The following is a 69034-nucleotide window of genomic DNA, read 5'->3' on the forward strand; positions in this document are numbered from 1 at the left end:
GCGGAGGGTGTGGAAATGACCTCGAGGAGGGTTTGGAAGTGACCTCGAGGAGGGTTTGGAAGTGACCTCGCGGAGGGTGTGGAAATGACCTCGAGGAGGGTTTGGAAGTGACCTCGAGGAGGGTTTGGAAATGACCTCGAGGAGGGTGTGGAAATGACCTCGCGGAGGGTGTGGAAATGACCTCGAGGAAGGTGTGGAAGTGACCTCCCGGAGGGTTTGGAAGTGACCTCGCGGAGGGTTTGGAAGTGACCTCGCGGAGGGTTTGGAAGTGACCTCGCGGAGGGTTTGAAGGCGAGCGCGAGGTGCTGGGGAGGGGCAGGGCCGTGCCGCGCTGGGTGGGACTCACGGACGCGGCGGGGCCCGCCGGGAGCCGCGTGCAGCCGCTCGTGAATGAACTCCGGCAGGATTTCATTTTCTTTATGAATGGGAGCTCCGCGCTGAATGAACCGCGCAGCGCTGCGATGTGATTGGTCCTCCGGGGCAGAGGCCACGCCCACTCCGCGCTGGGTGACGGCCGAGGCGCGCGGTGATTGGCGGGCGTGCCCCGACGCGAAGCTTCATTCACAAATTCGATCAAACAAAGGAGTGGGCGAGCCGGGGCCGGCAGCGAGGGGCCAATGGGCGACCGGCCCCGGGCCCACGGCGGCCTCGGAGCGCGCACGGGGCGGCTCCGCGTGGGCCGGAGCCGCCGGCGCTGAGAGACGGCTCCGGACGGGACCCGAGCCGAGCGGGGCTTCTGTCCCCGCGTTCGTCCCGGCCGGGGCTGCCGGGCTCGGTCCCGCCGGGCTCGGTCCCGCCTCTCGTTCCAAGTTTCGGCAGTTGCGACGCGGTCGCCGCCTGTCCCGGGCAGCGGCAGCGATCGCGGTCCTGCCGCTGCTGCGGATCTCGGCCGCCGGCGGCCGCCCCGCCCCGCCCGGCCCCGCTACCCCCCAGATGCCCGGGGAGAGCGGGTAGCGCCCGAGAAGGATGAAGGGCTACCCGGACCAGCAGGTGCCGTTCACTTTCCCGCAGGTGAGTGGCGGCTCCGCCGGGTGGGGGGGCTCCGGGCCGGCCCCGCTCCGCCCGGGGCTCCGCTCTGACCCGCTCCTCCCGCAGCAGCCCCCGGGCCCGGCGCTGCCCGCCGGCCGAGCCGTGCTGGGCGCTGGGAGGAGCCGCGGGGAGCCGGGCGTGCCGCCGGAGCAGGACTCGGAAGGTGAGGGGCGCCCGGGGCTCAGGGAGGGCCGGGGGTGGCCGGGCAGGGACCGGGACCGGGACTGGGACCGGGGCCGGGGCCGGGGCCGGGTTCTCCCCCGCTCGTCCCGCAGCACGCCGCGGTCAGCGCCGGCCCCTCTCCCCGCAGAGCTCTTCCAGGACCTGCGGCAGCTCCAGGAGACCTGGCTGGCTGAAGGTAGGCTCTTCCCCCAGCTCTGCGCGGCTTCGCTCGTCTTGCAGTTGGTTTTGGGGTTTGTCCCGCTCCTCTGCTGGGTTTGCCTGGCTCCAAGCAAAAGTGGGTTTTTTTCAGACTTGCCAACCTCTGCCTTGTGTAAATTAAGACGCTGAATGACACCATTGTGCCGGGCATTTGCTTATGAATGGAACTTGGCTGCCGGCCCGCTTTCCTGGGTACAATTTTCGCTTCAGGCTATTTGTAACTGCTTCAATTTTATGCTAATTTGTCACTTATCTTTGTAGGTTGCCAGAACGTTGATATTTTCTTAAACAACAAAGTAGTCTTTTAATTTGGGGAACAAAATGCTTCTATTCTTTCTTTCTTTTTTTTTTCTTTCTTTTTTTTTTTCTATTTTTTTAATGTAATACTTTGTGGGGACCTTCCTGGAATTTACATACTTTTCAGTTTGGTGTCTCAGTTGTTTTGACTTTGAACTTCAAGGAAAACTTCGAATGCCAGGAAGTCGCATTAATTCCAAGTGAAACTTTCTAAACATGGTGATTTTGCTCCAATTCCAGTACTACAGATGGTCCATTTTCTAGAAAATTCAAAACACATCCTCGAGTACAGACTCTTGACAAATACTAAAGTACTTATTGTATCTAGGTACTTAAAAATATTTAACTGTAGTGATGTAAAGATATGCATGGCATTTTGAGCAGGGTTATTTCCTCTCATCTTACCACAAGTGAGGGACAGTCTTGTCAAACAATTCTTTTTTTTAAGCCTTCAAAAATGTGTTTGCCAACTAAGTAAGATTATTATTAAGGAAAAAAATCAGAAGTTTTATGTTCACTCCAAACGGAACTGAGATGGGGTGATGTGAATCAGGCAGTGTTCCAGGAGTGTGAGGATTGTAAGGATGCAGCAGGAATTACCTGGAGGCTCTTTCCATACTGAAACATCCCTGTGACTTTTATCAGAACAGGAAAATTGGTATGAATTCCTGGTCATGTAACTGACCTGAGACTGATTTCTTTTAAAGCTTACAAGAACTCGAGCTGCCAATAATTTTGCCTCAGAACTGATTTTCGGTAGCCTTTCAATTTTGGATTTTCTGACGTCTGGTAATATTTAGAGCTCACCAATCCAAAGAATTTCCATGGAATCTCTCACAATATATTTGCCACTAGCAGAGTGTTTGTAGGGTGAGTTTGGAAGTCGCTCACAGCCCTGGAGAGACAGAGGTGCTCTGCTCCCAGCCAGGATCAGTAAATGATAGTGCAAACCTTACTGCATGTTGCTGGAATATAGGCAGGGATTTTTGTTAATTATCATTTTGCATGGCTCGTAGCATCCAGCCAGAGTCCAAGTGAAATCCCTGAGAACTCAGAATGAGTTTTAACAATGTATTTTATTATTTTACTATGCATATCAGGGAACTGGTTGCTCCCATTTCCAGACTTGTAACAAGAAAAATGAAGTGAACTATTGCTTTTTCCTATTTACCAGGATGTCAAAATATTTTCCTGAATCGTGAAAATATTTTTTATTAATGTCCTGTACGTTGACATTTGTTCATGAGGTGAAGACATCAGATGAAGGGTACCTTCCCAAACAATGCAGAAGAAAGAGAAAACGTTAAATATGTCCTTTATTATTTTCCTTTATCACGTTTAGTTTTATTTTAAAAGTTATTTATTTACTTACAGGTTTTGGTGTTACTTTTTAAATAAAAGAGAAACAAACCTAGGAAGGAAGCAAACTAGAAATAAGGCATCAGCCAAAAATGTAAATGAATTTAAAGCACAAATACATCTGTATAAATGTGTTTATGTGTGTCACTATATGTATTGGTGTGATGTCAGTCACAGGTATAGCTCTTTGTTGTCTTTTCAAAGTATTTTAGTAGTGTCAATTAACATTTGGTATCTTATTTTGAGAGTCAAAGAATTATATATATAACTCTATGTATTATATTATTCTATATAAGTAATTCTATATATATTATATATATATAGAATTCTTTTTAAAGAATTATATGCAGAATATAAAGGCTCTTAAAGGCTCTTTTCTTGTGTTTTGAGGCTCTTAAAAAAAAAAAAAAACAACAAAAAAAAAAAAAAACCCAAACAGATGCTGAAAGTTCCTGGGCCTGGTAAGTAGAAATCCAGTTTTCCTCTGCACTGTTTTTACCAGGATCTGGTGCACTTGGGGGTGAAGCTGGCAGTTGGTAACTGTATGGAATTAACTTCAAAGCCAAACAATTTATAGAAGTGCATCAGCATTCAGAGAAACAAACAAAAAAACCCCAAATTTCCTTGGAGAAAAGTGGCACAGGCAGGTCCTGTGAAGGAGCACATTCACATCTCCAGGTGTCCTCAGGCAGAAAATTTAAGTTCCAGTGCTCCAGCTCTTGGAAGTTGTGTGGGAAATGGTGGGGGCAGCGTTGCTGCCTGCAGGGTGACAAGAGCAGAGCTGGGTTTAGATCTCTCATTAATTATCCCACTTCTTGCAAGAACCAGTGTGGGTTTGGGGAGAACAGGAAAATACCTGGTTTGCAACCTTGTGAAGTACGCAGTGAATATAAAAATTCACAGAAGTCCCAGAATCTCCAGGTTGGAAGAGAGCTTCGGGATCATCGAGTCCAACCCAGCCCCAGCACCTCGACCAAACCCTGGCACCCAGTGCCACCTCCAGCCTTGTTTAAACACCTCCAGGGGTGGTGACTCCACCACCTCCCCAGTCCCTGGGAATTCCCAAAATTCCCCCAAATTCACAGAATCCCCGGGGTGGAAGAGACCTTCCAGGTCATCGAGTCCAACCCAGCCCCAGCACCTCGACCAAACCCTGGCACCCAGTGCCACCTCCAGCCTTGTTTGAACGCCTCCAGGGCCGGTGCCCACCTCCCTGGCAGCACATTCCAATGCCCACTCCCTCTTTCCGTGAAGGATTCTTTCCTGATGTCCAGCCCAAACTCCCCCTGGCACAGCTGGAGGCCGTGGCCTCTTGTCCTGGGGTCACTGGTGACCACTCCAGGGGAAATGACCTCGTGGAAATGTTGTGAGTACAAAGGACAGAACAGAATGACCAGGTTGGAAGAGACCTCCAAGGTCATCGGGTCCAACCCAGCCCCAACACCTCAGCCAAACCCTGGCACCCAGAGCCACCTCCAGCCTCGCTGAAACACCTCCAGGGGTGGTGACTCCACCACCTCCCCGGGCAGCCACTCCAGAACTTTATCACCTTTCTCTGAAAAACTTTTTCCTGACATCCAACCTAAATTTCCCTTGGTGCAGTTTGAGACTGAAATTGAAACTGTCTTCTGGAAATGTCTCTTCAGGCTTCTAGCACAGCCCGGAGCTGTGTGCAAACATCACTGCCCAGCAGTGAGGGTGGAGGTTTCAGCCCAGCCCTGCCCCTCATTTCACATCTGTTGCGTGGCTTTCAGCATTTAATCTCTTGTCACATCACCAGTGATGCCATGGAGAGGCTCAAGGCTGTGGCCTGAGAAGTCCAATTCTGCTCATGCAATATGATCCCCAGAATTTCTTCTATTTCCACCTTTCTTTTCAAAGATAATTCAGAGAATGAATTTTCTAGATTGTTTTTTCTCAGTTCCCCATATTTTTTTTTTTTTTTTTTGCTTACATTTCCAGTTTGTTGTCATACAGGTTATTTGGAGGAACAGCAATTGCAGAGTGAAGGGTTTGGCCAGTTCCATCCTGATTCACCACCTGTTAGCACAGTGTTTAATAAACCCTGAGGTTTATTTTTGCCATGTCCAGTCTAGCTTAGTTTCAACTGACTGAGATTAGTGTGCTTCCATCCTTTATGTCCCTTAATTTTGACTACATCACCTCTGGTTTGGAGCAGAGAGAGTGCAATCACAATCTGTTGTCCACTCTGCAATAACAAAAACTGCAGGTTTGTCTGTTAGCAGCAGCATTTCTTTCAGCAGCAGTGACAGACTTTATGAAATAACAACAATCTGCTGCAAGCTCTCCCTTCCCTGCAGTAAAAAGGATGTAAAAGTAATTGTTAGAAGTTATAAAACATGGGTAAGGTTTCTCCCAGGACTCACATGTATTCATTAATCCCAAAGGGAAACTCCTTAGTCGCTAAAACCATCCCAGCAGAAAGCTCAGATCTTTCCTGCAGAGATTTATTTCTGCCTTAGTGCTAATTATGCTCTACAAAGTGCCAAAACTAACTCCTCCCTGCCTCTTTTTCTCCCTCCCTCCCTCTCTCTCCTGACAGCTCAGGTTCCAGACAATGATGAGCAATTTGTGCCTGACTTCCATTCAGAAAACTGTAAGTACCGTGGGGATGCTCACACCTCTTGGGGGAAAGACAAATCCAAATTCTGGTGCCTTTTTCCCCCTGCCCCAGGCAGTTTCCCCCACCAAACTGAAATTAAACACTTTTACTGGTTGCTCTTGTTTCCCTCCTTTCTCAGAGCTTGGTTTCCGAGCCATATATCTGATTTCTTTCTCTTTTTGACCTAGAACTGAGGAGAGGGATGGTTCCAGTTTCACTCTGAGTGAATCAGTGAGTCAGGTGTAATGTGAGAGCCTGTTCCAGCTGCTAGGGGCTGGAAAGAATTGGCTGCTCCTAACACATCCAGCTTCTTGGCAATCCCATGCAGTTCAGTGTACTGGAGAGAGCAATTTTTTTTTCCTCCCTGAGACTCAGCTGACCCATCAGCATTTTTAGATGGGCTGTGTCAGGAAAATTAATCCACAAACATCAGAGGTTTATGTCCAAAAAGGAGACAGAGGAGTTCTTTTGCTTTATTCCAATAAATAAAGAGGCCATGGGCCATTCCCCTGGGGTCTCTCCAGTTTTTGGAGGACACAGCCTCCTTTTTATCCCAATTTCCCGGCCACATTTCCCTTCTCTCTTTCCCCCTTGGCTGAGGAACTTGAGAGGTTCAGACTTCCCAATACACCTGATACCAGAGATTTCCCTCTCATGTATAACCTTCCCTTTTTAATTTTTAATTCTTATGGAATTTAGGGGTTTTCCCCATTGTTTCTTCCATCTTTCAATATCCAATTTCATTTATCAGCCAAGCTACAGTTCATTTGTAAAAACAAATATCTTTTTCCATTCATCAATCAGTGGAATCCTTTGATCTCTCAGTGCTGATTTTATCTACCAGCAGACCCACAGCTTGTTTGGAAGGACAAATCCCTCATTCCTCTCAGCTGGGTACATCCATACGTTGAGGAGGGCTGCTGCAGGGTGCACCACACACACTGAGACTTTTCTCTTCTGGCCCTTCCTTGGGCTTGGGCTGCTGAATGCACCCCAGGTGTGTGGCGAGCTCTGGCTCCGGGGATTCCCCCCTCTTTCACTTTGGGCAGTGCCAGAGCTGGTTTTTGGGTGGGTTCCTCTGCTCCCACTGACAGCAGCCACAGGAGCCAGGAGCAGCAGAAGGCTCTGGGATCTGCTGGGGTTATTTATGTATACCAGTCCTGTCAAGCTCTCTGAGTGCTGGCAAGGTGGGCTTTGCTGGTGTAGGATGAAATCAAAGGCAGCCAAAAGGAGTTGGGGATTTTTGGGAGGAAGGGGCAGATGGCCCCCTCTTGGTGTGAGAATTAATTTTGGAGAAGTATATAATATAATAAGAACAATAATAATAAGTTAATAATAAATATAATTTATAATATATATACTATTATATAATAATATATGCTATTATATTAATAGTATATACTATAATAATATTTTTGGAGAAGTTTATAGAAGTGTCCTGTGCCATGAGAGGCAGCAAAGCCTTTAGCCAGCTCCTTGCTTCTGAAGGGACCCTCAGTCCTTTCAGTGGGGGAGAAGTAGCTTGAAAATGGCTGGTGCATGTAGGGTTCAGGTCACTCCTGAAATAAACTCATCAAAATGATGAGGTGTTCATGGATCAGGATGTTCCTTCCCATTCTTAAAAGCAGTCACAGTGTTGAACATCCCAGACCCAGAGCAGCTCATGGGGCTTAAAGAGGTGGGAGTAAGCTGGTGATGAGGGACTGGAGATGGCCTTACTCAAAGATTACAGCTTGGATTTGGAGGGCAGATCCTTCCCTAGTCTGAAATAAGCCTAGGTTTATGTACCCTCCTGGGGTTACTTTCCTCCCTAAATGCCAGAGACCTCCTAAGAGCAGCACCAGGGCCCACAAGCCAAGGTAGAGGAGGTCAGCCCATCCTTCAGCCAGGACAAGCCTTTCTGAGGAGCTAGGAAGCAAATTCTGTGCCCTGCTGGACTGAATAAAGCATATTGGGTGTGAACCTGGCAGTTGGTAGCTGTATGGAATTAGCTTCAAGCCAAATAATTTATGGAAGTGCATCAGCATTCAGAGAAACAAACAAACAAAAAAATCCTAAACACCCACATCCTACTTCCTGGTGCTGTGAGCTGCAGTTCACACTTGTTATTCATGAAATTGTGATAAACCCAGAAATATCAAATATCCCTCCTTGTCTGCATCAGGCTCTTGCCATGACCAGTGCACTGAAAATGGAAATAAACACTTTTTTTTTTATTTTTTTTTTCCTGGACTGTCCCTGTGTTCTGGATGAGCAGAGTGGTTTGGGGATCCCCCAGTCCCACACTCAGGGGTGCTGGACTGTTGGCACAGAGGAGACTCAGCAAAGGAACCCCTGCCTTTGGAAATGCCTGATAATCACATAAAGAAGAACAGTGTCAGTGGGATCTTTCCTTTCTCTCCTGCAGTGGCTTTTCACAGTCCTCCTGCTAAGATCAAGAAGGAGCCCCAGAGCCCCTCGGAGCTGTCCTGCAGCCACGAGCAGCCACTCCAGCACAGCAGTGAGCAGTGCCTTTACGCCAGGTATGGCTCCCAGAGAGGGGCAGGAGCTGCTCTGAAACCCAGAGCCCTGCAAAACCTGGCACTGGAGGGGGTGACAGCAGCCCTGCCCGCCTGCTGGCTGCAGCCCAGCAGTGGTCAGCGGCTCCGGCCGCTGCCCAGGGCAGCTCAGGCCTGTGAACATCAGCTCTGGGCTTGCCTCCATTTATTCTCCCTGTTTATTCTCCCTGGCCCTCAGCCATCCTCACACTCAGCAATGCTGACATCTACCACATGCCTCTCCCCACTGCTTTCCAAAATCTGTCCCACACCTGACCCCACTGGCCTGGCCTGAGCTGTGGCTTCTCCAGCACAGCCCTTCCCCAGGGCCGTGCTCGAAGGGCTGCTGCTGTCAGTGAGCAGTGGGGCAGCAGGGGGGTTGGGCTGGGGGTTTCTGGCCCAGGTGGATGCACAGGGGGACAGCACGTTTGGTATTTCCTAAGTTTGGAAAGCCAGGTGTCTGCTAAGGAAGGCAGGAGCCTCCCTTGAAATGGAAAATGTAAACCCCCTCCCTCCAAATTAATATCATTTCAAAATTAAGGGGCTCTCAGGAAAAGGTATGGGAATAACAGTTCTTTACTGGAAAATTAAAAATACAAATGCAATACTACAAAAAAAAAAAAAAAAGAAAACAACCCCTGCCAGAGTCAGAGCAGGCCCTGGCAGCCTGTGGGTCAGGGAGGTGGCAGCAGTCCCATCCCATGGTGGCTCAGCCCTCCTGCAGTGCCAGCTGTGCTTCTGCTGGAGCAGGGATCCTGCACAAGGCTGGAGTTTTCCTCTGAAGCTCCAGGGCTGGTGTGGATGGGCCTGGGCTTCCTCTGGGAATGCAGTGGGGAAGAAAGCTGCTCCTCTGGGAATGCAGTGGGGAAGAAAGCTGCTCCTCTGGGACTGCAGTGGGCAAAGGCTGCTGTGGTGTTCCAAAGTCAGATTGTATCCAGGTAGGAATGCTTGGCTCCAGGTTATATCAGATTGTATCCAGGTAGGAATGCTTGGCTCCTCCCCTGGGCAGAGCCTCTCCCCATGGGATGATGGAATTTTCTCAGCCATGCAGGGGCACTCACTGGCCATGGACAGAAGATAATTAATAATTAATGGCCCATTAACTGAAGAGATCTCCTGGAGGGAGGATTGGTTGTGGGAGAGATAAAGAAAACTGCCCCATGGACAGCAGAGAGCTGCCCCAGCTCTGACAGATGGCAATGGAACGCACACCCCCAGCTAAGGCAAAGATGTTCCAGGTGCCACAAGTCCCTCTTGAAGAACTGAAATGCTGCAATATCTGTTTGCCTGTTCCAGTGCCTATGACCAGCCCAGACATTCCCCCAGCCCTGGAGTCCTGATCCAGCCACCACTCCAGCCGTTCCCCAGACAGGACAGGAGCTTCCTGAGCCCCGCAGGGCCACCCCGCTCCACATCCAGCTGTGGCTTCCTCAGTGAGAACAGGTGAGTTGGAGGAGGAGGCAGCCACTGGCAAGGATTGCCCTCCTTGGTGGTGAAAGGAGGAAGGGAAGGGCTGCAGCATCCAGGTGAAGTGCTCTGTTTCCAGCAGGCACAGGATCCCCTCCCGTGGGACCCACCTCTGCTGCCTGGGTGTGAGGTCCATACCCTTAACCCTGCCAGATCCTGTGAGTGCTGGGCTGTGGGGCAGCTGCCCTTGGAAACATCCTTCCCTGGGATGTCATCCTTCCTTGTGCCAGCCACCACGGGCTCCTACAGCTGCAGCAATGGGCTGAGGAGGTTTCTGTCCCTCCAGCAGCCCTGTGCCAGGGCTGAGACCAGGGGGCCCAGAAAGCAGAAACCAGGGCTGAGACCAGAGGGTTCTGCGCAGGCTCAGGGGAATCACCCATTGTTTCTGGGGCTGCAAATTCTCAAGAAAGCAGCTGTCTCACATCCTCTCCCTTCTTAGCTCTGCCTATCAGCCACCTCTGGAGATGTGCCATTCCTTCCCACCCTCCCGGGCCATGGCCCAGGAAGACCCCATTGCCTACCAGTGCCAGCTGCCCAAGCCCTGCCTCCAGTACCCTCACCAGGGCTTCAAAGAGGAGCACCACGACCCCCAGTACGAGCAAGCAAACCAGGCAGGCAGCAGGCAGCAGTACCCAGCAGCTGTGCTGGTCAAGCAGGAGCAGGTGGATTACCTGTACGACCCAGGTAGGCAGAACTGACCCTTCCTGACTGCATGAACATCATCAGTGGGGTCAGCAGCCCCCTGGGGAGCATCCAGCTGGATGAACTGCTGCTCTCTGAGCTCTGCAGCAGCACTGCTCACTGTCAGCAGCACGTGCTGGCTGGGAAGGTGGCCTGGGTACCTGGCAGCTAAAACAGTTCTGTCTGTTCACTGCATCCAAAATAAGTCTGGGACACTCATCATGCTCTGAGAAAGACTTTCTGGGACAGAGCTGAAAGCTTTAGCAAGACAGGAGGCAGAAGGTGATGTTAAATCCATTCATACTAGATAAAAGCATCCCCACCCCAAGGGAGTAAGTAGCCAATAAGGAGACTCTCAAAATTCATGATTAGCCCACACACAACATCAGAAATGAAGAAAAGACTGTTTCCAGTTTCACAGAGAGTTTTTGTTTTCAGGGGTATTTGTGAGCTGGAAGGTTGTAGAAAGTGAGGTCAGCTTTGAAAACAGCAGCAGAAAGGAAGGAATCAAATATGTTGGAACTTGGACAGAAAAACTGTCCTGGATCCTTGCAGCAGAAGCCCCTCAGCACAGAGGAAAGGGGCTCTGGGTGGGCTCAGCTCAGTGCCAGGGTGCTGCTTGGTATTCCCTGGAGGATCTGCTACTTCCCATGGAAACAAGGCTCAGAGAACAGAGATGTCAGGGGATGACAAGAGAAAAAATTTAGTGGTGCCAAAAATAGCTCTTTAGATGCCAGATAGCTCCACCAGGTGATCCTCTTATTTTTCCACAAGGGATAAATCTTATTTTTCTGGCAGATCTGTCCAAAGACTCACTACCCTGAGATCACAATACCCTCTTCCAGAGGGAGTGATACTTCTGGATTCCTGGTATTTTAATGGACATCTTGAATGGTTTCCTTTAGCAGAAATAAACACAAAAATAAAAAGCTCCTATGAGGGTATCACTGTGGTGATATTGGAATTACAGTTTCACTGGGTCCTTCTGTTCAGAAAATGTGCAAGCCCAGAAGATGGGAATGTGCTTTTTGTGAGAGTAGTTTATGATTGTAATAACACCCAGTCTGTCAGCTCAGAGTTCTCTTCCCTTTGCATCAGCAAAATATCTGCTGGCAGCAATGGCCAGGCACAGGTGTGAGAGGGAAGTGGAACATTAACCTTTGCAAAGCTCCCAGTTACAGCTTCTCTTTCAGCTGTGCACAGTAAATAAATTTGATTCAGAAAACACAAGATACAGAAGACACAAATTGCAGTGCACAGACAGCACTATACACTACACAGAGAACCAGGAAAGACTTCCTGCTTGCTTTTAACAAAACCTGATTTTTCTTTTATACTTTCTAAACTGTTTGTGGGAATGCCCCATCATGATGTGAAAAAGCCAGGGAGACTGGAGACATCTGAAATTACATTTGTGAGACTCTGCAGAAACATGCAGATGCTACTGCTCTCCATTCACATCACCATCATAATACCCCTGGAAAAATGTAATGCCTTCTCACCTAGGAAAGCAGCAGCAAAGTGTGTAGTTATCTTAAACTAAGATGAGAGAGGGGTTCAAATTTAGCCTACTGTCCATGATTTTGTATAAAAATGATGTAGAGGTGATTGGCTGCTTCTCCTGGCTACTCTGAAGGATGGTGTGTGATAGTGCCACAACAACTTACTGCTCTAGTTCATGCTTGGAAGGATAATGCAAATGAAGCTGTGGTTAGCAGTCTGACACTCACCCTTTAGGAGGGCGTGGACAGCTGCACTCACCTATCCACCTTTGCAGAGCAAGATAATTCTGCCACCTGTGCTTTTTAAAGAAATGAGTTTGTTGATTGTTCTGTAGATGTTCCTGACTGTCCTTCCATGTACATAAATGCTGAGAGTTATCCGAGCCATTCAAATACAGAAGATCCATTAGGTAAGAGATGCAGGGACTGTCTTCTCCTCCCTGCACAGAACCACCCTCTGGTACTACCCTGGCTGGCTGTGACTGCTGATGTTCCTTTCTCTTTCAGGCTGCAGCTATGACAAGCAGATGAGGTCCTTTACTGATGATGTCTGTGTTGTTCCAGAAAAAATTGAAGGTTGGAGAAAGAATGGCTTGGAGTTTTGGTGTAAGATAGGGTTATCCATCACCTTAGCCCTAGCCTTGACTAGGCCTACATAGTTCATTACTGTGTTCTTGCAGGTGTGTTGGTACCCAGCTTTTTGGTATCCCCTTTTTTGAGCTTTCTTAGCAGCAACCAGGCCTAGCATAAGTAGCTCAGTTGTGACTTATATCAGAGCTGCTCTTGGAAGAGTTGCTTGTCAATTTGCCCCTGTTGTATGTGAACTGAAATATTCCAGGTAAACATTTTGAAACTGTAAGATGTGCTGCTTTTTTCTTTTTTCCCCAGTGGTTTTTGCACTGTTCTCCTTGGAGATGTCTTGTTTGTTCTTCCCAGCAGGAGACATCAAGCAGGAAGGTGGAGGGTACCGGGAAGGACCCCCCTACCAGAGACGGGGCTCGCTCCAGCTCTGGCAGTTCCTCGTGGCTCTCCTGGACAACCCCACCAACTCCCACTTCATTGCCTGGACTGGGAGAGGAATGGAGTTCAAGCTCATTGAGCCAGAGGAGGTGAAAGCATTGAGGTTCTCTACAGGCTCGGGGGAATCACCTGTTGTTTCTGGGGCTGCAAACTCTCAAGTGGCTTTTCCTCTGCCCTGTGAAGCTTTTGCTTGCCAGTGGTACTCACCAGCCCCTGCAGCAAGTCAGGGATTTTAGAAGAGGTCAAAACACTTGAGTTACACAAATATCAGGTTTAAGAAAGGCTGCTTGTGTGTAAGATTAAAACCTCAGCTATGCACTGTGTCAAATTACCCACAGCCTTCATTTCCCTGGATACTTCACTCTCAAGCTTGCAGTGACCTGCTCTGTCTTGTCATGCTCCATACCTGAGGCTCGAGTTTTGAACCCTACTGATTGCAGAAGTTTTCATAAGATATGTCCTAGTCTATCTTTATTTCAAAACTACTTTCAGTGAAGTGTAATTTCAAATGCTGCCATGTATCCAGTATTACTGGATTTTTTGGTATCTGGGAGAAGTGTCCATAATATCTGTTCATATCTTGTTCTAATTAGAGCTGCATTTAGCACTGTTCTTGCCACATATCAAAATTTATGGGCATTTTCAGTGCAGATGAGTTGTCTTGGCAGGTTGGCATTGGCTCACAACAGACTTCTGAGTCTCATGGATAAAGCTGAAAATCATGTAGGAGTAGAAAGGCACAGGTCTCTTCCAGTGTGCTCCCTCATGCTTGGTCTCCTGATAAACATGGAACCCTTGAAAATTAAGTGTAACATAGGAAAAAGCAGCCTTTTAACATCCTCAGGCTTTCAGAGTACTGGAGAGTGAGGAGCAGTGGTGACAGCAAATGAGCTCTGTATTGGTAAGAATTTCTCCATGATACAGAGTGCTTGAGTTCTACTCATGTTTAAAAGCTGCTAAATTATTGATGAGTCTATTATTGAAATGTTTGTATGTGTCATGGTACATCAGTGAAAGGAGAAGCAGCTGGATGATGTTCTTTTCTCTTGGGCTGGTGTTACAGTTTGGAAAGCCAGGTGTCTGCTAAGGAAGGCAGGAGCCTCCCTTGAAATGGAAAATGTAAACCCCCTCCCTCCAAATTAATATCATTTCAAAATTAAAAGGCTCTCAGGCAAAGATATGGGAATAGGAATAACAGTTCTTTACTGGGAAAATTAAAAATACAAATGCAATGGTACAAAAAAGGGAAAAAACCCCTGCCAGAGTCAGAGCAGGCCCTGGCAGCCTGTGTGTCAGGGAGGTGGCAGCAGTCCCATCCCATGGTGGCTCAGCCCTCCTGCAGTGCCAGCTGTGCTTCTGCTGGAGCAGGGATCCTGCACAAGGCTGGAGTTTTCCTCTGAAGCTCCAGGGCTGGTGGGGATGGGCCTGGGCTTCCTCTGGGAATGCAGTGGGGAAGAAAGCTGCTCCTCTGGGAATGCAGTGGGGAAGAAAGCTGCTCCTCTGGGAATGCAGTGGGGCAGAAAGCTGCTCCTCTGGGAATGCAGTGGGGCAGAAAGCTGCTCCTCTGGGAATGCAGTGGGGCAGAAAGCTGCTCCTCTGGGAATGCAGTGGGGAAGAAAGCTGCTCCTTTGGGAATGCAGTGGAGAAGAAAGCTGCTCCTCTGGGAATGCAGGGGGGAAGAAAGCTGCTCCTCTGGGAATGCAGTGGGCAAAGGCTGCTGTGGTGTTCCCAAGGTCAGATTGTATCCAGGTAGGAATGCTTGGCTCCTCCCCTGGGCACAGCCTCTCCCCATGGATGATGGAATTTTCTCAGCCATGCAGGGACACTCACTGGCCATGGACAGCAGAGATCTCCTGGAGGGAGGTTTGGCTGTGGGAGAGATAAAGAAAACTGCCCCATGAACAGCAGATACCTGCCCCAGCTCTGACAGATGGCAGTGGAATGCACACCCCCAGCTAAATCTTTCAACCTAAGACAGCTGGGCTCACTGCCCCTGCCACTTTGGTGCTGTGTTTGCAGGTGGCCAGGCTCTGGGGGATCCAGAAGAACCGTCCAGCCATGAACTACGACAAGCTGAGCCGGTCACTGCGCTACTATTATGAGAAAGGCATCATGCAGAAGGTCAGTTTGCAAAGCAGGAGAAAACTTTATGCTTGAAGTGATGCTCCTCTTGTTTGAGACAAGTCCTAGACAGAATGTCCTTGAGCTAGCTGAGGGAAATGGCAAAGGTAAGATTTTTAGAAAGCTGGGAAAGCAGGCCTTAGAAACAGAAAGAACAGAAAACTCAGAGCTAGCTGCAGCTGCAAAGTCATAAAATAGAAAAAGTTACAGTGGTATAGCAAGCAAGGATGTTAAACAATAGCTTGAGTTTTAGGCTTGGGTAAGGTAGACTTTAAGACTGCAGGAAAATATGCTTAGCAAGAGAGTAGAAGGTTTTAAGCTCAATAATGGAGTATTGTGTATTGTTAATAGAAAGCAGACAAGCCAGCATTGTGTGAAGCAGGTGTATGTGTGCTTTTAGTGATTGGCTAGTGTGTAAGCTTCAGCAATATGCTCTTGGCTAGAAAGCTTTTAAAATGTTCTGTAAAAAGAAATCTTTGGCTGCTGCTGGCTGTACATGAGCTTTGCCATCTTCCTATTGTCTCAGCCATGTAATGAGGCTGATGCTGCAGTAAAGCTCAAGGAATGTACCCCAGCAGTCCTGTCCTGTTCATGAAAACTCCAAACAAACTAGCCGGGCATCCCAGGCTTGCTTTCCCCAAAGCTTCTCTTTGCTATAGTTCAGTAGAGAAGCTGTGAAGGAGCTGAATGTAGGCAAAGCATGAGAAATAAAACAAAGAGGGGATTAGGGTTTCTTTCTTTTTTCTGTATATTTCTGCAGTCAGGAGAGTTGGAATTTATGTAGCTTCAAGGAGATGGAATCAGTCCTTCCTCTGGTGAGGGAAAGGCTGCCTGGGACTTGGTCCTGTGTGGTGGGGATGGTCTGTGGCACACCCAGGCCCCTGGAGAGATAATTGGGAGTGTAACTGTCTCAGTACAGACTGCTCAGGGGCTGCTGTTGTTACCTGGACAGAGAGTGTCAGCTGGCAGCATCCCAGTTCCCAGGAGCTGCTCATGGGGAGGTCAGAACAGCAGAGAAGCAAGAGGACAGCACAAGGAGAAATGTACAGCTCTGACACATCTCGGGGCAGGCAGATGTGTTTGCAAGCCTTCCCTGGTGCTGCCCTGGGCCTGCAGCACTCACCTGGCCTCATGTCATCCCTGCAGGTGGCTGGGGAGCGCTACGTGTACAAGTTTGTGTGTGAGCCTGAGGCCCTGTTCTCCATGGCCTTCCCCGAGCAGCAGCGGCCGGCGCTGAAGGCGGAGCTGGAGCGGCAGCTCAGCGAGGAGGACACGGTGCCTCTGTCCCACCTGGATGACAATGGCTCCTACCTGCCAGACCTTGGCAGCTTCCCTCCACAGCTCTACAGCAAAGGCTACACCTACTAGCACTGCTGGGAGCACTGTGCTTGTGTTCAGGAGATGGCGGGTTGGTGTTCAGCTGGTGGCAGCATTTGTTCAGGCCAGCACTGAGCTCTGCATCCCTGCTTTGGTCAGCACGAGTGGGAAATCACCTGACAGCAGACAGGGCTCTTGTGTGCTTGTGATAAAACTCTTACTGTGTCAGGATGGGGCACGTTCTCAGCTGTGCAGGTATCTCAGCAGCAGATCAGGAGATTGGTGCCTCCAGATGTATCCAACCTGTCACTATCCCCTCATTGCAGAGGGAGGATGCTGTCCCACCAGGGCTTTTTTCATTAAGAAAAATGAGAAAAATTGTGAGAATGCTACAATGCTGCTGACTCCATTCCTCCTGTACACGTCCAGAACCTCTGCACGACCTGCTTTCAGCTCTGACCAGAGGAACTCACTCTGAAAGGCCACTCAAGCCTTCTTCCCAGGATGGCTGCAGGACAATGGTCACAGATCTTGTGCCTTCCTTGAGGAATACTCATTGTCCTGTGCATGCTCCTGCCTTATCACCTCCTTGCTCATGCCAGGAGTTTCTGGTACCCAGGCACTCTGAGCAGGCTAGGTGGAGGCCTTGGCCAGGATTAGGGCAGGGGAACCACAGAGGAGCTTGACTGCATTGGTCTGGGGCACAGGTCAAAGCCAATGCCTCGTTCAGGTGCAGGGATTGTGGGAAGCAGCAAGGCCTGAGACACAGCTCAGTGTAGTGGTGTGGCTTTTCCAAACTGAAAAACTTCTTCAACAAACATTCTCAGGATATTTGAAGAGCTGCCCGGCTCTTGAGTGTGCCCATCCTGGGCTTGGCTAGAGAATTGTCTGAGGCAAGAGGTGACACCTGGTGGAGGTGTGATTTTAAAAATGCTATACAAAGTAACCTATACCATACATAGATCTTAATATAGGAATTCAGACTTAAACTCCACAGATATTTGCATGTTTGAGGAGAATTCAGATGTGTTGAAAAGGCAGCTCTCTCTGCAGTCCAATGCAGCACATGCAACTTAACTAAACTGGCAGGTTTTCCACAACAGTAAATGTTCATAATGGGTACCACATCCTGATTAAGAGGTGTTTCATTTTTTATTTAGCAGCTCTACCACGTTCCCAGTTAGACAAGGAGCAGTACAGTGTACCCCTACAGAGAAAGTCTGTTTCCATTGCTTTAGATTGATGTTTCAGCTGCTGAATACAGAGCATTGCCAATCCTGCCAGCATGGTAGCCTGTAGAAAAAATTCTGTATATTGACTGAAAGCCTGATTTCCCTGATGACTGTCCCCTGCATGGCTAATGCCAACCCTCCCAGCCTCATCCCTGAGTGCAAGAGCCATGGAAGGCAGCATTCCCTGCCTGAGGAGAGGCCAGACACTCAGAGCAGTCTGCTCTGCTGACGCCTTTGCAGGCCCTGTGCAGAAACTTGGTGTTCTGACAGTTCCTGACCCTCCTGCCTTGCCCTGCACCTCCCTGGCCAGCACAGCTCCTGTGGTGTCCCAGAAGTGAGGGTGAAGGGGAACCCTTCCGCTGGTATAAGCTGCCTTTACTATTTATGAGTGTAAAAATACTATCATTAATAAATTGGTCTGTCTTTGGCCACTGCAACCTCACCAAGTGCTCCTCCTTTACCTTCTGAGCTTGCTTTGCACCTCCCCTTGGCACCAGCTCACAGCTTTGATACCTTCACCTGCAGCATTCCCAAGGACTTGACATTTATCCAGTATCCTTTGGGCCACCCCTCTGCCCTTCCTTCCAGAACAGGAATTCAGGGAGCGAGTTCACACATTTCAGTGCAATTTTAGCTGCACGTTTCATTCAGGTTTCTCAAGTCAGGGCAACCACAGAGCAGTTACAGGAATCAGAAGGTAAGGTTCCCCTCCTTGAGGGGCAGTGACCTCCAAAGCTCAGAGATTCATGATAACCAGATCAGAGAGTTGGGAGTCAATAAATACACTCACGTTTCCAGTTCAGCTAGAGTGAGAGGCAGCTGGGATGGGAGTTATATGCAAGAGTCCTAAAGTTCTTCTGCTGGTCCTGAAAATGACCAGGAGCTTCCAGGAGGGAGATAAACAGCTCCCACACAACTCCATAAAACACTCCCACAGAAGCTTCCGTAAGTCAAGAGACTAAGGAAGAACTTGTGCCTCGTCCTAAGCACCACATCTACCTGCCTTTTCAATCCCCTCCAGCGTGGTGACTCCACCACTGCCCTGGGCTGCCTGGGCCAATGCCTGGCAACCCTTTCAATGAAGAATTTTTCCTAATATCCAGTCAAAACCTCCTCTGGCACTACCTGAGGCCCATTTCCTTTTGGCCTATCTCTGGTTGCCTGGAAGAAGAGGCCAACACCCACCTGGCTCTAACCTCTTGTCAGGGAGCTGTAGAGAGTGAGAAGGTCCCTCCTGAGCCCCTCAGCTGCTCCTCATCAGACATGTGCTCCAGACCCTTCTGAGAGAGATTAAAATAGTTAATGGCTCAAACTTGATTAAAATCACCCAAGGGCTTTGCACATTGCAGCCAAAAAATTAACTGCACCAAAGCCCACCCCGCTCCCCAGAATAGGACTCCTGGCAGGAACTTGAGATAGGATAAAGCTGGCACTATTGCCCAATTATCTCAGGTCTAAGGAAAATTAACAAGGCTGGGGGAGAAGAATGTATCCACAAAGAAAGCCCAACCCAGCAGCTGCGCTGGAAATTAGCTCAGACTGGGTTCAGCAGGGGCCCAGACTCATTTGCTGTGGCCAGGTTTGCACATTGTTCCCCTCAGGCAAAGGGGGAGGAGAGTTTTTGGGTGTGATTTCCAAAGGTGGTACAGAGGGGTGAACACCCATCCCCTGGCTACAAGCCAGGTAAGAAGCAGACCCTGCAGAGTCCTCCCTTGCACAAAGTGGCTCTGCTGTAAAACACACACGGGTCACAGGTCACACTCACCAGGGACATTCATGTGAGAGGCAGGCTTGGAAGGGATCGAAGTCATCAGAGACCCCCCAGAGTGCCCCAGACTCACTTCTGAAGAGTGCACAGGACCGACAAGTGTTGCACCTGAACCAGTCTGTTGTAAAAGACTGCATTACTGCCTACCCCAGCAGGAAAGTGAGTGGGCATTCCCATCTATAGCTGCATGTTTATTAACCCACTGAACTCTGTTCCATGGAGCCCCCACCACCAAGACCAGAAGAAGAGAATCAATGGGACACCACTGGACCCACAGGGTGAACAGCTTTCTACTTAATCTGTCACTCTTCAGTCTCTCACTGTCCACTTCTCCTTTTCCTGTTATTTCTCTCTCTCTGTGTCTCATATTTGCAGTTAAACAAAATCCATACTATTGACTTCAGCATGTGGTCTTGTTTGCATCTGAATTCAGGGAGAAGCATCTCTCTGACAACTGGATCATCACACCCTCCCCAGCTCCACTGGCCATCTCTGGACCCCTTCAGCACCTCAGTGTCCTTTTTGTAGTGAAGGGCCCAGAGCTGGATGCAGGATTTGAGATGTGGCCTCACCAGGGCCCAGCACAGAGCCACACCATCTCTGCTGGAGCTGTAAAGTCCTGAAGGCTTTGCTGTGCCTGCCTGCTTCAGGAAGAGCAGCGGCACAAACACATCACTGTGCATGCCAGGCTCTGCTCAGGATGTTCATAACCATTCTCCTGGCCCCTAGGGAACCATGGAAAGTATCAGGTGAGAAAGCAAAGCAGGAGAGAGGAAGGTGCCTCAGGGGAGGCTGAAGGAGTTTTGGCACCTCAGCTCTTGCTGAGCTTTGGCTTTATGGCACCTGTTTCCATTTCCCTAAATTAGCTTTAAGCAGGTTTTGGAGGCACTGCCATTCCTGTCCTTTTTGCTTTGACTCTTCTGAGTTCAAAGTTACAAACTTTGTAATTCCCTTTAATTTTATGATGATATAACATGAGGGAAAGCTCAGGACATTAAGCAACATCCCTGCTCGCCTTTGTACAGAGAGGTATTTCCAGCACAGCTACTTTTCAATGTGAAACATTCTTCCAATTCACTGTGCAAAACAACCAGTCAAGCTACTTCTCTTCATTTCAACAATAATTTTAGCACATGTCCCAGCTTTGGAAAAAAAAAAAAAAAAAGATTTCTGCAGCTATGGAGTCAAATAAATTTCATCTGTTAGTAACAAAAAAAATATTTTACAGATAGTTTGGGCATGACATAGCACACAGTGGGCAGTCAACTTCTTTTTAAAACAAGAAACTGTTACACAATTTTTGCAGACATTTTGGCTGTAAGAGCTCATTCTATTACAAAAACCCAACAGCTGTGATGTCACCAAACATTTTAAGTGAAAATAAAGCGCATGGCACATTGTATAAAAGGTCTAAACATTTGTAACCATCCATTTCCAGATGGAACTGTGCTGCAGAGAGGATTACTGGTTGATAAACCCTTCAGCACCCAAGAGATGGGGATGAAGGGTGCAGTCTGACCTGTGCCATTGTCCAAATATATTCTAGCTGAGTTTCAAGAATTTTTCCTGCCTTATCCCAAAGCCAGAGATACTAAATATCTCACCACAGATGGCTTAAATAAAATACAAGTCGTTACATTGCATGGGAAAATGCATAAACTTGGTAAAATAGAGAACAGGCTGCTCCCAAAAAGCAGTCACTGACCAAGAACGTTAAGCAGAAATAAATCCCTTTTAGCAGGGTAAAACCACAAACTATTCCAGCTTCCATCTGTCTGGTCCCTCAGAACCCAGTCAGGCTGGTGAACAACAAGTTTTAAATCACCATTTTTTGGTGCTGTTCAGCTCAGTACCCAGATTCCTGAAGTCTTAGATTTTGTCTCTTGAAAGGGGAATCACTAAAGTGCTCCAAGACCCATTTGTGAGAGGCTGCAGTGGCCTGTGCAGCTGCAGCACATCTGGAGTGCCCCTTGAGCTCCTGTTCTGCCAAGGCTGACTACAGGTGCACTGCACGGGTGAGCTGCATGGGAATGTCTGTCTCCCAGGACACTGGCAGGAGTGCAGAGGTCCCAGTCCCAGAAGTATGAAAGCAGCAGAGTCCAGGAGGGCGCCGGGCTCAGCGCCGGCGGAAGGCGCGGGAGATCCTCCAGGCGTTGGGCTCCTCGTAGCGGTTGTAGAGGGGCTCCAGCCGCTGCTGCTTCTTCTGCTTGCTCAGCTTGGTTGGATCAGAGACCTTGAAGAAAGCTGGGGCAAACTCCACCAGCCAGCGAGGATCGATGGTTGTCACCTCCCGCATGTACTCCTTGGTGGTCAGCACCAGTTCGTGATACACCACCCTGGGAAAAGGGACAGCAATTCTGGAAATCAGTTTTTTCAATCAAGAAGCAACAAGGCAAGGGCTTGCTCCTTTTAAGCTCCAGAAGAACCATCCCTATTTTTCCCCTCCTACTTCACAGCTGCTCTTCAGCACAGAATTCCTTCATCCCATTTAAAACAATGCTCTCTCCCTCTTCAACACCCAGTGTTTGAAACCCACTTGCACAATAAAGAAACATGCAATCACAGCTTCAGGCCTGGCCTTGGCTCCAACAGTCAGTCTCATCTCTGCACAGACAGAAAGTTCAGCAGCAGAGAGACAAAAGTAGACTTGAAACTTTTCTCATTGCTAAGGAATCAGCAGCCTCTGCTCAGACTGTACTCCACAAAGAGCACACACCACTTTCTCTGTGATAAAGTCTGAAGAGAAACAGGAAATCCCATGCCTTACCATTCAGGCTGCCTGTTGAAGAGGGCACTGGATGGGTGGATGTAGACAACCTGCTGGTCAATGAGTGTCCGATAGCCTTCCTGGGGATCCTTCTTGGCTGCATTTCTGAAGAAGCCACTGCAAATGGCCTTCTGGACCCGAACTGTGGCCTTCCCACAGGACACCACGTCCAGCTTATGCCTGCCAGACAAGAGTTAGAGAGAAAAAGATCAGAGCTCTCCAGATTTGGATGCAGCTACCAAGATGAGTTTAGCAAATTTTCTTTAGCTATTACAATGCAAGAACAGTAAGACACAGAGTCAGAACTTGTCCTCCTTGACCTGCTCACCTGTCCATGATGCCCAACATCTGCTTGCGAATGTCCTGAGCCCGGCGTAAGGACCGGGCCTGGATGAAATTTTCATAGCACCAGGGATTTGAAAATTTATTATTCTTCCAGGAATTGTACACAGCCAGCAGCGTGAGGTGGTCACCTTCTGTTTGATGGAACTTGGCTTTCTTTTGGTCAGCAAGTGCTTGTTTATCCTAACACATAAAACATGCACCCATCAGATATCTACATCATAGAGAAAATCCCTGGGCAATACGAATGACACAGGCTCCTTGTCATTCCTATCGTGACATTTTAGATCTATCATGATAATGATACAGGATTAAGACACAGAATGTTTTTTCAATTTCAGTCCCTATTTCTGAAAGAACACATCAAAGTAAATGGTTCATTTATACTGCAGGAAGCATATGCACACACTGCACTAACTGCTTTTCTTACTGCTCTACAAATTCATTCAGTTATTCATCAAGAAATGTGCTGAAGCAGTAGGTTTGAACCTGGTGATCCACACACCTCTCCCATCTACACATAAAACATTAATCAAGTAGTGCAGTTACATAGATCAAAACTGAAGTTAACTACCCTGAAGAAGTAATGGATCCAAGACAAACCTGATCCCACCACAGCAGAGCCTGCTCCTTACTGACTTAAAAGAAAGCAGCACATGATAAAGGTGCCATGAAGAAATACTTTCTGTGCATCTGAAAATGCAAAGGCAGTCTGAACTCCAGAGCTGGGACTGACTTGGTTTAGGCTGTAGGTGTTTGTTGGGAAATGCAAGAGCAATTTTTTAAAGACTTTTCACTTCTACCTTCCCATCTGCAAAGAAACTACCAAGAGCACAGCTAGAGGCCCTTAAATGAAAAGGAGCATCAGAGAGGTAATGCACAAATAAATGTTCTGACCAAATTACAAGTTTCCTTTGGGAAATATGCTCACTCTTAACCCCTGAGGCATTCACACCAAATCCACTCCGACTGTAACACTGCTGCCTCTGGCTCAGCTCCTCACCTTTGGCCTGTAGAACACATTCTGCACAGACAGCATGGAGACAATCGTCAGCATCTCCTCGCTGCATCCCAGATGCACAGACATGATCAACATCTTACACAGCATAGGCTCCAAGGGGAATTCTGCCATCTGCAAGAAACATGTTTCAAGGCATTCTGCGAAAAATCTTCAGTCTTCTCAGTGCAAAAGAAAGCAATGCCCTCTCTCACATATTTACTTTGCAAAGAGGTGTGCTTAAACCAGAATAAAACTTCACTCAACATGAAGCAAATTATTTGTCTGTATTCATGATCACAAGAACATCCCAATACTTACAGGAAGTTTTTAGACATTAATAAATGTAAACTTATGAATAAGGAGAAACACTAGTTGCTCCTTAAAAAGCAGAAGGTACTTTTAAAAAGCAGAAGGTACCTTAAAAGGTATCTTAAAAACCAGAAGGTACAGCAGAACCGTGGTAAATGAAAAGCTACCAAAAAACCACAAGAGAATGACAGCAAAAGGAAACCAACAATGCTAAGCAAGGCCTACCATGACTGCTCTCATGTCATCCCCTGAATATTGCCAACCCAGGCAGCGGTAAGAGGTATTTTATTCTGCCTACCCTGCGCCCAAGTCGAGTGAGCAGCCCCTCATCATCCAGAGCTCCCAGGGTGTAGAGCTGCTCCATGGCAGTTATGAGAGTCTCCATGGGGGGAGCATCCATGAAGTCAAAGGACAGCAAATCATTGATGCCCATAGCCTGGGAGGGATTGGAGAAAAGCCAAGTTAAAACACTCAGAAGGAAGGCAACAAACTCCAGCCAGAGATGTAACACCAAACAGTGAGGCACTACAAAACTTTAGGCAACCCTAGGCTCATGTCCTTACCCTGACTGCAGGTGCAGCCATGAACACACAGCTGCCTTCCTGCGCTTGAAATAATGAGCACTGACCCATGGCATTCCTGCACTACTCAGCTTTCTGGTCTGTCCTTTTGGTACTGTTCCACACATCCCTCAAGCAAGATGATTCAGTTGAGGAGAAATATAAGCTAAATGCTGCTTTTGGGACTTATGTCTTGTAATGCCCTGTGAGCTGACAGCTCCACGGGACATTAAGTGTGCCCCAGAAAGGGGAATGGCAGCAGCTTTCCCAGCTGTGACTGGGTTAATCCAGGTCACAGACTTCCAGAGGGATGGTACACACTTAAACATGCCCAGGTTTGCAGCTCTAAACCCACTCTAAAACAATGCATCTCATCTGTTAACAATATAAATGTCCCCTACATAGGAAATGCTACTGCTTGAGGTTTCTGTTTCTCCTACCTCTTGCAACTAACTGTTCTGTGCAGTTGAAACTCATCATTTAGCTTGGATATCCAAGCTATTCTAGCCCTCAACAGAAAAACACAGTGCCTGAAAATTGCTTTTGTTGAAGTCTCCCTTCCAAACTACCTCTGTTCACTAGAAGGACATGAAATTACAGCACTACTTCCTGAGACTCAAAGGCAGAGACTCATTTGTTGAAACAACACACTGGCTTGCAGCAAGCTGGTGAAATACCTACCTTCAGGGAGAGCACTGTACTGGCCAAATTTGTTCTCTGGATTTCAGGTACGTTGGTGGTTAGCATCTCATCTCTATACGCACGTTCTGTGTATAACCTGTAGCATTTTCCTGGGCCTGTTCTGCCAGCCCTGCCTGCACGCTGCTTGGCTTGAGCCTAAAGATAACAAATCACCTCAGTGAACAGGTACAAACTGGAACAGGTGAAAACAAGTAAAATAAAATGGTTATTCACAATTTTACTTGTACTGATAGAAAGGCTTTCAATACAACACAGGGAAGTATGTATTCTGTAGGTACAGCCTCAAGGAGCCATCAGAAATGTGGGTTTATCATTGCCTCATTTTGCTCACTTGTGCTTGGATGGCACATTGACAAGACACCCATGGGGAGAGCCAAACACAGAATATCTACCTGGGAAATTGGTGTCACCACCAGCTGGTCAATTCCAGTCTTGGAGTTATAAACCTTCTGCTTCACAAAGCCAGGATCAACCACATAATATATTCCATCAATAGTCAAAGATGTCTCTGCAATGTTGGTGGCAATGACAACCTGCAAATCACAGTTTGAGTCAGCACCAGTTCTGTGTCAGCCTGCCAAGCCAACTTCATCACTCAACTCCATCCACTGGTATAATATGAGCAGTTTGTTACAAATGCTACCACTGTCACTTAATGTTGAAAGCAGAAATGTGTTCACAGGGAACAGAAGGAGATGTTATCTACAAAGATGGACAGGTTTTAAGTATCTACCTTTGTTTAAAGTCTAGGCAAAAAGGGAAAAGTGCGTGATAAAAGCTACCATTAAAAGCAAGAGAAAGCTTGTAAGCAGACTGCACTGACTTCAGGGGGATTTTTACCTATCACTCAGACACAGACTGTATTCAGAGAAAAATCTTTCTGAGAATTTATCTCTAGATATTCACCAGCTGCTTGGTAGGAAATTTACTTCCATGCAACAGGAACTGCATTTAGATTTTAGATTCTGAGATTAACTGAAGTTAGTATCCTTGAAAGACAGCATTAAATAACACACCACACAGAGGTTTGCCACACCATGTGTTTTTACATGTGTTCAAAGGCTTAGATAACTTGATATGTATACAACCAAAAATATGCTCTAAGCTGTAAATCATCTTTTCCCCAAAAACTTTATCCTTAAAGCACTGTAATACACCCCACTATTAAAATGTATCAGCAAAAGATGAAAGGACACATAGATGAAATTACCTTTCTGCTCCCTGGTGGGGCTGGGTCAAAGATCCTGGTCTGCATTTCACTGGGCAAAGCTGAATATACTGGTAGGATAATTAACTCTGGAACATCAGGTCCTAGAGATTTCATCCTCTCATAGAGGATTTCACAGGCAGTGTCAATCTCTTCCTGGCCAGTTAGAAAGACCAAAATGTCACCTACACAGGAAGTAAATTAAAACATCCACAAAATCAATTCTGTTCATTACAACTCCTGCATTACCATATTTTCATTCCTCATGTTTTCCATTTATCAGAATCTCCAAGTTTTGCTAGCAACTCTTAGCCAAAGGCAACAAACTTCAGTCTTTCACCCAACTTTTTCAGCATTTTAGTTACTGTATTTGCAAACAAGAAAGAACAGTCCTGACAGCATTTAGCTCACATTACTAACATGATCCATGACTTATACAAAGACCTTGCTCAGAGGTCTTTAAATCACCAACAACCCAAAATCATTCTCGACTCACCTGGTGGCTCTGTTAAATGGATCTGCATTACTGTAATCAGACTGGCATCCAAATAATCTGTCTCTGGCTCTTTTGTGTACAGAATTTCTACTGGGTATGTTCTGCCAGGAATTGTGAAGATTGGTGCTTCATAGAAATACTGAGAGAATTTCACAGCATCCAGCGTTGCTGATGTCACTATCAGCTTCATGTCCTGCCGTTTCTGCACTGTCTGCAGGAGGACAAAGTTCTCAAGTCATTTATTGCCTTTGGAACTATCAAAATATGGCACTTGACTGAAGCCAGACAAATACAACCAGTAATAAAAGATGTTTTAACATTTGAGTAGAGGTGCAGCTCATCCCAGTACTCAGAATTCAGAAAACTGACCACTGAGGTCCCATTGGAAGCCTCCCTTAGCAACATTATCACAAGAAAGCTTTTGGCAGAGCAGGATGAGCAAAGCAAGAACACTCCCCTTATTCATCCACCATTATGAACATCCAGGATGGCAAATTCTCATTGTTTCTGCTGCATTTTGCTTGCTCTGTCTTCACATAAGAGGCTCATTTCACTAAGATTCAGACTATAAACCCTTAAGAACATTTCCTCTTGAAGCACAAGTATGAACCTAACTTGTGTGACTTCACCTTTGCCTGTGCCCTCCTACCCACACAGAGGACATGAAAGCAGTAAAAATCCAGTGCTACGTTACCTTCTTCAGGAGCCCAAAGAGCACATCTGTATGTATGGTCCTCTCATGGGCCTCATCCAGCATGATAATGGCATACTGGGTGAGATCTGGGTCTATCAGGCACTCTCTCAGTAACATCCCATCTGTCATGTATTTGATGACAGTCTCAGGGCTGGTGCAGTCTTCAAACCGAATGGTGTAGCCAACCTGGAGGGAAGAGTTGCACAGAAACAGAAGTTACACAATGATCAGCCTCATTAACTCCCAGTTTGATTATTCCACACACTCACTTTACAGCCTACAAGAGAACAGACACATGGACACACAATAAAACTAGCTCCAGTACTGATTTTTCCTACTTTTCATGCTTATTTTGGCATTTTCTTCAACATGGAAATTCACCTCTTGTCCCAAGCAGCAACCAAATTCCTCTGACACCCTCTTTGCAACAGACATTGCAGCCACTCTGCGAGGCTGAGTACATCCAATCTTTCCTCTTGAGGTATATCCTGCCTCAGCCAGGTATTGGGTAATCTGGGTTGTTTTCCCAGATCCTGTCTCTCCAATAACAATCAGAATCTGGTTGTCATGCACAGCCTAGAAAAGACCAGAAAACACACACTTGTAAAAAATTCTTTAAAAATCAAAACAAACCAAACAAAATCAGCACGGGCTATCTGGGACTAGATTAAGCAGCTCTTGCTTTTGCTTCAATTGACCCAGACCAAAAATCATTTATGTATCCCTACTGATCAAGTCAGTGACCTGTTTAACTGCTCAGCTGACTTATCCCTTGCTCACATGATCTTAGCATCAATTTTGACTTACATTAATAAATATTTAGAACCTCATTAGAGTAGACATATATATATATATATATATATAAAATACTTTAAAATACATATAATGAACTGAAGTTCTGCACTTAAAATGATCAGCTGACTATTCACCTATCAAAAAGCTAAACCAAGACTATTTTAAATCACTGCTTGCTCAAGCCAGAATGCCTTTTTATGAGACTTACTTGTATCAGCTGCTCCTTCAGTCTGAAGATTGGGAGACTCTCTCTCTGTTCAATGATGGAAAGCTGGGTCTTCTTACCATAAGAAGCTTTGTTGCCACCAAATGCATGTTTCTTCCACTCAGGGATATCATTTGGCATCATCCCAATACCTCGCATGTTTGCAGCTATTTGTCTTCCATCCACTAGAAAAGAAACAATTTCATCATTACATCCAGATTCACACGGCACAAACCCTGATGATCCTGCTCCAACTGCTCCATCATCCAGGCCTTCTATTCTGTGTGTTTAAACGTTTTTTAAGTTTTCAAGTGGATATCTCCACTATTGCAGGAAATACCTGTACACTTCCCTTGACATTCCTATTTCCATTTCAGTGGAAAAGCATTCCTTCTTTGACTCATTTTTAAAGTATGGCAGACAAACACAGTATGAAGACATTTCTCCTGGGTTGCTCAAGTAGCACAAAAAAAGGCACAGTTTACCTGTGCACACATACCATCAGGGAGAGGATCCACCCAGTGTGTGTTGAGGCCCATGGGGATGGAATCCATCTCTGCTTCTCTCTGGGCTTGTTTAAGTTCTCGCCTCTCTTTAGCTAAGGCACTTTGCATCATGGCAGCCTGGGACAGGGAACCATCTGGATTCTGGAGAGCAAGAACAACAGACATCAAGCACTACCATTCCTTCACCTTCAATTATCTTTCTGTTGTCACTATCTTTTAAAAACATCTTCTAAAAATGCTTGAAAAATGTTAAATTTTGTTTCTTGGCTTTCCAGGATATTTCCATCAGGATAGCCTCATAAACTTTCACAGTGATAACTAATATGGAGCATCCCTACACTGCCCAGTCAAAAGGATTATAGGCACAACCAATGAAAAGCAATTCTTTACTACCTTCTACTTTCAAAAGATAAGAAAAAGCAGAACAGAGAAATTTTGTTCTAACACACCTATGTAAAATGGCATTTCAGTTCCATTTTTCCACTTTACAGTCACCAGTTAAGTTAGAACCCAGCTTTATTTGGAAGGAGGTCAGTGGTTGTTTTTCAGGGCTCTCAGTAATGAGCAGGTAGGAAACTGGTTATTAAATTCACAAATATTTGTATCATCTAATCAAGTACATTGGTTTTAGCCCTGGAAATCTCTTACCTTTACTATTTTAATGGGACTCATATCCATGCTCTGTTTAGTGTGACCTCGAAGAAATGGTGGCTCTTCTTCAACTAGCTCAATCTCAAGATCCTCATCTAAAATTCACAAGTGACAATTGTAACAGAAAAGTTAAACATCTTTGGGGTACATAAAAGTGCCTGTTCAAATAATGCTTCCTGTGTACTCTTAAATATGAGGTACTTAGGAGTATTAAAACACTGCAAATAAAAATGCACAGACAGGGCACATCCAAATGCCACTAATAATACAGCCAGAGGAACCCTAGTTGAGAGCAAATTGTGAGATGCTTTATAGTTACTTCTATCATCAATATATTTTTGAATAAAAATACATCCAGAAAGACATGGAATTTACAGCACTAAGATTGCTGGGAAATACTACCTTCTTCATCATCAACTTTAGGAAGAATCCCAGTCTCCTCATCGAAGTCAGGAAACTCTTCCTTGGAAAGCACATTAGCTGCAATCATCTGGGAACAAAACGGATACAGCATGAATATGTTCCCATGAACAAACACAGCTCATGCCTATGACTCAGTTCTAACCCCATCCTGTAAAACAGGAACAAAGGAATGGTCCAGTATCCTCTCCCCAGCCCACCCAGCCTCTGACCAAACAGTCCTTTTGTTACTCCAACTAAACAATCCCAGATCAAAAGCCAGCAATTCCGAGTTAATGAGTAAGGTACGCAATCAATCCATCCAGGAGCTGCATTCCAGTTCATTAAAGTCCCTGGCAACTTGATCACCTGTATCCTAGTTCCCTGAATGCAGCACACACCTGTTTTATCTCCCACTTCTCCGGGTCTGAAATGCGGGTGAGGCGTTTCCGCTCCAGGCTGTCATCCTCCACCTCGGGGGCGCTCACCAGGGACAGGTGACTGGGTCTGTCCGGGTTCCTCATGGAGGTTTCTTCGTTGGTTTCTCCAACCAGATTCCTTCTACGGTTTGGGTTCAAGTCTTCCCCAGTGTCTTGATCAACATCCTACATCAGATGGACTGATTAATCAATCAGCTCTGCACTTCTCATCTACTAACTCTGGTGCTTTCTAGTGGCAGTAATATCCTGTTCACAGAAAATGCTGTTCTGTAGGCTTTTTGGTTTTTTCAGCTGGTACTGCCAGGTAAGAACATCCTCAGGCACAGAACACTCTACTCTGTCTTGGCAATAGCAGTGATTTAGTTTAAAATTAAAAGTTTCTCTCCTACTGAAAAAGGAAGACAAACAGCAACAGCTTGGAGGTTTGCCTTGCCTTGTCTCTTTGATATCATGTCAAGCCAAGAAATTGATAGGAACACTACATCAAAACTAGAGAAAACATGTAAAAAGTAACAGGCCACTTAAATACAGAACAGTAACTCAGTTTTTAACTCCCAGCTGAAAGGTTATGTATTAGTTTCCAACAAAAAGAGTGAAAAGTAGCAAGAAGAGGCATCATTTTAAGAATTTCAGCGCCTCTGTACCTTCATGCTCAGGCTGGTTTTGGATCCAGTAAATGATAACACTTTGACTTTCACTCTTTGTCCTTTGCTCACGACATCAGCAACGTTGGCAACCCGTCCTTCTCTTCGCAGCTCTGAGATGTGGACTAAGCCTTCCCAACGTTTCCTGGGAGTGAAACACAGGGGCATGAGAGGGGGATATTGCTACTCTGACAGCCCTTCAGATCACTCAGAAACTATACTAAAATATGTTGCTGTCAACAGATTGTGTATGTCCACAAACTGGCTTTTGTAATTAGAATTTTATAATTCTCTCCTGTCAAATCTATTTTTCTGAAACAGCCCTTCAAAGCCCAGAATACCTGCTGGTAGCTTCATCACATCTTTAAGGTACCAGCAGAAAAGAGAAGTGAGCTGAAACAGATCTATAGGAAACATCAAAGGGTACCTCAGTCCTTCCAGCTGCACAAAGCATCCGAACTGCATTATGCTCGTGACTTTGCCGTTGTAGATGTCCCCGATGGACGGCTCCTCAGCTGGTGGACGGTCTATGTGCTTGTCTCTCCACCTCTCGTGGCTCTTTTCAAGGTATTTCTCCCGATCCTTGCGGTCCTTACTGGGACTCCAACTTCTGCTCCGTGACCGGTATCTGGATTTCCCCCTGTTCCTGTCCCAAGTCCTGGAACGAGACCTGGAGCGAGATCTGTGCCTTCGCTTCCTGTCCCTGCTACGACTTCGGCTCCTCTTCCTTTTCTTCGCCCTAACAAACCAAAATCAGGATCTTTGCAGTGGATTTCCACCTCAGGCAATGAGAGCAGCCAAGACCTTCCCCCCAGACCTACCGATGGTCGCTGCCCTTCTGCTTGCCCTGCCTGTCAGCACTGGGCATCAGAGCTTCCAGTTCTTTCAGGGCATCAGCTGCCACTTTCACATCATCTTCATCCAGCATATTCTGCAAGAACAAAAAACTGATGCCCCTTTCTGCAAAAGGGCTGATAAAAAGCTTGTCACAAAGAATTAATCTACAGAATTATCATCATATGTGTATCTATTTAGAAAGAACGCAAGATAAAAAAAGATCAGACTCAGTATGTGATAAAGAAAAAAAGTAACAAAGCACTCTCCCTGTTTGGCCAAAATATTGAGACAATTCTGCTTTTATGCAATAGAAAGTTCCATCTCAATGCCCCAGATTGTTACAGAAATACAAATTCCAAGTCCCTCATAGCATCTGAATATACAACATTTTTAATTGGTTTGTAACACATCATTACTTTGAACATCATGTAAGGAAGGCCAGGCTACAAATTTCATGTCACAAGAATCTCATCCTCCAAATATTGAGCAAAATAGTGTTAATATGGCAATTGTTAACAGCTATTCTTTGCAACAATGTGCAGTAACACCAGCTTTCTACCTCTTCCACATTTCATTTCTCAAAGTTCACATTTATCCAGGCATTAGACAGAGAAAAAAGGTTGAAACTAACTGGGAAAAAAATAAAAGTTTTTACACAGTCACAAAAGAAATCTGAAATGACCACCTTACCCTGATGTTGGGATTGTCTGGCCTGCAAAGGGCTGGATACAACTCCCTCAACTTTTCTTTCTCCGATTTGGGTTTGACAACTGCCTCTGATTTTGAGATTAAAAAAGAAAAAAGAAAAAGCACAATGAAACACAAAACTTAGAACTGCTACAACAATTCACTCTTCATTTTTCTATATTGAATATAAAGCTTAATTTTTGTCTGAACGCAAAGGCTGATACAGCTTTTACAGAGATTCAATTCGAGGAATACTGAGTTGCCTTCCTTCAGAGAAAATTCTGATTATTAGTGAATATTTGAAAGACTGAACACTCAGAGTTACAGCAGCAGGATGCACGGTGCAGTAGGATTTGCCTTACAAGCCTACAGCAGGAACTGCATCAGTCTCACCCCACCTACCTTTGCTCGTGGATGGTTTTGGTGGAGGCCGCATCGTCTGTATGAGACGGAGCAAGTTGCTGATGAGGGAATCCTGAAAAAAAAAAAATCAATTAAATACTCCAGGAAGCGACTGCAACACTTTCATTACTAGAATGCACAAGTGGGGGTTTAAAACGCTCAATTCTGAAGATGCAGGTTGATTTTCAGAAATTATCACTAGGCTTTGTGTATGCTCTAAAAAGGCGTAAGTTGAATCCAAAAATAATTAGGATAATTTCATCTAAGTGACTTTTCTGTTAATAATTTTAATAATCTATTTAATCCAACTACAGTTATTCCTGAGGAATCAATACAGCAGACTTATGACAACATCTGCCTTCATGGAAAGTTGTTTCTTCCCTATTTTATATGCTCAACACAACAATAAGCAATTTGAGTCCTCAGGAAGAGGCTTTTCAAAGACTGCAAAAGTTTTAAAAATATGAGGAACGGGAAGGCAGAGGAGACAGGAATATCAGAAGCTAATTAGTATGCAGTTTTCCAATTGAAAAAAAAACAAACAATAATAGCTCTTCACAACTCCCTCTTTAAACCAAAAAGCTCTATAAAATATGGCACAAGAATAACACATAAACAACGTTCAGGTGCCACTTACAGTGAACTCAGCACCATTCTTCAGAAGAATTGCTTTAAATGTGTCAAAGGTGGTATTTTTCTCGGCAAGACTTATCACAAACTCGGCTGTGAGGAAAAAGCACAAAGTAAACTGAGACAAGAAAGCAGAAAAGCGGAGTAAGGACGGCACAGAAGCCGCTCTGGCGGTGCGGGACCAGCCGGGCCCCCGTGGGCCCGGGGAGCTTCTCCTCAGCCCTCCCCGGCAGCCCACACCGAAGCGTTCCCTCAGGCTCACAAGTTTTGGGCTTTTTTAGAGAAAAATAATGGATTTCTAACGTCCAAATTCGACAAGCGCCTTCACAAAACGCATCCGGCCCCACGGAAAGGGCCAGTACGGCCTCTGTCCGGGAACGCGATGCTCACCGGCCGCCGTGCCCGGGAGCGCCGCGGAGGGGCCCGCAGGCCGCGCCCGGCCCGCTTACCCAGGTCCTTGTCGTTGATGCCCAGGTGGTTGTCGAGCTCGGTGCACACCTTGGACACCAGCGACAGGTACTCGAGCTTGGCGAGCTCCTCGGCCGCCGCCAGCTCCGCCATGGCCGCCACGGCCGCGTCCGGGGCGCGGCGGAAACGGCGCCGGGACGGGAGCGGGGCGGGGCCGGGACGAGACCGGGGCGGGGCCGGGACGGGAGCGGGGCGGGGCCGGGACGGGAGCGGGGCGGGGCCGGGACGAGACCGGGGCGGGACCGGGACGGGAGCGGGGCGGGGCCGGGACGGGAACGGGGCGGGGCCGGGACGGGAGCGGGGCGGGGCCGGGACGGGAACGGGGCGGAGCCCGGGACGAGACCGGGGCGGAGCCCGGGACGAGACCGGGGCGGGGCCCGGGACGAGACCGGGGCGGAGCCCGGGACGAGACCGGGGCGGGGCCGGGACGAGACCGGGGCGGGGCCGGGACGGGAACGGGGCGGGGCCGGGACGAGACCGGGGCGGGGCCGGGACGAGACCGGGGCGGAGCCCGGGACGGGAACGGGGCGGAGCCCGGGACGGGAACGGGGCGGGGCCGGGACGGGAACGGGGCGGGGCCGGGACGGGAGCGGGGCGGGGCCGGGACGAGACCGGGGCGGGGCCGGGACGAGACCGGGGCGGGGCCCGGGACGAGACCGGGGCGGGCCCGGGACGAGACCGGGGCGGGCCCGGGACGAGACCGGGGCGGAGCCCGGGACGAGACCGGGGCGGGGCCGGGACGGGACCGGGGCGGAGCCCGGGACGAGACCGGGGCGGGCCCGGGACGAGACCGGGGCGGAGCCCGGGACGAGACCGGGGCGGGGCCGGGACGGGACCGGGGCGGAGCCCGGGACGAGACCGGGGCGGGGCCGGGACGAGACCGGGGCGGAGCCCGGGACGAGACCGGGGCGGGGCCGGGACGGGACCGGGGCGGAGCCCGGGACGAGACCGGGGCGGGGCCGGGACGGGAGCGGGGCGGGGACGGGGCGGGACGGGGCCGGGACGAGACCGGGGCGGGGCCGGGACGAGCCCGCGCCCTGCCGGGCCAGCGGGCAGGGTTTGCTGGGCACCGAGCCTTGCCGGGCACCGTGCCTTGCTGGGCGCCGAGCCTTGCTGGGTGCACGGCCGGGCGGACCGGCGCGGCCGTGTGAAGGTTTTCCGTAACCGAAGCGGAAAGGCGCTTCCGTCTCCAGCGAAGGCCGGCGAGCTGCGCGTAGCCGGTGTTGCACACACCGGGCACGGAGCAGAACGGCGCGGGGAGCCGGCCCGGGCCTTGTGGCAGGAGCGCGGGCCCCGCTTGTGTCCCCGGCCGGAGCAGCCGGGGCCGCGCGGGCCGGGCAGTGGCGAGGGACGGCCGGGGCAGGGGAACAGCCGGGGCTGCCGTGCCTGGAGGAGCAGGGCTACGAACCCCCCAGAGCCTGTGCTCACCCGAAATAAGACACAGAGGTCATATCTGCTCTATAGAATATATTATAAATTATATCATGCGTCCATTAACAAAATATACAAAGCCAACAGAAATATATCTATCTTAAGCCTGAGCATACAGCATCTAAACTCTAGGAAAAAGGAGCCTAAAGAGAACAGCATCTCACACCTGCCACTTCAATCTGCAGTGAAGTGCTCCTCCTCAAATGTTTTAGTTTTGTACTTTATGAACACATGAACATTCCAAGTACAAAGGTACACATGGCAAACGTGGGTCCTGCTGGGCCTGACAGACCCCAGCAAATACAACCACACTGTGCTTCAAAGTGTCATCTGCTTCTGCATTTCACCCCTGCCCTTCCTCCTCCTTGTTCTGCAGTTGGCATTAGTCAAAAGATACTCAAAACAACACACCCAAGTCAAGGTGGAAAGTTACAGAAGGGTCTTTAACTGGTCCACAGCACACAGTTGTACTGGTGTACAGAGAGATGGGAAACACTGCAAAATACTTCTACTGTATTTCAAAATAAACATTTAAGAGTATATCTTCCACAATCTATAAAAATAGGTTTAAAACGGAAGTGGTATGATACATTTGTTTTCTTGAACTATTTCAATGGCATTTTATCTCTATGGGTACTAAAGTCTTTTAAAAAATTACTGATAACCTGGTCAGCACAATACTGACACTGTGACAAAACAGAATACTAGTCTGAAGCAGGAGCAATATAAAATATTTTAGAATCAATGGTCTCTTACTGCAGCAAGGAAAAATGTTTACTTGAAAGTAAGAACGTAGCCAACACTGTCACCTGCTGAGGGACTGAACTCTGAGGAGTTACCTGGATACCCCACTGCACAGCAGTGTCTGGTGCTCATTTATGTCATTCTTCAGAATCAAATCTCTCAGCATATTTAGAAGGGAATTCTTAGATTTCCAAATTAAATATGGGCATCTAAAAATCTTACGAGAAAATGAATTCTACAGATGTGGCTATGGAAACACAGAACCAGCTAAAACCATCAGAGGAGACTGTACATTTGAAAGTGCTTGAGTCAATGCATTTTTCAAACTCTAATGTAAAGTTATGTGATCCCTGCTTCAAGCATTCTTTCCATTCCTAAACATCACCAAAATCTGTACTCCAGTTCAGGTCCGGGTTCCCACACATTCTTGCATTTTTTATGTGGTATTAACAGAGTAAAATGTTTGCACTATAGTGAAAAAAGGTAATGGTCAAATTTTTAATTTTTTTACAAAGAGCCTGTAAAGATTCCTAGAAAAGCCTTTCCTACCCTGACACTCCATTTTAACAAAACGTTTCATGTAGGTTATACTTCTACTGTTAGAGATCTGCTGTGCACTATCATTACAGGTTCAATTGCTGGTGGTAATTCTCCTGCTTCATTCTGCTACAAGAAGCAACAACTTTACTGGTATTCATCAGCTGAACTGTAGTTTCACTTTTAGACTTTTCAAAAGTCTGTTGATGATTCAAGATGGCTTTTTTTTATGAGCAACTTCTTTTTCTGAGAATAATTTGTAAGATTTAAATTTGTCACTTTACTATCACACATTGGAAAAAAAATTACTAAATCCTCAGAAGAAACAAAGAAACTCCTAGTTTCAGGCATCTCTTGTAAATTAAGCAGGACTACATTTTACAGCAGCATTTTACACTGGGTTTCTATTCCAAAGCTAATTAAGCCAACAAAAAAGTATTTCCAGCTGCCTAAAATAAAAAGTAGATACACAATAAAATGGGAAGTTCTCATCTGGGTACAAAGTTTATCTCTACATGATTCCCTGGTGAAAGGATTTGATCTGAAATCAGAGATTTAAAGACTACTCATTTAACTAAGAGGTCCAAATAATAACTGAAATTCTGGTATCCATTTCAAGAGATGCCACAGGGGTTGTTTGATATTTCCATGAGGGTAAAAAGAAGTCAAATGCTCAAAGAAAAGCTGAAGCTTTAAGTCAAACCTCCAAACAGAGAGCAGCTTTGGAGCAGCCTGCTACTCTTTAATTAGAGTTTACTCAATGAAGACTATTCCTCTCTCTACCAGACAGGTTCAGCACCTACTGCACCAGTCTCTGTTACTGATCTGAAGCAATTCAGTTACCACCTCAATCATGTTATTGTTGTGTTTCTTCAGCAGCCGCAGGTTTAACTGCCTGTCACAGAATCCCATCTCACACAGACTGGACAGCAGAGAGGCAGTCTGCTCTTCTGGAGCTGCAGGCTGCTGAAAACAAAAGGGAGTAAGAGAAGTTTAAAAAGCTAATTTATTTTTTGCCATTTGAACTAGCAGCCCTGCGTTATACTAGAATCAAACTGAGGCACGGAGGCATTTCTGGCCCCATTTAAGCCATTTATAATCCCTTTCACTGCTCACTTACAAAGGTGAGCTACTACTCTTACATAATGCTACAAGAGACATGCTTTCATCCCTATGGCATGGATTTCCCAGTCTGCTGAGAGCAGCAAACCTCAAAGGGACACCATCAAACTTAACATTTTACTCTTACATGAATTCCAATATAGAATAGTGATACACTTAAAAAACATCCACCTGTAAATTTAAGGTTGTCATTCTATGAAACTCACATAGCACACAGAAAGACATTCACCTGTTCAATAATGGGTGGTCCAGCAAATAATGCTTTGTAGGCAGAAGCAGCAACTGACAAAGCTCCTTTCATGAGTTCTCCTGCAATGCTGCTGCCTTGAGGGTACCTGTGAGGAGACCAGGTGCTGCTTTAGGGTCAGCAAAGCCAAGGGTTTGTTTCAGTGAAATGCAAGCTGCTGCCTGTTGAGGCAAGGACTGTGGCAGACAACAGCCTGTGATCCAGAGGAATCAGCCGTGTTTGGGAAGTGAGCTACACAAGAAGCTCATTCCTTTTTCTTGACACCTTTTATTAAATTGTGGCTGTATGCTTTCTGTGAAGGGACCTTTTGTAAAGAGTTCAGTGCTCTCATCTAGAAGAGAACATACCTACATGAAAGCTGTGCACTGACACATCCATTCAGAGTAGGGTAACTTCTATTTGTTTCCTATGAATACTTAAGTTACTTGATATTCTACTCAACATTTTGACTTACCTCTCCAATCTCAGTATTTTAAGACTACTTTATAGCTAGCTTGTAAAATCCCCATCCTAAGAATCCTGAGATTTCCAGGAAAAAAACCCACAGAACTTTAGAAGCATTCAACTTGAGCTCTTCATTAATTTTGGCTTGCCAGTTCTGCATCCTTTTGATTTGTGCCCAAGTAGAAACCAAAATCTTATGAAAGCATAGCATGTTTGCTTTAAGAAGGGAGGCCTCTCTCCCAGTTAATGACTACATGAAATCTGTAGGCCAGAGCTTTTTCCTAGGTGTCTAATTAAGCTGTTCTCAGTCTAAAATAGTGTTTGTGAAGTCAGGGCTTCACCTTCATTACCTCGGGTATTCTGAGAACTTAGTGAGAAATGCAGAAGATCCTGGCCCATGAGTATCTTCACCACTGGGTTCTGGAAGAGGAAGACAAAATGTCAACATGTCCAGTGGATGACAATTAAGTTGGAGAAATGCAACACAATAAATAAACAGAAAAAAAGTGTGTCTCAGTACAACAGTAATACTCTAAGTTCAGTTATGCAGACCAGGTATCCAGGACTCTCACTGCAGTGAAAGCAGTCAAGATTTTCAGAACCATATGACTGATTCACCAGTGGTGTTTAACACAAGAGGAACTGCTGTCTCAGTGACTGTAACAGCAGCTTAAATACATAGCTCATCAATTCCAGAGCAAGGCAATTTTCCAGATGCCTGTAAGTACTTTTGAGTATCCTCTTAACATTACCCATAATAGATCAATTAAGTCAATTATTTCTTTATTTGCAACATCCATATAGCAAAAGTTCAACACTCAGAGAAAAACTAAAATCTTTACTTGGCAGATTTCTGCTCTCCTCAAGAGAAAGAAGATATCAAATTCAATACTAGGCATAAGGAATGGGTGATAGCAATAGTCTGCACCATTTAAATACTGTCAGTACCTTCTCTTTGTATTTGATCATGAGAAGCAGAAGTGATATGCTCCGAAGCTGGTGTGTTTGGTTCTTGGAAGATAGCATTCTGAAGAGATGAAAGATTCCTGAGAACATAAAGCAAAAACATCACTACTTTTATTCTACGTGTACACACATAAATAAGTCACAGTAACAGAAAAAAGAAAAAACTTCACATGCTCCCTTCTCTCCCTCTCTTGCACTCACCTAAATCAGTGAGTTAAAAATATAGAGCCTAAAATAGAGAGCCTAAATCAAGCTCTATAAAGTTGCAGGATTTAAGAACATTTAACTCAGTATATGATAAAAATTTTGTTACAACAATTCCTGCTTGGAAAGTACCAGACCGTGCAGACTGTACAGCAATACCAGCATCACCATTTTGTTCTTGTCCCCAAATCATACCTTTGTGCCTGGGGTAAGCAGTCCACAGCTGCTGGGGTTAATGGTACTGCAGCCAGTGTTTGAGAAGTTGTCACTGTATCACTGACCCTCTGGATCTGTGGCTGGCTTCCCCCTTCTGGGTTCTCTGCTACTGTTTCAGGTTCTCCCATCTTTTCTAAACCAGGCTGAGAAAGAGCTGAACTATACATGGAGTCACCCAACGGCCGACTGGTGTCAAAGCACTCAGGGAGAATAATGATGTAGTCCTCTGAGGAAGCAGAGGAGCACTGACTCTGATCATCATCTTTGTCATCTTCCTCTTCATCACAATTACCAGTACCACTACGGGGGCTTGTGCTCTCATTAGACAGTGGAAGGTCCCCTAGTAGGAAAAAAATGGAGGTATTAACCATTGTCCATTTTGTGTGGACAACAGCACAGACAGAATTCTCCCCAGCTGTAAGAGACAAGTATTTAGAGACAACTGTAAACCTTAGCTGCTGCCATTAATGGTGTAATTTTCCCTGTTGTGGGGAGGGTGTAGTGTGAAAGAGTAATAGATCTTAACGTTAAGTCTTTGCAAATATGCTGCTGGTATTAATGCTCACAGTAAAAACTGGAGTAAGAGCTACACTGAGAACTTAAACTGTAGTTTTCAGCTCCTGAATTACACACATTAGAAACATGGTCAGAAACATTGCAAGCTACATGTAGAAAATATGGAGACACCATGTATAACATATAAGCACTTATTTGGATACCCAACTGGAACCTTTTGGATTCAATTTCACTTCTTTAAAAAGCAGCTGTTAAACTAGCTGCTTGTTAAAGTACTGACACCGATTTTCTGATGTAATGATTCTCACAACTGGGACAATCTAACAATTCTCCTCATCTAATGAAGATCAGTTTCCTAGAACAGTGTCAGATCTTCTTACACATGATTTTTTTACAGCTTTACCTTACATTCAAGCCCATTTTACTTACCACATGAATTTTCTGTCACTGGCTCTGACTGATGAATCTTTGTTTCCTTTTTGGAAGTGGAATTACTATTTATCATAGGAGATTCTTCAGTTATCGTATTACAGCTGAAGGTGTCTTGCAGTGTTTGTAAAGAATCTAATAAAACCAATCAAGAAAAACAATTAAATGGTATCAACCACCTGAGCTGAGCGATTTGTGTCTCATGTCTGACTGCAAACAAGTCAAATCAGAGAAGGCAGCTAATGACAGCACTTACTCTGGAGGACTTTGGGGTTTTTTTGTGGGGGCTTGTGGTCAGGTGCAGCATCCAGGGTCAGAGATCGAATTACAGTTTCACAGACAAACTGAGTCCCACTCATATCTTCTTCTCCTTCCTCCTGGTTCAATGCATGCTCAGTTTTCACTTTCACCGCAGAAGAGTCCACAGAAAGGCAGGCTTCTGCCATTCCTTGGAAAGAGAAACATAACAGATTTTACCACCACAACAAAGAAATGTAACTATAAGAAGAATTTTTTAGACCGGTCTCAGCTAATATTGATTCTGTGTGTTAGTTCTTTCTAAAAATTGAATTCAGCTCAAGTTGAACACAAAAGTGATTGAGAAGTATGGGGAGCACACCTGGAGTGTTTGGAGTATAACCTAGTCTATAAAGGGCAGATGGTTAATTCTCCCAACAATTCTAGTGGTCAGACAAATCAAAAGAAGCATTTGAAAGGACTTTATACAAGGGCATGCAGAAATAGGACAGCAGGGAATGACTTTAACATGGAGGAGGGTATATTTAGATTAGGTATTAGGCAGAAATTCTTCCTTTTGAGGGTGGGGAGGCCCTGGCACAGTTTGCCCAGAGAAGCTGTGGCTGCCCCATCCTTGGAAGTGTCCAAGGCCAGGTTGGATGAGGCTTGGAACAGCCTGGGATAGGGGAAGCTGTCCCTGCTCATGGCAGGGGGGTGGAACTCAATAATCTTTAAGGTCCCTTCCAACCCAAACCATTCTGTGATTCTATGATTTCTATTTCCAATCTATATATATTATGCTCCAACCTCTAGAATCACTAACTAGTGTCAGACTCCAGGTTGATGAGCCAAACAACCTTTTTTTTTTTTTCCAAAGAAGGGGAAGGCATTAGTTAGAATTCCTTTTAGACATCGGTTTGCTGACTACAGAGAAGTGACAATATCCTCCCTTCACCCCCAAGCTCCTCAGGACTACTGCTTACCAGGCACTAGTTTAAATCCACTCCCCTCGTTCTCCTCCTCTATCTGACCTAAGCCAGGTTTCTCCAGCAAGGGGCTGTCACGTGGCAAAGGGGACATGCATGGAGTCATGTCTGGAAAACACAGGGAGCAAAGACAATTGGCACTAAAGGAGAAGGAGCCTCCACGAGATAACATTCTTAAAAGTTATTCTTTTTAAGGGACATTCTTTCAAGACTGAAGAAACTTAGTTATTTTAAAAGATAATCTGGTGGAATAAACAACTAACTTTGCATTACTCTGCCACTGGCTGTGCAAAGAAAATGGCAGCATTCCTCAACATCTGGAATGTTATGTTCTTGGGGATATGAAGGTGAAAAGAAGCCAAGACTGAAGAACACAAAGGATAGCTGTCTGTGCTCGAGAGAGCACACAGAACACAAGAGCCTTACCAACAGGAGTATTGTGGGGCACTCGCTCCAATTCCTGCACAATATTAATGTCCAACAGCTCAAAGGACAGCAAATCCTGCAGGAAAGAACACACACAGTTTCCATGAGCAAACTCTGAAACTGAATCATATCTGTACCTGGCAGCACAGATCCCACTGATGTACAAAAACCACTTTGTTCCTCAACACAATCTCAGGGGTCAGTTTTCCCACAACATATATTTACATCACTGAATATGGTGCACAAATTGGGGCAGCAAGGGACAAAGTTAAGAACTCTCTTGCTAGGGCCAGAGAAAGACTCAATGCTGATTCTTGTTTGAGAATCTTAATCTGTCCTACACATACCTTCCACATAATGACAGTGCCTAGTACCAGTTTGAGTAAAGAGCTCTGCTATGTAAAATGCAATACTCTTTCTGAAAACAGAGTGGCCATTTTCAGAGCTCAGAAGTTTTACTCTTACAGATGTCTACCTACCTAAACATCAAACCCAAGGTGGTTTGCTTTATATTTACCTGAATTTTAGCACTTTACCTGTGCAGTGAGGAGATCGACAGATGGGATATAAAATTCTCTCTCACTTGGCAGATTTTTGATCTTTAAAGGAACAGTTGGCAGAGATATTTCAGCCTGCTCTGCAATTTCACCTATCAGCTGAGCACCTGTTTCTGTCTCTAAGGAAGCATCCTAGAAAAACAAAAAGACAGAAGCCCCTTAGCCACAGTAAATAAAACATCACATGAACTCTAAATCCTGAATTTTGTGTAAACACACAAGTAATTTGAAAGAAATTTAAATCAACTCATTACAGACTCAAAAGGACAAGACCTAACAAAGAGAAATGCTGCAGCATTTCAGTTCAAAGAAGTAGACAAACAGCTGCAACAGACTGATAGCTAATGTCATGCCTGTCAAAAAGAACTACTTCAGAACTTATAAATGCAATAGATGTTTTATTTCTTTCCTATTAAAAATAAAACTTAAAAGCAAACAGCTACAAGAATCCCCCTAAATAGTTAGGAATACTATGCCAAATAATATATAATGCTCCTTCTCCTAGGTAATTCTGGGCTGCCCCAAATACCAGGTGAGTGACTTGCCTGTTTGGTTCTGGAAGCACTACTCTTCTGACAGGACTCAGAATCCTTCCAATCACTTTCTACGTAGTCAGCAGCTGGAGAGGGATCCACAACAATACTGCACCAGATCCTTGGCCCAAACTGTTCCCCTCTGTGTGACAGTCTCCAGTGAGAAGTGTAAGTTCCTTCTATGTTGGGAGCTACAAACTCAACTGAAACAGTTCCTACTTGTCCAGATGGAAGGGATGGCACTATCACATCTTTCTTCTCGGCAGATGCCAAGGTCAGATTACCCCACATAAGTTTCAACTGAAATATAGAACAGAAAAAGCCAAAAGGTAACTTCTCAAGCTTCTCTGCAAAGTGTGGGCAGTAGGAAGCAGAGTTCCTCTGCTGAAAGGTCTTGTAGGTACCAGGCATGGAGAAGACAGGCTGCTAGTACACATCCTCACAGTAGTCACTATCAGCACAAAGATACCCCCATCTTTCAACACAAAGGCAGCCACTCGCAGAACAAAGGGTTTTGGAGGTCAGAAAAGCAACAGAGCAGTTGTAAACAGGGTCAGACTGCACCATTATAACATGGGGGACACACTATTAATGGGAAATACGTTCAGTGATGGTACTCTGAATCCCTTCCTTCCTATAGCCTACACTTGTAAAGAGTACCTCCACAGCCTATTGCCTCAGAATTCCCAGCTGTGAATCAACAGGCCAAAGGAAATCTTAAACAGGTCCTAACAGAGAATTCACCTACAAACATTATCTCCCAGAATGATTTTAGTGTGTAGAAGGAAGAGCAAAGGCAAGATACCTTTGTGTCTGAGCTCCATTCCACATTGCCAGTATTTTTCATTCGCCAGTGTTTGATAAACTTTGTTCCTGGTTTCAAGTGAGTACCATCAGGCAAATTCTCATCCACAAATACTGCACTTAGTGTTGGGACAATTGCTTGGAAGGGCTGACTAGGACTCCTGGGACTGGAGAGAGGAAACAAAAAAAAATACACCAAAACTGAAGTTCAGATGCTGATTGATGTTAATTTGGCTTTTAAATGCCCTAAATGGAAGGGATTAATTAAATAAACTAGCTATACATGTTTTATACTGCACATTCATAAACTCAAAGGGAGTGGGAAATAAGCAGAGCAGTTGCCTGCAAAGGCTGCTGTCTAATGAACCTCAGCTTAAAAGCACATTAAAAAAAAAAAAAAAGAAAAAACAGCACTGAACATAAATATACAGAATGTACTTGACTTTATGCAGACACACTTAATAAAGCAAGAAGATAGAGACTTTTTAAAAACTGGCAGTAAATGTTAATTTACACTGTATGAGCATGCATGTGTATGCAATAATCCTAGGCACTCCCCTTCCTCTTAAATCTACATAAATCACTACATTTCTGGTAATAACCATCAGTCACCTTTTTTTTTTTCATTTCTCCTACTCTCCTCTCAATTAAAAACACTCTACCTTTAAAATGGCATTTGGACAAAATTCTCACCCAGTCAAATGACAAATCACATTTCAAATGAGCAATTCCATAACTTTCCTCCTGTTACTTTAACTTGGTCTCATAGCGAAAGGGCAGACAGCACAACTACCAGATGCTCAGTTAACAACAAGCCTTACAGGAAGGTGTTAGGCTGGACACTCTCAGATTTCAGAGTAGGTGAGCCATTTGTTTCCAATACATGGATAGAGTTCCACAGATGAATTTTCCTGTGCAATTTTAGCTGCTTTTTGAGCTCTCGGACCTCTGCTTTTCGCTGTTTCTTTTCTGCTCGCAATCTCTGCTTCTCTGCCTTCAGAAATCTTTTGTCCATCTGTTTCTGGAGCCTGTAGAACAATTAACACAAATTATTACATTAAGCTGATCAGAATTTATCTTTAGCCAACACTGCGTTAGTCTCAAGGGAACCCTTCAGGAAAACAGCCCATGCTTCTGGGCTGGACACCAAATGATTTTAAAAGAACATCCTCACAGTTGCTTGTGGAACTATTTTGAATGGTCTCTGAAAGAACAAAAAAAGACAGACACAGAATGCTCAAAGAAAATAGCTCAAAGTTTGCTACCCATCTATGACACAAAAGTCTTTGTTATTAAAAACACTGTAAGATTTATGACTTAGGCCCTTTATAGAAAGTTTGCTACCCATTTATGACACAAAAAGTCTTTGTTATTAAAAACACTGTAAGATTTATGACTTAGGCCCTTTATAGGTACGTAGCTATTTCTAGCTACTCACAACAAAGTTTGAGAACCACTTTCATTTCTTGCTACCTCTAAAATAAAAGCTGAACCTCAACTCCCACACAGGTGTTTCCACTTGCAATCAGGCCAATCTTGCCAGGCATTGCCAGGTGCCACCATTTACCTGACTTGCTCCAGAGTGGCAGGCAGGCGTGGGGCGAGCTCTGCCAGGCTGTAACTGTCAGTGACACAGGGGATGGGTCTGCGCAGCTTTAACAAGACGTGGTTTGGATCATGAGCATATGCTCCTGCCTCACACTCTTCACAGATATTGTAGGCTGGACAAAGGCTGCAAAGCACAAAAGACAGAAGGTCACCAAGAGGCAAAGAATTTCTGCAGAGAAACAATTTTGTATCATGCTACTACCATAAGCAGTTTCCAAGTGACAGCAGCTGGATGTCTCACTTACAGATCAGTACTTGGAGCTATGTGGAATACCTACATGATTATCTCTCTTCTTGGCAAAACTGCAACACAGTTCCCACTTCTTTGAACACAATCAGAAAAAAATTGATGCTTCCTTTAGCACAAGTGACTAAAATTGTTGCTACAAAGGGCAGAACATTTTATCAAAATCCAGTGCCAGAAACAGCACCATACTTATGAAAATACAGAGGCTAAGTCAACAAGCATTCAGGGATGCAAAGCAGATTGCTCCTCCAGGAACAGGACTGATAAAAACCAGACTGTCATCTCCTGCCAGCAAGGAAAAAAAACAATCCAAGTAAAAACTCTTGTTGGCATTTTATCCACTGCTTCTGCCTAGTCCCAAAATGCTAATCTTTACATAAAAATGCTGTTCTCGTTCAAATAAAACTCTCACTTTTAACACCTCACTTAAGACATCCATCAAAATCTATTTCATATTATTAAACAGACAACAGTGCAATCATTAAGAAAAAATATGACTTGCCTTAGTCTCACTGACTCAGAACCAAACATCTGTTACAGACTAAGTGGTTCTAAGTCTTGCTTTTTTGTTTAGTCAACCAAACAAAACCTTTTCCAATACAATTACTGCATGTCCAGTACAGATAACGTAGTCATTGAGAACACAGCTATAAAGTTCTCTGAACTGTGTTCATTGAGAATACAGCATTATAAAGTGCTCTCACTTTAACAATCACCTTTTCTCAAAAGAGTATTAATCTTGCTTTTATGCAGATAAAGTCTAGTGACCACAGGAGAGAACATCAGCTGTCCACATAGCAGACATTCTGAAATGTCCAGCAGGCTGCAGATCAGGAACCCAGAAGTACCTAACCCCAAGACAGTTTCTCACTCACTCACTCACTGGCTGTGTCTGGCAGGTCCCCCACTCCCAGCTGCACTGAAATGTCCAGCAGGCTGCAGATCAGGAACCCAGAAGTACCTAACCCCAAGACAGTTTCTCAGTCACTCACAGGCTGTGCCTGGCAGGTCCCCCACTCCCAGCTCTACCTGCACTGGTAGCGGACCCCGACAATGCGAGCCTGGCAGCTGCAGCAGGACATGAGCCAGTCACACTGGCTGCTGCTCCCCGACGGGCTCTCCGCAGGTGCTGCTGCAAATGGGCTCTCACAGAACTCTGGAGGCTGACTGCAATGAACAAGCTTCTCATACAGCTTCTGCTCCAGCCTCTCAACGGTCTCCTTAACTACTTGTTCCCTGAACTGGAAAGAAATTAAAGCAGTCATGAATGAGACCCAGCTATTAAGTTTGAAATGTTGAGTTACATTGTCACAAGTCTCCCAATCTGTCAGTAACCGTAGATTACTTCAGAATCATTTCCCCTACTGCCAGCACATGCTTCATAAAATTATGATAATATATAATATCACACAATATTATCATGTTATTATATTTTCATATACATTATATATAACATATACCATATGATAATATAGAAAATATATAAACAAATACCACATTCCTCAGAGAGGACTTTTATTTTAGAAAATACCAATCCAGAGCTTTAAGAAGGCAAGTTAAAAATCACATATTTGTGCTTACAATACTGTTTTTGTTCCATAAGCTTGCATGAAGGGAAGGATACTCATCTCCAAAACAATTACCACAACTCCCAAACCCCTCTGAACTCTCTACCATTAAGTTCTGATTTGCCCATCAGTGATGTCTTAAACATAACCATGAACTTCCCCTAATTTTTAGTTTGTATAAATAGGTGGCAAAGGAAAGGAGACTCTAGAGAAAAAAACTTAAAAGATAAATGCACATAGCTTCAAGAATTTGCTAGCTGATGGATTCTTTGCAGTGATATCAAACTGCTTTTCAGTGATATTTATTAGCTGTTCAAAACAAATCAACATCCACCTCTTAACTGTAGCTTAATGTCAATGGCTTCCTGGAAGTATTTTCTCAAAGTGAACAGTCAAGAAAAGTAAGGTTATCAAATGCTCTGCTTTCAATCACAGGAACCAAAAGTATTGCCCTGGTGAAACTGGGCAATCAAGAGCAACACTGTTCATGCTCTCCCACAATGAGTGGTCTGGAATTCCTGTGGCTGTCTGGAGTGCCACAAGGATTCTGTTATGGGAGCTACTTAAAACTACACTCAAATTAAATCAAAGGCATAAACATTCCACTTTTCACAAGTGGTATGGATGAAGTTTATGGTGTTGAGAGTTTTTTTTTAAGGTATCCCTTTCACTGCAGATATAGTTAGGCATCTAGTTCTCATTAAGATCCTGGTCACAAGTGCTGATGGCAAGAGCGTCCAGGTGTGTAAAGTCAGGCATCACAAAGATCTCTTCCAACAACAATACAACTTCTTATGTATTTAAGTATATCAAAACTTACAAGCCAATACACTTACTGTTTCCAAGTAGCTAGTAAACCATTCTGGAGGATTTTCATTTGTGCTTTCTGTTCTGGTCTGATTTGATTTTTGCTGGGGGGAAAAAAACCAAAACAAACAAAAAAGTATGCAAAGTTAAAAAAAAAATCCTCAACACAGCAAGCTAACTGCTGAAATAGCTTTTAAGTGTCTTTATAGAAAAATATTTAAAGTTCTTCAGAAAACAGTGGAGAAGCAACACAAAGTAGGCACTGGCATTTTCCTGAAACATTCCTGCCTCATTAGCATTTGTGTGTCATTACACACCAAAGAAGTCAACTCAGCCAGAAGTTACCAGATGGCAATGATGGCTTCAGGAGATGAATTGCTCTGTTTATCAAAATGCTTAAGAGTGGTCAACATGAAAGCACTGGTATTTCTAAAGACAGCATCAAATTATCCTCTTGAAGATATTCAAACTATTTAGTGAGCTTCAACAGGTGCAGGTAGCTAAAACAGAGACCAACTTCTGAACTCAGTTTTTATATATGGCTAAAGAGGACAATCAGTCTACAAAGTGAATTACATTTATTAATTCTTTGTTTTAATGCAGCTCAGCTTCTTACCTGAATGGTCAGCTCCTGGTCATTTTTGAATTCTTCCTCTAACCCCTGAGCTATCGTGGAATAATGCAAAAGTGGTTTCTTCTCATCTTTAAGAAGCACCAGCTTTTCTGTCACATTTTTTTCATGTAGTTGCAAAGCATGAGAGGAGTTCTTGTCATAGACATTCATCTGAAGCTGATTTCCTTGTTTAACTGCAATCTAAATAAACAGTACATACATACACCATGTTTTTCACTTACAATCAGCATACACAATCTGTAGAAATACAGTATTACACTACATTGGAGAGTTTGGCAAAAGGGTGGGGAAAGACTAACAGACACAAAAAGAAAAACTGAGAGATGCCAAGGTAGAGTCAGCTGATATTCTACTTCTGAAAGGTTATTAATATACTTATTATAAAAGTTTATTAAAAGACAAAGGATAATCATGCAAATATCCTACTGGAATTTTTCAGCCTACAATAACGTGTTCATAGGAGCCAGCAAACAATATGTTCTGCCCAGGGATTTATGATTATTTTGAAATGATCAGATTTGAAATTCAAACCATGAGCAAAAAAGTTCTGAAAGACTTAATAATGTAAAACAGAAATGTAAAGGAATGCAATTCTTATTTTGTCCAACTGCTTATAAAGTAACTAAGCATTGACTCTAATAAGTTTTAATTATATACTCCAGCAGCAGAGTCTATGTGGCAAGATTTTTGAAGGGTTTCACTAAAGCCCAATATTTCCAAATATGGGATTACTGATGAAGGATTTGAGAAAGTCAGTCCTTAACCAACCCACTGCTGCTCAGGGTCCTGAATCCTAACTGCCTATTCAACTAACTTATAAAAACAAAGACCAGCCAGGACAGAAGAATGTAATAAGACATTCAAACTACTGTCCATAGCTGGAAAACAGCTATTCTGATTTCCTGAGCCAGGTAATGCCATTTTTTTCTCAGCTACACCAATTTTAATTGGAAAAGGATGAATATATTGAAAAAAGTCAAAAAGCACATTTACCTTCAGCGCTTCTTCATATTCCTCTAAAGAAAAACAGAAAGAAATGTGAATGGCCCCTATGTCACACAACAGATGTAAGTTTATCACACAGTATTGAGAAACAATTACATGACAAGGGGCTTCCCCTACCTTCTGTAAATTTTCTTAAATTAGTGCAAGAAATTGTATATGCAACAACAAGCACACATTTTCACAGCTAAGAGCCACAACATTCCACTAATTTAGTCACTTCCAATTTTTTCCTATGGATGAAGAATTCTTTCCTTTGGGAAGAATTTGTTGCCAAATCATATACAAAAAACAAAAAATCAAAAAGCAAGCATTCTCAACTCCATCTTCAAAAAACACAAGCAACAGTTGGGGTCTCTTATCTTGATTTCACCTCAATAAAGTAGCAGCTCACCTTTGCTGTTCACGGAGACCTGCAAAGAGAAGAAACAGTGAGCAAGAGCCACAGACACGTTTTTGCAAGTCTCTTAAAATTTACACACTTCAGAATAAACGTACTTTTATTCACAGTTTCTAAAAGAGCGGTCCTTTAGACACTTGTTGTTGCCATGTTTAATCATTACCCAAACTGTGGTGCTTTGAAGCAGCCCGTGTTTGTTACTGGACTGGCACAGGAGGCAGTTCTGGCACTGCTGGCACCCAGAACAAGCCTGCTCTCCTCAGAAAGTCACTGCCTGTACCCCTGGGCTCACTGCACAAGTCCAGAGCTCAGCCCCAAGTTGCTTTAAATGCCCAGTTAAGTGTTTCAAAAGACCAATTAAGTGTTTCATAAGGCCATTCTTCTACAGAAAATCAATTATCAATTCTGCACACAGAAGTCACTAACACAAGAAGCTATTTAATCCCCACAGCATGGCAGGATTCTGAGCAGTGTTTGCTCAGTATTTCAGAAAAAAAGCTTTCAGAGATGCATCTATACATTTATATATTAGACAGGCTAGAAAATAAGGGGAGAATCATTCTCTGAAAGGTTGTTAAAAGCTTCTTGACATTTCCCCTTAGGGAAAAAAAGTAAGAACAAGAGCCCCCATCTCATTTAGTAGAGCTATAATCCAAGCAGTGAAACACTGTGTTTGCAAAAGGTCATTCTGTGTGAGAGTTACATTCCCCTCTGAATCTCTAGATAAACAAAAATAATATGAGAGGGTGAGACTGTGCCAAGCAGGAAGTTACTCAACAAGGACAACTAGAAGTAACCAATTTGTTTTCTGAGTCAGTAATCTGCTTGGAGATTACAGCAATTGCATAAAGCAAGCAGAGGATTTGAGTACACCAGATCACTGAAGCAAACATATGCTAATGACAGGGGACCTACATTTCCCAGAGGAAGGTGTCTAGAGTGAAGAGACGGGGCTTTACCACAGCTGCAAACACAAATAGTTACAACTACCTTATAAAAAATTTAAAAATAAAAAAGTTTAAAAATAAAAGCTCCTCAACAGAAACATTCCTCCCTCAGAGCACAGAGAACCCCTGGGGGTTTCAACAGGGTGGGAAAAAGAAAGGCAGTAGCTTCTAAAGAAAGTATTTTAAAATATGTATGTTGCATTAAGAGTAAAATCACAAGACTATCAGCTATTTTCTTATTAAAATGGTAACCATTCCCCCACCCCAATCTGCATAAAAGACTCTCCTGAAAGACCCACTACAAATCATCACAAGGCAGAAAAGAATTTCTGCCACCAGCCATTGTTTGGTTGGCTTATTGGGAGGGTGGGGTGGCAGGTATTATACCTCATCATTATCCTCATCAATGTATTTGATCTGAATGTTGTCCAGGTCAAATGAAACTTTAACCTGTAATGAAAAAAAAAGAACACAAAACCATAGTGATGCAGGACATCAGTTAATAATGATTATTAATTAGGATTAACATTAAAACCCTTCTATCACTCCCTTTAGTTCCTCAGTTGAAGCAAACCCTGCTTTACCAAATCCATTCCTCTGGAGCTGAACTCGTCCCAGTGCCTTCCCTCCAAGCTTTACTAACTTTCTCTAATGAAAAGAATAAACACATCTTTTTCCTCTTGCACCTTGCCCAGTTAATGTTTACTCCAAAATAAATAATAACCTTCCCATTCAAAGAGGACAAGCCCAGGGTTAACAAACTCAGTCGTGGTAAACACTGCAAAATATGAAGACAAAGGCAAACAATCCCTAAACTTTATGTTTTACATTAAAAAGCACCTGGGAGACAGCTCACAAAGGTGGTGAGCCTTTTCTCAGCCTATCAAAATTCAGAGAATAAAGCTGAGCAGTTATATTTTACATTAACAAGGCAGAAAGGGCAGCACCAAATTAACCATGAAATGAAAGCAGCTGTTTCCATATGCTGAGTCTTTGAGACTCCTGTATGTTTTTGCTCCAGGTTCCTACAAAAGCTGTATTTTTCTGTCTTGGTTTGAAGTCAGGTGTCTGCTAAGGAAGGCAGGAGCCTTCCTTGAAATGGAAAATGTAAACCCTCTCCTTCTGAATTATTATAATTTTTAAATTAAGGGGCTCTCAGGCAAAGATATGGGAATAGGAATAACAGTTCATTTTTGCACCAGGTTCCTACCAAAGCTGAATTTTTCCCAACAGAAACTCTCTGAAACAACTGACACATGTCCTGCTAGGCCAGACCTAACAGAACAGCAGCAGCAGCAGCCTCAGCCAAGAGAGGCTGCCTGGGGAGTCACAGGTGGACACACGGACACATTCTGCAGTGAACGTGCTCCAGGCAGGCTCCTCCAGCAACACATCCCGGATTTTGTGAGTGCAGTGACAGAACCAACTTGTTTTGTCTGTGGTCTGTACTTACATGGTCTGGTACCACAGATTGTTCCCTTAAACTCAGGGCAGAGTACCAGCTCACCTTACCCCTTAAAAACATCAAACACGTTGAATAAAATATCAAAATATAACAAAGACACAAGTTTAACTGATACTCCCTTGGAACAGTAATTCACACAACAGAGACAACCCTTGGCTCTACCTCAGGAAAACACTGTAACAGAACACCACACCTTGAACAAACACGCCCTGGCTCTCAGAATACCTAAGATTAAGGGCAGCACAGTGCTTACACAGTAATCTGCTTCCAGCTTTGATGCAAGCAGGATTCTGACCAGCTCAGACATTCCTGCAGGTCTACTTGCACTAAGTATTTTAGGACTGAGCCAGTGCCTCTTCCAGAGGACTGAAATACAACAAGTGAAGATGATGCAGTTCAAACTTTGAACTTGAGCAATTCATAAAACAAAACCCTCCTGCACGTGTACTGGAATATACTGGCCAGAAAAAGAGCTGAAAGACAGAAAATGATACAGCAACAAGATCTTTTCAGATGCAACTTTGAAAGCAAGCTTAGAAAAACAGAACAGCTGTGTGGAAGAGCTTTGAAAGTGATTTCTGAGAGCCAGAGAGAAGTCTGATAAGTAAAAGGATCCATGTTTACTCCTGAAAAAATTTCCTACCAAGGTTGTTGACACAGAAACCAAGAAAGAAAGAAGAATAAATAAGAGAAACCTGCAACTGCCTATTCCAATCAGCACTTTGTCTCTGGTGAGCAATGAGTAAAGTGTAAACTTCTGAGCTTTGTAAGAATGTACGAAAAGCACGCAGGCTATAATAAAAACAGTTTGAAGCCTTCTGAAAATGGAGTTGCTTTGTATTGCCTCCGTCTCAACTATGGCACAGTTGCTATAGAATTAATGTAGTAATAATAATAATAATAATAATAATGATGATGATGATGATGATGATGATGATGATGTCGTAGCCAAGGGAATCCTTACAACACAGTGTCACCCTAAGCCAATCAGGAATTGTAACTAAAACCCTGAAAACAAGCACCCAAACAAGCTCCTAACGACACCAAGCGCAGGACACGCAGACCTTCAGAAGGAACTGCCCAGGCCCGCACGGCCCGGGCAGACCCTGCTCTCCCCAAACGAGCACACACAAAGCCCCGGGAACCCCGGGACCAAACAAAAATCTATTCGTGACCCCAAAGAGCACAGGCGAATCTTCAGAAAAGCAACAGACGGGGGTTACTTCAACAAGAACGGGAAATAATAGGCATAGAATGTACTTTACGGAGGGATACAGAGCCAAACCAAGTGCCTGCAGAAAAGGGCAAAGAACACAGCTAAGACCAGCTGCTCACACAGAAAAAAAAGGGCCCGTGAGAATCTTTTTCCAAACCAGGCCGTTCACGTCAATGTAAGCACACAGCGGGAACAAAGTATACTACCAAGGAAAACAAGAAAAATCGAGACCGCAGCCGTACAAGCCAGCAGGTCTAACAGCCTGTGAAATGGAGGACACTGCCTTGGAAACGCGGCCGAGGGCTCTGCGCCCTCAAAGCCCCGCTGGCCCGGCCGGCGCCTCACCGGGCCGGCTCCCGGCGGCTGCGGCCTCTGCGGCGGACACCCCGCCCCGCCTCCCGCAGCCAGCCCGCACTCACCATGGCCTCCACATCGGCCCACGTCGTGTGCGCCGGGTGGGACACGCGGAAGGTGCGGGTGTCGCCGCGGCAGGTGACGCGCAGGCTGACCCGCGGCTCCATGGCGCGCTCCCGCGGGGCCGGGGCCGGCGGCGCCAGCCCTCCCGACAGGCACAACATGGCGGCCCGAGGGCGGCCGGCCCCCCCGCCCGCTGCGCGCGGCTATTGGCGGAGCCTCCTGTCACTCATCCAGCCCTGAGCTCTGGTTGGTCGGAGGGCGGAGCCCGGGGGGGGGTGGTCGCGGAACCACAACAATAACAGAGCCGGGCGCGCGCGCGCGCCGCGGCCACGCACGTCCGCCGACTGCGCCGCGGCGGCGCGTGCGCACGCCGGGATCACGTGGCGGCGGCGGCGGCCAATCAGCTGTCAACGGGCCGCCAATCAGAGCCAATCAGGCCGGCCCGGCCCCGCCCCGCCCCGCCCCGGGGAACGAGCCCGTCAGGGGGCGCTGCGGGGGCGCGCGCCGGCCCCGCGGCCCCGGATTGGCTGCGCGCGGCGGCGCGGGAAGGGCGCGAAAGGCGGCGCGGGGAGCGCGCGGAGCGGAGCGGAGCGGAGCGGGCTGAGGGGGGACGGGCACGGCACCGCCCGCCATGGCCTGGCCCTGACCGCACCGCCACCGGCACTGGCACCGACTGCTCTGGCCCTGACCGCACCGCCACCGGCACCGCCACCGACTGCTCTGGCCCTGACCGCACCGGCACCGGCACTGCCACTGGCACCGACTGCTCTGGCCCTGACCGCACCAGCCTGGCACTGACTGCTCTGGCCCTGACCACACCGCCACCGCCACTGGCACTGGCACTCGCACCGACTGCTCTGGCCCTGACCGCGCCGGCACCGCCACTGCCACTGTCACTGGCACCAACTGCTCTGGCCCTGACCGCACCGCCACCGCCACCGGCACCGACTGCTCTGGCCCTGACCGCACCGGCCTGGCACTGACGGCTCTGGCCCTGACCGCGCCGGCCTCGGCCTGGCACTGACTGCTCTGGCCCTGACCGAGCCAGCACCGGCCTGGCACTGACTGCTCTGGCTCTGACCGCGCCGGTACCGGCCTGGCAGTGACCGCTCTGGCTCTAGCCCTGACCGCACCGGCACCGGCCTGGCAGTGACCGCTCTGGCTCTGGCCCTGACCGCACCGGCACCGGCCTGGCAGTGACCGCTCTGGCTCTGGCCCTGGCCGCACCGGCCTCGGCCTGGCACTGACTGCTCTGGCCCTGGCCGCGCCGGTACCGGCCTGGCAGTGACCGCTCTGGCTCTGGCCCTGACCGCACCGGCACCGGCCTGGCAGTGACCGCTCTGGCTCTGGCCCTGACCGCGCCGGTACCGGCCTGGCACTGACTGCTCTGGCCCTGACCGCACCGGTACCGGCCTGGCCCTGACGGCGCCGGCGCTGGCGCTGCCCGCGCTCCCTCCGCCCGTGCCGGGACCCTTCTCGGCAGCCTGCGGCCAGGCCTCGCTGCAGGCCCGGTCCCGCGCTGCCGCGCCGGTTTCCCTTTGTTTTCAGCGTTTGCTGTGGGCTCTCAGGCTCCCTCGCAGGAGCTGCCTGCCGGCGGCTGGGCGCGCTTTCCCCGGCGGCCAGCCCCTCGCTCTCGCTGCTCTGCGCTCGCTGAGTTTCACCTTTCTGGGGCTCCTTTGGGTGCAAGACTCGAGAGGTTTTAACTGCGAGCGTTCAGAGTAAGAATTCCTCTGTACTGTCAAGTGTTGAATAAAAACAGTTCTGCTGTGTGGGCGAGAGCATAGTCATGGGAGGCAGCAGAATCTTTTGCAGAAACAAAGCTGATAATATTTTTTTTTTCCCTGTAGACTATTTTTGGATGTGAAGGATGGACTTCTCCGTGATTACTATTGGACAAGTACAAAATGTGCTTTCAGCTATGCAGAAGAACTTGGAGTGCCCAATATGGTATGTCAGTGAGTAATATCAATGCAGTTAGTTTTTTAGAGATGTATTTTTTATTCTCATTTCTTTGAAAATGCTTTGACAGTTCTGTGGCTCTCCAGAAACAAAGTGATTTATGCTTAGGACTAAACATATTGATGTTTTGTATGGCTCAAATGACAAAGTGCAAGGAAAAACATTTTGCTCTTATGTTCTAGATTTTGCTTTTCGATTAAAACCTGAATGTGTCAGTCCTCTACTCAGTGAGGGGAAAAATGCATCTGACTGGATTAGAGGATTGTTTATAGAGCTGTGTGGGTTTTTGTCCCTTGTCTCTGAAAGGTGAATGAGGTCTGTAGTTCTTTAATGTTGCATTTAATGTCCATTTAACGTCCTGCATTTCTTTGATGCAAACAGATGCTGAAATAGCAACGGTTCTTGTTGAATTCTATAACCTCTGTGCTCTTGTTTTTGTTTCCCTCTTTGTAGCCTGGATGTGGTACAAGAGCCTGTTTCAACAAAATGTGATCACATTTTCTGCAGGTAGGTTTGAAAACTTGCAAGTGCAATGCAGTTTTTAATTTCCATATATAGTGGGTTTGAGTTTATCATTTTTAATTCCATATATACTGGTTTTAATTGCCATATGTGTTTCTTCAGTGCCAACCATGTATGTATGCTGTGTTTTGATAAGTTCATGTGTAGGGGGAAAATGTCAGTTCTGTGGAAGAGAGAACTGCAGCTTGCAAATGTGTCAAAGGGGATCAATTAACTCACTGTAAGACCAGGACAAAAATGCATCCTTGATCCACTAAGTGGTGAATGTGCATAGTCAGTTTTAGGGAAAATAATATCCTTCTCTTGTTGCCATCACAAGTGTTCTTTCTTTCTAGGTTCTGCATGTTCAAACTTATCAACAAAAAGAAAAAAGGTGTGGTAGAGTGTCCTCTGTGTAAGACTGAAGTTACCAAGAGGTGAGGAAATCAACTTTGTAAGGGGCTGGAGGATGAGGTGTTTGAACTCTGAGGAAAGGCTAACAATAGGTTTAAAATGTATTATAGCATAAGACTGAAATATGGAAGAAAAAGTGGTTTTTTAGTAAGCTGTCTAATTCTAAAGGAGTAAATGCAGTATCTTACCTCAATGTGAGCTTTTTCCAGGTGAACACACCTCTCTCAACAAGTGTCTGTGCTAGATTGGTGTTTAATCCTTACAACTGATTTCTCTCTACTAAACCTATATGAGAAAATGATGTGCTCACTTTTGTGATGGTTTCAATTCCCATAGTAATGGTTCTTTGGGGGAATTTGTTATTCCTTGGCAACAATTTCTTCTTGGCTCATCTTCCACTTTGGAGTTTTACCCCTTTTTAGGTTCAGCTGAAATTCTAGAAATATTTATAGTTAGCCTGTTCATTTGTCTTAAAATAACTGAAGTACTGATGTTATTTCAGAAGTCTGAAAGAGAATTCCAGATTTAAGCAACTAATTGAAGGACTGTTGGAAACTATCCATGCTTTTGAGCTTGACACTGGAGTGAAGTGTAAGTGTTGTGAATGTATGTCCCCAGTTTTTTTTAAAATAAGGTTTTGACATATCATGATTATTTATAAGGTATCCTATTCTAAAATAACTAGAATTAGATCCTGCTCTTGCTAGATTATCTATATAACCAAAATCGGTTGAGAAAATTAGTTGGCAGGATCAAGATCCTAATTATTACTTGAAGAGTGCTCAGAAAGAATAATCAGACTAGTAATTCAACAAGATTTCTTTCTTGGATAAACATTTTTTTAGCTGTATATGCACTAAGTGCACAGAGTCTACACAAGTCTATTTCATTAATATCTAATACTCGAGTCATACTCAGTGTAATATTTATTTTTTACCTAATAACATCATTTAGTTTTAAAGAATCATCACTTTCCTAAAACATCCACGGAAGCCACTGCTGCTGAGTCCCTGTGTAAAGAAAGTTCTGTCATCCAAAGCAAAGGCTTCAGAAACAGGAGAAAAAGTGCTGAAGGAAATGGACAAGAAAACTTCACCTTGGTAACTGGCTTTTCCCATTTTATTTTTGTGGATTGTGTAAAAATGTATTTGGAATGTGTATACGTGCATATACATAAAAGAATGAAGTAGGAGATTTTTGAGCTGAGTAACCTGGACAAGGACATGTATATATTTTTGTCTTCCTAACCTACTTGAGAAAGATGTTTGCATAAAATGACCTGAACTTAAACATGATACTGCCATAATGCAGCCTGTTACTGAAACTAGAATTGAAAACTTGTTCCACCTGCTTGTTTCATGAGGCTGTCTAACTCTGTAGGATTTTTACCTTTTTAGGGGTAAGATCATTACTACTTCTTAGGATTCACAAGGCATTCCCCAGCTTGGGGTAATTGCTGTGTGTGTGTGTGAGTGTCCATGGCATGTTTCATCTGCTTAATGCTGGATAGAATGTTAGACAATACAGAATGCAAGATCAAGCTGTTAATGATTTGATCTGTTAAATGCATGATGCATTGTTTCTATTGACACACTTCATTATTGCTGTCTAAATGATCAATTACTTGTGTTGTGCATAGAAGCTACCAGTGCATATGAACTAAGTATTTGTATCAACCCCCTGTTAAAGTCTAAATAACTATGATTTTTTTAATACCCCACTGTTGTAAATAACTATTCCTTTCTGTTTTCCTGTCAGCAGGAAGCTAGTGTGAATATTCAGCTGACAGATGCCAAAATGTGTCGCCCAAGAAACAAACCCCAGAAATCTGATTCTCAAAAGGGTATTTATATAGAGTTTGGTAAGATCTGTTGTAAGTCCACACTAATTGATCCTATGTACAATGCTTACAAAGTAATGAAAGGTGATTATGTTCTAAGTCTTTATAAACACTAATTTCTACTTAACACCCAAAATTACAACAAAGGGACAAATGATGGACAGTTCCAAGTTGGTAAATCAAAAGGGTTATTTACATAATTCTTTATTGGCAATTAATGCTGCTGTAGTGAACCCTTAAACCTTGGTGTATATGATCCAGAGAAGGTATTTACAGATGTGCAAAAAATTACAGCTGCTACTGTTTTCTGAAGAACACTAAGCCTTGTCAGCAGTGCTTGAGATGAGAATGAAATCTATCTGAGATATTAATATTTTTTGCTATCTATCCTAGCTTTTCAGAATTTTATTTTATCTGGTGTTGACTGCTATGAGAAACAAGACATTATTTAGCTTATTTTTTATGCTGTTCCTTCAAGGAAGGAATTGATGCTTTCAATGAGGAGGGTTTCTTTCCTCACTTTTTTCCTTATTGCATCTGCCAGGATCAAAGAATCTGTGAGAGACATTTGAATATATTTCTCTAAGTTCCAGCTCAGAATTCTAAATACTAGTAGCTGTTTTGTGTACAAATTTAGAAATCAGAAAGTAACTTTTAGCTAATTAACTCTTAGTTACCAGTCTGTTACCAGTCACTGTATTTAAACACAGTTTGATGCTGGAGCCATGTAGATAGCTAGACATAAAACTCATTATCATTAGGTAAAATACTTCACAATTGAACTTGGTTTCATCTGCTAAAAGTTGAAAGCATCTAGCTCTAAAAAGGAGTAGGCATGTATGAGATGATAACCACTGAATGTGGCAAGTCACCTTTCTCTGAATTTTTCCAACCAGAGTAACAGATTATTTGTTTTCAGGCTCTGAATCATCTGAGGAGTTTTTTAAGCAGGCAAACAAAACTGGGTAAGTAAAGGTGATTAAGGAATTAATATTTTCTAAAGACAGTAGTTCAATATTCTCGTTTCCTGTGTTCTAGTTTCTTAGCATAGGACTGATATAATTCTTAAGCTGACAGACGGTTTTCAACTTTGAGGGCATTAGGGTAGAATGGGTAGCTGAATTCCAACAGTTGACCATATTACATGCTTTACAACTGTTTTCTAAATGTTTTGTTGTGGACATAGATCTTCCATAGAAAAGTAGGCACTGTGCTTTAGAAAATAAATACTAAATTCAGGATTACAAGAGAAAATCTTTTAACGAAATAGCCTGCAGCTCTGAAGAGATCTGGTTGTGGTGAGTGTCAGTTGTGCAGCTTGACTTCTCCAGAAACTATTTCAGAGAGCAAAAGGGGAAAAATAAGTATCATCTTCTATTCTGTCTATTATGGTTTTATCTGTAATGAGAGTAGATTTCCTTTCCCAACAGGTTTGAAGACAAAGGAGCAGTTCAGATTTCTTCTCAAGTAAGGCTGGAAGAACTTGAGAGTGCTGAGAAAGGGAATGAAAATTCTTGCAATGCACAGCCTGACAAGCTGTGTGCCAAAGAAATAACACTACCAGATATCACAGGTGTGTTATTTTGGTGACAAAAGTGATTAAGCCTGAAAGATACCACAAATTAACATTTTTATTTCACATGATTGTGTATACATATATGTGCTTGGAGTCTTGTGTAAAGTAGTTCTGTTGATGCCTACAGCTAATAAAAGACTGTTCCTGTAGCCTAGATGCAAAATGTGGATGTTGTGTGCATGGGAACAGAAAGGAAGAAAAGTAACTTGATCTGAGTACTAAACTTAATCTATTCTACGTGAGTCACATTACACATGAAAAAGCACTGGCTAATAATTCATGTAAAAATTTAGAATATGATCCTTCTGCCTTTCTCTTGAGGAAGGTTTGTGCAGTGTAATATTCTGGTTAGGGGGGAAATAAGAGCAGTTCTTTTAAAACAAAGTAGCCATAAAGAATAAAAAATAATTTCTTATACCTATAAATCTAACAGGTGAAAGTGATTTCTCAAAGGAATGTTTGAGCAAGAAAAGCACTCAGAGCATCACTGAACGTGCCAAACCTGACCAAGGGAATGTGACTGGATGCCAGAGTTGTCCTTTGAATGTTCTTGCTGTAGACCTGCTCCCAGAGCAGTGTGACAGAACAGGTGATGCCAGTCCCACAGTGCATGAGGACACGTCATTCTTTAAGAACACAGAAGAAATGGAGGAACAGCAAGCCCAGTACAACAGTGAAAACCAAGAGTTTGATTTAGAAGATAGCTCAGAGAGCAGGCTGGATAAAAGCAAGGAAATGGATACTGATGTGCAAAGTGTGGAAATTGTAGAGGGATGTGAACCTGAGAATGACTCTTCCCCTGACAAAGAACATCCTCTGGAGGAGCAACCTCAGCCAGAGACACTTCACTCTGCCACCCAGAATAAAGTCACCAAGAAGAGACTGAAGCAGAGCATTCAGAAAGTCAACGAATGGTTTTCAAAAAGCAATGAGGTTTTGTCTTCCAGTTCTTCCCTGGATGAATCTGCTGCATCAGCTGACGTTTCAGGTGAAGGAGATCTGTGTTTATCAGATAAAGAGTCCTGTGTTTCAGCAAAGACTGACCCTATGGCAGATTCCATGGAAATTGCAGCAGTGAAAGGAAAAAAGAGGTGGTCAAAACAAACAGCAGAAAACATCAAAGACAAAATATTTGGAAAAACATACAAGAGAGGGAGGAAATCAAATCCCCCTTCCACCTTGAGAGACATTTTGCCTACTAGGCAAAAGGAAGATGTGGCTCCTAAGTGCCTGAATGTTTTCAGCAAAGACAGACTCAAAAGAAAGAGGAAGACTGCCTGTGTCCTGCAACCTGAGGATTTCATCAAGAAAAAGGATACAGAAGAGGCAGATGGGGCCCCTCAAAGTGTTAATGGGGGCCTTGGAGATGCTGAAAAGAAAAGATGTGATGAAAGTGTTGCTGTTCATGAGAGTCACCTCTCTCAGGATAGAGCAAATAATGCATTAACAGAACCTGAGGAAGGAGGAGAGTCCACATGGAAGAAAGCTACTGAGAAGGTCACTACCAAGATCTGTGATGGGGAACCAGAAATGTATAACTGTGATCAGAAAAGCAGCAAAAAAAGAAGTTCTGCAGCAAAAAGATGCAGGCATTCTAGTAGAACTATGTGTGCTCTACAGTTAGTAGTGGACAGAGGCTCTGTTTTCCCTGATGCAGCTGAGCCACAGATTGATAGCTATCCAAGCAGTGGAGAGCCCAGGAAAGCTGATTCTGAGCAAAATCCAGTCAGACGCAGCAGAAGGCTTCAGTTACTGTCTGAAGAAATGACAAAAGAAACAAGGAAAGGAGTAAAGGGAGCAAGAAAGAATAACAGTGATCATGGGAGGTCTGTCTCTGGAGACCAAAGGCATGTGGCAGCTCCGTCTGCTGAATGCAAAGAACTGTGTGAGCCTCGAGATGAGCTGAGTTACAGGCCAGTCACTAATCTGGAGGGAGGTGATCTGGAAGCAAATCAAATGCAGGTTAGACTAAAGAATTTATCTCACACTACAGAAACTGGAAAAAGTCTGTTCAGTGCTTCATGTCTGCCTTCAAACTGTGGTTCCACTGTGCCTGATACAGCTTCTCAAGACAGTAAAATACTAGGTAGCCCCCTCCTCCTACAACTTCCTTCGGTGTCTGATGGGCAAACTGCTTGTCACCAGACTGAGGAGGTGACTGAATCACCTACTGCTTTTCCCCTGGAATGTGGGCGTGATTCACAAAATGTTTCAGGGGACTTCAAAACTGAGAAGTTGCCAATGGCTAAAAATGTTTTGGAATTGACTAAGGAAGCTGAAGACAGTGACGTAGACACGCAGTACCTGCGGAATATATTTCGGCATTCGAAGCGCTCATCCTTCAGCCTTTTTCAGGCTCCCAGGCAAGCACGTGCAGTGGAAGATCCTCCTCCTGAAACCCTAAATCTATCATGTGCTGCTCAGGTAGAAAATAAGGCTAGCAAACAATTACAACCAGAAAGCTTGCAAGAGGAGAGAACAGCTGCTCAAAACTCAAGCAGGGTTTCTGAGAAAGAGAAGCTTAAGCCCTGTGCAGGTGTCAATCCTGTGCCTTGCTTTGCTGTCAGCACAGGAGAGCACAGGGATGACATTTCACAGGCTGCAGAGGAAGGGACTCTGACACCAGCAAGAACAGGGACTGCTCAGACTGAGCACAAAAATGGATTGCTACAAGAAGAGCAGGGCAATGAAAAGCCAGTGTCAGATGAGATAGGGATAGAAAGTGAGCTGAGACAGAATCCCATTGAAAGTGATGGAAGCCAAAGTGATCAGAGTAACACAGAGCAGCATGATTCCAGACAAAATGATTTAAACATAGGCCAGGAAAACAGCTTCAGTTCAGAAAGCAATCAGGCAGGAAAGACTGAAGTTGTTGATTGCACAGGACCAATTCTACATTTTCAATCCACATCAATGATTTGTTCTGCAACTTGTCAGCAAAGCCCTGCTGAACTCAGCTGTGAAGTCACTAGGACAAACAGTAGCAAAAGAGAAAGAAAACATGTAAAGAGGAATGTAGAAGAAGCAGCCCAAATTGTTAGCACAGCTGCAGAGGCTCTGGAAGAACCTCTTAGAGAGAATCATGATCTTACAGGTTTGTCTGAAACCCCTAATGCCTTACTGTGCTCTGATTCTGACATTGAGGAGAACTCCAGCTTATGTGAAACTGATAGGAAAGAGCGGTCTGCAGTGTTTGTAAAAAGTGACAATGCCCTGGGAAAAGAACTGCACAAGAGAAGTGCAAGCTCTAAGCCAAGATCTCAAGGTACTCGAAAGTCTCGAAGACGAGTGCAGAAACTGCCATCTTCAGATGAAGAGTCCTGTGAGGATGAGGACTTGCCATGCTTTAGGACATTAATCTTCAGCAAATCAGCAAGCACACCTTTGCAGACTGATAAACGAATGGCATCTGTGGTAGAGTGTCCAGTGAGCCCAAATGTGCTGCCTCACAGTGTGAGCAGTGATGGCAATATTGTGCAGAAGGTGCCTGAAGCTGCCCTGAGTAATGTGTGTGCTTCACCAAGCCAGGAGTCAGAATGCTCTGTCAACTTATTTTCTTCCCAGTCCAACATGTCTGAAGAATCACTCAATGGAGCACAAGAACTGAACAAACATTTGCCACAAGCTCACCTGTCCAAACAAATGAGCAGTGTAAATGACAGTAAAGAAACTTCTCAGAATTCTAGTGGAGGGCTGGAGGAAACCAAAGATGAATGCCAAGAAGACCCAGACATGGGAGCAAATCTAGGTACAAACCAAGATTTTTCTCTTTGCAGCTGTGTTTATGATGTCCTTACTGCAAGGTTTTTGGTGTTTGCATGGAAACTTTGTTCTGTATTTAAGGGGTGCTTGCTCTTCTAGAAGAACGTATCAACCTTAAACAATCAAACAAAAAGCCCTCAGTGGTTTATTTCCTGAAAATGGTGTTCTTCCAGTGTTCTTTGTTCAGAGCACAGATGAACAGACTGGGCACTAGAGACTGATTGATGGGAATTCATGTTTGAGGGAAATCCTGGGTCTCTTACTGCAATGTGATACTTGCATTGTCAGCAAAATTTCACAGCCTATCAAAGCTTTTTCCCCAGATAAAATGTTTGTTGAAATTGGCTGTAGAATTTTGTAGTGAATATTTTGCCATTTTATGGCCTCTGTAAATGTTTAGGACTCTTTCATCCCTGTTGGAACACTGAATTCTGTTTACTTTGTCATGTGTGTAACATGGTGTTCAAATGTTCACTTAAAGGAGATCTGTCCTAACTTCAACATTTTCAAAACTTGTCACTTGAGTGTTATAGTTATTAGTTCACTAAAACCTCTACATGCTAAGAAATTATGGATAATGTTGGTTGATTTGTTGTTGTTTGGTGGGTTTTTTCCTTTAACCCAGGCAGTTTTTTTCCACCTTCAAGGTGAAGCATCTGGATATGACAGTGAAATAAGTATTGTAGAAGATTCCTGTGAACCATTCTCTCAGGGTGAAATCCTCACTACACAGGTGGGTGAGTTTATGCACCGAGTGCTAGAAGCAGCTTGCATTCCAGGAGATAAGCAAGCTGTGAAGTCAATACAGTGGAAAATTTTTCATCATAATTCTTTGTCACTAAATTACTTCCAAAAGCATAATTAATGAGGAACTGTAGAGCTGCTTCTATGCCATTATTTGTCCAACTTTTCCTCCCCTGGTGACCTTACACTGCAATGGCCACAGCTTGTTATGTGCTATTGGTTACAGGGCTTAATTATGGGGGATGCTAATTAATGCATCTCCACACTTGGCCAGTGCTGGAGATGTCAGCTCCCTATATTTAAAAACCTTAATGATAGGAATAGATAAGGATTTGGTGATAAGGAGTAGATTTATTACAATATGATATTTAGAAGCCCAGAGACTTGCCTTCTCTGTGTAAAGATTAAATCAAATAATTCCATATTAGAATATTATAGATACAAGTCCCAACAGGCAGTGTCTAATGAAAGGTGTGTCCAGCAGTGCATTTTTTTGTCTGCTCTTAAAATCCTGAATTCTGCTCAGTGGCCTGACTTGATGTATTGGGTGATTTGGGCTGGGGGTTCAGTTGAGGGTTAGGGGCTTGGGGTTTTTTGTTTTGCTTTGGGGTTTTCCTTTGTCCTATGTGACTTTTAAGTCTTATCCCAGCTCTCCCTTCAGCATTTTCAGCCCTATGGTCTTTATATATGTCAAAAAAAAAAAAAGTGCTGAGTGGATTAATGGCATGTGGGTGGGAGGTTTGGGTTTGGGTTTGTGGTGTGGTGATGGTTTTCTGTTTGCTTGGGAGTTTTTATGGGTTCAGTAACAAAGAGGCTCCACACGGTGCCAGTGCTGGAGCTACAGATGGAATTTTCAGTTCTGTGGAAATTGCTTCATCATGTAAAGTGAAGGGTTAGGGTTTTTAAAAAGGTCTTGTGAAACCCTTTGAGCTATTCTTATGAGGACCTGCCTATGGCATGTTTTTGATCATGTAATATAATTTTTGAGGAGGAACATAAGGAAGAATATTATGAAATGTTTTAGTCCCTTAAATAATTTTGGGGGCTTTTAGTAACGGTGGAAAATGAAGACTCAATTTAAAATTTAATAATGAACATCATGGATTGAGCTACTAATGGAGTTTGGACAAAATTACTTTCAAATAAATTTGTGCAGGAATTGTGTTGTTTTCTGATTGATTAAGCTCTGAGGCATCTAAACTGAAATAACACGACTGGCAAAATGAGTCTGTTGTTGTTTGGGTGTTTTTGCTTCTGATGTGGGATGTGTGCACTATTTGTTACAGTAAAAGCACCATAGTCACCTTTTGAACATGTGGCAAAAACTTAATTCAAAACCATTTTGCTGTTTCTAATTTTCAAGTGTTTGTTAAAGAAATTAATCCTGAGTTTGCTTATGTTGGCATTCTTGTATCCCTTTGCAGCAAAAGAATGCTATGCAAAAAAGCCTGAAAAAACTTCAGCAAGAAATGGCTGCACTTGAAGCAGTGCTAAAGCAGAATGGAAGTCAGAACTGTGAAGTTTTACCTGTCCATAGGGAACCACTGCCACATTCCAGTACTGAAGGAGCATTTGAAATGGATCAAATGAGAAAAGAAAATAACAGGTCAATGGTTTTGTTTGGAGCTTTGGGGATTTTTATGTTTATTTCTAAATTTTTATTTAAAAAACAAAATCTTAAATTAAGTATCTCTAAGCTTCTGAGAAATTACAGTAGTTTCACTGTTGCTACATTTTTTCTGATGCTTAAAAGAGTGAAAAGTGTATTAAAATCCATTTCCCTCTCTCAAGGTCTCCAGAATTGTTGCTTTCATCTTCTAAATCCTCTTTAACGAAGAGATCAGATCTGGAGAAAGGCCCTGAGTGTGACAGTGTTCTAAAGAACAAAACTCCCTCTGAAAAGACAAAACCTGTGCAGGAGGCAGTGCAAGAACACGGGCAGTGTCAGCTTGGAGCAGGTAACATTTCAGAGAAACCCAGTGCATTTTGATTTCTGGTGGTTTTCTCCTGTTCTTTTCATGTTTTTACATATCAGCAAGATACAACTTTTCCCTGTGTTTTAATTTGTGTGTTCCTGGTCATTTTGAAAAGGTGGTACTACTTTGGTAGCCCAGCGGTATGGCTGCCCATCAACAGGGGTGTGACAGCTTTTTGACAGTAATAGGAGTTTTTCTGTCTCACTTCTGAATTCAGACACTTTGACAAATATGCTACTCAAAGTTCCACAGGTATTCTAGTGTCTTGCTTTAGATCAGGAAAAAGTCATGACAGAGGCAAAGATGAAGTAATAAACACATAAGGAGAGGAAGTAACAGCAGAATTTAAACCTAAAAGAGAGAGCAACAACCTTCTACCATGACTACAAGAAAGAAATGCAGTTTTCACAAGGAGTAATTTCTTGTTTCCTTCAGAAAATGCAGAAGAGCAGAAATCTGGGACCAGGCAAAACAGTGCATCTGTCTCATCAGATCTTTTTGGAAATGAGAGTCCAGATAACTCTTCCTCCTCTGCAAGGCTTTTTACCCCTCAAACTGCAGAAGCCACAGCTGGGCCTGTTCTGGCTCAGAACACTGATAAAAGCTGTGGCCCAGGACACAAATTGAAGAGAAGTGGATCTTTTCCTGCACCTGTTCTGCACAATGGAACTGGGAAAGAAAACACTACAAATCCAGTGGTGACCAAGAGGAAAGAAATGTCAATTGTGGTATCAGGTCTAAATCACAGTGAGCATGTAAGTAGATTTCAGAATTTTGAGATCCCTAGGTAATAATTCCTGATTACCACTACAGTCCTCAATATAGAGATCTCTAAGTATAGTAAAACTAATCTTGCAGGAAGTGCAGGTGAGTAATGCAGCAACTTCAGTCAAAGTTTATCACTCCTAAAGCTGTGAGAATGCTGCCTGTAATGGCACTGTTAAGCTTAGTGAAATTTGAACTTTTTAAACAATCCCTGATGTCTGGGGGGAAAACACATGATTGCAAAGCCTTGTAGAAAGCCTTGGGGCTGGGTAGGGGCTGTGTGGGTGTTTGGTCCAGTCAGTGCTCTCAGATGATGCTGCTTCACACAAATTCTGATCCATAGGGAGCATTCTGTAAGTAGTAATTCTGAGCTGCTAATAAACCTGTGTCTGCACTCAGTTTCCAGAAGGATTTGGCTTTTGGCTTATAAAACCCACACCAAGAGCTCTGCATTACTTTAGTCTGTTGATTGGTGCTAAAACTCACTTAGGGAAATGTACATTCTGTGTGCCAACACATAAAACTGGTACTTTAAAGTAACTGTCCTATTAAATTATGCTGCTACAAACTGGGGCTGTTGAGGGGGTTAAAACTGTTGCTAACTGTTATTTTCCTAACTACTTTTCAGTTGGTGGTCCAGAAGTTTGTGAAAAAAACTCGGAGCACTTTATCTAATCACATTACTGAAGGAACAACCCATGTCATAATGAAA

At 44.8% G+C, this 69034-nt stretch overlaps 4 protein-coding genes across 14 annotated transcripts in view; 2 read left to right on the top strand and 2 right to left on the bottom strand.

The window, feature by feature from the left end:
* The first annotated feature begins 961 nt into the window (after nt 1-961).
* On the top strand, nt 962-18008 carry ETV4 (ETS variant transcription factor 4). 5 transcript variants are annotated; one of them, XM_068212069.1, is made up of 12 exons: nt 962-1011; nt 1096-1192; nt 1340-1387; nt 5630-5683; nt 8097-8211; nt 9523-9669; nt 10133-10377; nt 12212-12286; nt 12384-12452; nt 12813-12985; nt 14916-15017; nt 16164-18008. In XM_068212069.1, the coding sequence occupies exons 1-12, from the start codon at nt 967-969 to the stop codon at nt 16383-16385; spliced, it is 1392 nt and encodes a 463-aa protein (XP_068068170.1). In that variant the 5' UTR covers nt 962-966; the 3' UTR covers nt 16386-18008. The 5 variants fall into 5 exon arrangements, with proteins under 5 accessions (XP_068068170.1, XP_068068172.1, XP_068068171.1 ...); XM_068212071.1 differs by having other exon boundaries at nt 12816-12985; XM_068212070.1 differs by having other exon boundaries at nt 1099-1192.
* Nucleotides 18009-20266: 2258 nt separating this feature from the next.
* DHX8 (DEAH-box helicase 8) lies at nt 20267-34215 on the bottom strand. The gene is made up of 23 exons (XM_068212068.1): nt 34057-34215; nt 33615-33700; nt 32978-33050; nt 32579-32664; nt 31873-31982; nt 31479-31790; nt 31052-31196; nt 30369-30572; nt 29971-30058; nt 29566-29663; nt 28911-29058; nt 28415-28596; nt 27793-27987; nt 27412-27597; nt 26718-26928; nt 26225-26406; nt 25407-25547; nt 24994-25149; nt 24051-24188; nt 23447-23575; nt 22430-22626; nt 22102-22281; nt 20267-21670 (listed from the first exon to the last, which is right to left on the bottom strand). Exons 1-23 carry the CDS (start codon nt 34166-34168, stop codon nt 21451-21453), a joined length of 3579 nt encoding a protein of 1192 aa, XP_068068169.1. The 5' UTR covers nt 34169-34215; the 3' UTR covers nt 20267-21450.
* A 1314-nt stretch (nt 34216-35529) lies between these two features.
* Nucleotides 35530-54960, bottom strand: NBR1 (NBR1 autophagy cargo receptor). Of its 6 annotated transcripts, none has more exons than XM_068212253.1 (21): nt 54788-54959; nt 52075-52137; nt 50735-50753; nt 50332-50354; nt 49321-49518; nt 48734-48808; nt 47359-47570; nt 46042-46206; nt 45296-45502; nt 44476-44641; nt 43683-43970; nt 43117-43269; nt 42581-42656; nt 42152-42262; nt 41188-41379; nt 40932-41066; nt 39966-40326; nt 39549-39646; nt 38951-39020; nt 38139-38244; nt 35530-37750 (listed from the first exon to the last, which is right to left on the bottom strand). In XM_068212253.1, the coding sequence occupies exons 1-21, from the start codon at nt 54944-54946 to the stop codon at nt 37580-37582; spliced, it is 3048 nt and encodes a 1015-aa protein (XP_068068354.1). In that variant the 5' UTR covers nt 54947-54959; the 3' UTR covers nt 35530-37579. The 6 variants fall into 6 exon arrangements, with proteins under 6 accessions (XP_068068354.1, XP_068068353.1, XP_068068358.1 ...); XM_068212252.1 differs by having other exon boundaries at nt 35530-37753; XM_068212257.1 differs by having other exon boundaries at nt 44476-44635; nt 54788-54958.
* A 1666-nt stretch (nt 54961-56626) lies between these two features.
* The window catches only part of BRCA1 (BRCA1 DNA repair associated), a 21640-nt gene continuing 9232 nt past the window's right edge, over nt 56627-69034 (top strand). Inside the window, exons 1-14 of one of the 2 annotated variants that reach the window (XM_068212401.1) lie at nt 56627-56732; nt 57198-57251; nt 57602-57682; nt 58162-58250; nt 58614-58759; nt 59418-59520; nt 60419-60464; nt 60930-61072; nt 61509-64823; nt 65485-65570; nt 67006-67187; nt 67373-67539; nt 67993-68312; nt 68951-69034. The exon at nt 68951-69034 is cut by the window's right edge and continues 4 nt beyond it. In XM_068212401.1, coding sequence (XP_068068502.1) covers nt 56653-56732; nt 57198-57251; nt 57602-57682; nt 58162-58250; nt 58614-58759; nt 59418-59520; nt 60419-60464; nt 60930-61072; nt 61509-64823; nt 65485-65570; nt 67006-67187; nt 67373-67539; nt 67993-68312; nt 68951-69034 — 4896 coding nt within the window. In that variant the 5' untranslated portion in view covers nt 56627-56652. The remainder of the gene's footprint in view (nt 56733-57197; nt 57252-57601; nt 57683-58161; nt 58251-58613; nt 58760-59417; nt 59521-60418; nt 60465-60929; nt 61073-61508; nt 64824-65484; nt 65571-67005; nt 67188-67372; nt 67540-67992; nt 68313-68950) is intronic. The other variant, XM_068212400.1, reaches the window with a different exon arrangement.

This window comes from Anomalospiza imberbis, chromosome 22, assembly GCF_031753505.1.
Source record: "Anomalospiza imberbis isolate Cuckoo-Finch-1a 21T00152 chromosome 22, ASM3175350v1, whole genome shotgun sequence".
Classification (NCBI taxonomy): domain Eukaryota; kingdom Metazoa; phylum Chordata; class Aves; order Passeriformes; family Viduidae; genus Anomalospiza; species Anomalospiza imberbis.

What these genes read in the sequence shown, in the direction of transcription:
- ETV4 (XM_068212069.1), top strand. Translation starts at nt 967, where the DNA reads ATGAAGGGCTACCCGGACCAGCAGGTGCCGTTCACTTTCCCGCAG. An exon ending in GCCGGAGCAGGACTCGGAAG is followed by an intron (nt 1,193 to 1,339) that starts GTGAGGGGCGCC and finishes CTCTCCCCGCAG; the next exon opens with AGCTCTTCCAGGACCTGCGG. An exon ending in GGATTACCTGTACGACCCAG is followed by an intron (nt 10,378 to 12,211) that starts GTAGGCAGAACT and finishes ATTGTTCTGTAG; the next exon opens with ATGTTCCTGACTGTCCTTCC.
- NBR1 (XM_068212252.1), bottom strand. Translation starts at nt 54,946, where the DNA reads ATGTTGTGCCTGTCGGGAGGGCTGGCGCCGCCGGCCCCGGCCCCGCGG. An exon ending in GGGCCGATGTGGAGGCCATG is followed by an intron (nt 52,138 to 54,787) that starts GTGAGTGCGGGC and finishes TTTTCATTACAG; the next exon opens with GTTAAAGTTTCATTTGACCT. An exon ending in ACCAGGAGCTGACCATTCAG is followed by an intron (nt 48,809 to 49,320) that starts GTAAGAAGCTGA and finishes TTTTCCCCCCAG; the next exon opens with CAAAAATCAAATCAGACCAG.
- DHX8 (XM_068212068.1), bottom strand. Translation starts at nt 34,168, where the DNA reads ATGGCGGAGCTGGCGGCGGCCGAGGAGCTCGCCAAGCTCGAGTACCTG. An exon ending in AAAACCATCCACGAGCAAAG is followed by an intron (nt 32,665 to 32,977) that starts GTAGGTGGGGTG and finishes TCTCAAAATCAG; the next exon opens with AGGCAGTTGTCAAACCCAAA. An exon ending in GTTGCTGCTTGGGACAAGAG is followed by an intron (nt 27,598 to 27,792) that starts GTGAATTTCCAT and finishes TCTTCCCTCCAG; the next exon opens with GTTGGCTACACCATTCGGTT.